Source organism: Ostrea edulis, chromosome 5, assembly GCF_947568905.1.
Source record: "Ostrea edulis chromosome 5, xbOstEdul1.1, whole genome shotgun sequence".
NCBI classification, from domain to species: Eukaryota; Metazoa; Mollusca; class Bivalvia; order Ostreida; family Ostreidae; genus Ostrea; species Ostrea edulis.
This window is the reverse complement of record NC_079168.1, coordinates 34934026-34994025: the sequence shown is the minus strand read 5'-3', so window position 1 is coordinate 34994025 and position 60000 is coordinate 34934026. Positions and strand designations below refer to the sequence as shown.

At 35.1% G+C, this 60000-nt stretch overlaps 4 protein-coding genes across 5 annotated transcripts; 2 read left to right on the top strand and 2 right to left on the bottom strand.

Moving 5' to 3' along the window:
• Window positions 1-2867: 2867 nt before the first annotated feature.
• On the bottom strand, window positions 2868-11371 carry LOC125652136 (sorting nexin-24-like). Its single transcript, XM_048881118.2, has 6 exons — window positions 11234-11371; window positions 8290-8379; window positions 8045-8149; window positions 7859-7938; window positions 6759-6850; window positions 2868-5494 (listed from the first exon to the last, which is right to left on the bottom strand). Exons 1-6 carry the CDS (start codon window positions 11345-11347, stop codon window positions 5418-5420), a joined length of 558 nt encoding a protein of 185 aa, XP_048737075.2. The 5' UTR covers window positions 11348-11371; the 3' UTR covers window positions 2868-5417.
• Window positions 11372-13786: 2415 nt separating this feature from the next.
• Window positions 13787-42005, top strand: LOC125649784 (ras GTPase-activating protein 1-like). The gene is made up of 23 exons (XM_056165904.1): window positions 13787-14044; window positions 20028-20177; window positions 20450-20585; window positions 20803-20991; window positions 21134-21218; window positions 22846-22993; window positions 25083-25158; window positions 26367-26523; window positions 26873-26952; window positions 27069-27142; window positions 27461-27545; window positions 28685-28935; window positions 29121-29209; window positions 29406-29578; window positions 30265-30424; window positions 30790-30932; window positions 35336-35451; window positions 35904-35990; window positions 36156-36223; window positions 36309-36397; window positions 36515-36592; window positions 39048-39173; window positions 40647-42005. The coding sequence occupies exons 1-23, from the start codon at window positions 13812-13814 to the stop codon at window positions 40713-40715; spliced, it is 2862 nt and encodes a 953-aa protein (XP_056021879.1). The 5' UTR covers window positions 13787-13811; the 3' UTR covers window positions 40716-42005.
• On the bottom strand, window positions 42001-43926 carry LOC125649785 (uncharacterized). Its single transcript, XM_048877559.2, has one exon. It carries the CDS (start codon window positions 43601-43603, stop codon window positions 42560-42562), a length of 1044 nt encoding a protein of 347 aa, XP_048733516.1. The 5' UTR covers window positions 43604-43926; the 3' UTR covers window positions 42001-42559.
• A 46-nt stretch (window positions 43927-43972) lies between these two features.
• LOC125649786 (proteasome subunit alpha type-4-like) lies at window positions 43973-50514 on the top strand. Of its 2 annotated transcripts, none has more exons than XR_008803208.1 (9): window positions 43973-44078; window positions 44340-44382; window positions 44831-44993; window positions 45121-45198; window positions 45662-45750; window positions 45879-46009; window positions 47343-47466; window positions 49968-50185; window positions 50230-50381. XR_008803208.1 is itself a non-coding variant. In XM_048877560.2 (9 exons), the coding sequence occupies exons 1-8, from the start codon at window positions 44076-44078 to the stop codon at window positions 50105-50107; spliced, it is 771 nt and encodes a 256-aa protein (XP_048733517.1). In that variant the 5' UTR covers window positions 43982-44075; the 3' UTR covers window positions 50108-50113; window positions 50362-50514. The 2 variants fall into 2 exon arrangements, 1 of the variants encoding a protein (XP_048733517.1); XM_048877560.2 differs by having other exon boundaries at window positions 43982-44078; window positions 49968-50113; window positions 50362-50514.
• The last annotated feature ends 9486 nt before the right edge of the window (window positions 50515-60000 follow it).

Genomic DNA, 60000 nt, shown 5'->3' with positions numbered 1-60000 from the left:
ACTTAGTGTTGCTATTGTGATTTTTAAAGGATTTTTTGCAGTCTTTATTCCCATGAAAAATGTTGACCCATATTGTGGCCCAACATAACCATGATAAAAGGTCACAAGGTCAAAAATCATTATATAAAATGTAAGGTCTTGCCATTAATGAAGCTTAACCTTAAACATGCAGTTCACGATATATTGCTTTGGTTAACTTTGGTTAAAAATTGGTCAAAATCTAAGGTCAACAACTGAGTGGTATGGCTCTCGCGTGTTATATTTGCACGTTATTGTAACAAGAACTTTATTTTGGTACCAAAGTTTTTAACCTGTTGACCTTGGAGTTTGATTTACTTTTCAGAAAACCTAATCTAGACAATATCTTCTGAACTATTTCGGGTAGCTGGGCTTTCATATTTAGTATATAGATTCTTTATGGCAAGAAATTCCATTTGATGTCATGATTTTTGACTTTGACCATGGAGTTTGACCAAATTTCAAAACTTTTAACTGAAATTTGAATCTCGCTCATTAACTTTTGAATGGTGAGCGATACAGCTTTTATATATTTCATGTATGTTTTCCTTGTTACCAGACCTTTCTTTCGGTAGCAAAGTTTTTGACCCTGTAACCTTGAACCCTATCACTCACCATTCAAAAGTTATGAGCAAGATTCAATTATACGTTTCAGACAAACAGGACAAAAACAATATGAACCCCCTTTAACTTTATCAAGGGGGCATAAAAAAAAACGTTAAACAAACTTGAATCCACGCCACCCGGGGATGCTTGTATATTTTAAAATATGAATAATCGTGGACTTGCTGTTCTGGAGATTTTTCCTATATTTTCCCATGCAAAACTTTGATCCCCTATTGTGGCCCCCGCCCTACCCCCGGGGGTTACAATTTGAACAAATGAATCTGTACTACTGGGAATGCTTGCATATTAATCATGGCCCTACTGTTATTTAGAAGTAGATTTAAAAAGATTTTTCCGATATATATCGTCATGTAAAACTTTGATCCCCTACTGTGGCCCCACCCTGCCTTCGGGGACTATGACTTGAACAAATTTCAATCTACACCATGTCAGAAAGCTTTCATTTAATCAACATTTCTGGCAAGGTGGTTCTTGCGAAAAAAAACATTTTTAAATTAAACCACCATATTTCTGCCATTTTTAGCTCACCTAAGCCAAAGGCTCTTGAAAGTGAGTTTTTCTGATCAAAATTTGTCCGCTGTTTATCATTGTCGGCGGCGTAAACTTTTCACATAAATTTTCGACTTCTCAAGAGCCGCTGGGCCAATTTCAACCAAACATGCCACAAAGCATCCTTGGGTGAAGGGCTTTCAAGTTTATTCAAATGAAGGGCCATGTCCCTTTCAAAGGGGAGATACTCACAAAAAATAGGGTGGGGTCATTTAAAAATCTTCTTCTCAAGACCCACTGAGCCAGAAAAGCTGAGATTTACATGAAAGCTTCCTAACATAGTACAGATTCAAGTTTGTTCAAATCATGGCCCCGGGGGTTGGATGGGGCCATAATAGGGGATCAAAGTTTTACATACTAATATATATAGGATAAATCTTTAAAAATCTTCTCAAGAACCGCTGAGCAAGAAAAGCTGAGATTTACATGAAAGCTTCCTGGCATAATGCAGATTCAAGGTTGTTAAAATCATGACCCCCGGGGGTTGGATGAGGTCACAATAGGAGATCAAAGTTTTACATTCAAATATATGGGATAAATCTTAAAAATCCTCTTCTCAAGAACCACTGAGCCAGAAAAGCTGAGATTTACATGAAAGCTTCCTGACATAATACAGATTCAAGTTTGTTCAAATCATGCCCCCCCCCCCTTGGGGGTTGGATGGGGCCATAATAGGGGATCAAAGTTCTACATAGAAATATATAAGGACAATCTTTAAAAATCTTCTGAAGAACCACTGAGCCAGAAAAGCTGATATTTACATGAAAGTTTTCTGACATATTTCAGATTTTAGTTTGTTAAAATCATGGCCCCCAGGGGTAGGATGGGGTCACAAGGGGGGAATCAAAGTTTTGCATACAAATATATAGGGAAAATCTTTAAATTTGAGCCAGGGTGACTCAAGTAAGCGATGTGGTCCTTGTGGCTCTGTCCAGAGAAGAAGTCTGAAATGTTAAACATTTATAGACAGATGGATGGATGCCTGACAAAAAGTGATCAGAATAGGTCAGGTGAGCTGAAAACCAAGAAAATGTAAATGTTTGAGGATATTAATTATTGATATCAAGATTCCAATTAAAATCAAATGATTCATATCAATAATGTGTTCTTTTTTATATCAATAAATAGAATTTTTAGTATTGTGATATCAGAAAGAGCGATATCAATAATTTCCAACTATCTCTCGATATTAAGAATTTGTAAGTCAATAATCAAAATTACATTCAATATATTTATCTACCACTTTTAAATTTGATGGAAACTGGGGATATTTTCTTTCTGATTTCTCATTCCAAAAACTAATAAATTCCATTTACTGATATCAAGAATTCCACATAATTTTTTTTCAACAATTATAACATTTGATATTGACAAATGAAATTTTTGATATCAAGAATTTGAATTCAATTTACTAATACAAGAAATTATGATTGAATTCTGGACATCAAAGTTTGAATTTCTTAATCATGTTCCCGATATTAGTATTGGTAAACCAACTCTATATCAAGAATTTGATAGATTGATTGATTGATACCAGTAGAAAATAAGAAATATTGAAGATCAAGAACTCCAAAATTTGAATATAATTGTTATTCATAATTGAGCATCAAATAATAAAACTGCACCTCATGCTACACCAAATAAACACTCTTATAAAAGAAATGGAAGAGTAGTTGTATTTCATAAATTTTATTTCAATTAATGCACACTAATAAAAAGCTGGTTTAAGACAGATTGCACATATTCATTTCATTCAGTTATAAAAATTTAATTTAGATTTTAAAAGCAAGGACAGATTTAGAGCATCTTGCACAATGATCATTGTATTCATATCTGGATTACATAAATGTACAAGTTGTTTAGAGCCTGATTTTGTTATTCGTGTTCTTGACTGTAAAGGATTGCATCATGATTTGTAATGATAAAACTTTTTGAACACTGAGGCAGTTGTAATGTGTATATTACCATCTATAAAAAAAAGAAGATAAATATCCTATTACACAATGAAGTACTTGAATATTTTTAAAAATGCATCTCATTTCCAAAAATTTATAAAAGTTCTTCAATTTCAATTTCTGAAAAATATTTATTTTTTCAATTCTGAAATTGTTGCTGTGTGCCATTTCCAAAAAGAAAATCCCCCAAAATACCTTAAGTAATCTACCTAATGTTTACCTGTACACAGGTACGCCTTAGATTTAAAGGTTTGTAGTGAACTGTGTTTAACTGTAGAATTCTGCTTTTAAATATCATATTGAAATGTTGTCAGTATACAAACTATTTTTATCCTTTTCCTTTGCAAAATTCAAGCAACCGCTTATATCAAGCTGTGATTGACTGTACCAGCAATTAATTGCAGGTGATCAGACTAACCCGCGGCTGTGATGAAACAATGTGAATAGTGTTACTGAAAACAATAGGCTTATAGTATTTTGATAAATGATATAATTTTACTGTTTTTAAAACAGTTATCCTTCTCAAACATCCAAATTCCACCTCCCTGTGGTGAACAGGGGGCAACAGGTAATGAAATGTACTACCTGACTAACAGGAGAGGTAGAGTTTCAGAAATGAAAAATAGGGGTGGAATATTCTTTTTAGTATCAAATATTTGATTACATGTATCATTATCAATTAACTTCCTTGCGCTGTGTGACTGTGTGATGTATGTGAGCATTATGTATCCATGGCAGACTGACTAATAATCTTATGCACGACTGGTTCTAACCCAAGTAATATTTCCGCCACTACCTTACCACTCGGACACTCACTGCTAGGCCCTTGGATGGGATAGATTGTTTCTTTACATGCAGCAAAATATGTAATTATATTCAGACGCTATGTCCTTGTAAGCATCGATTCCATGCACTTAAAATGTCTGTCTACATCTCAATATTTATATTGTAAACCACATTTTCCTCTATGAACCAACCAATTTCAGCGCGCGACACAATCCGTTCACATTGACTATGAACAGATTATGAACTAGCTTAAAGCACGCGACTGAGAGAGCGTAATGGTTTGAAAAAAATAGAACATCTGTTACAAAGATCTCGTAAGTCACACCTTTGGATTAAGATTGTAAACTTGCGTGGATTATCATCCCAATTTTGCGGTCTCCTACCTCCAAAATACAGTGCACTTTGCAATGTTGATAAAAGGCTGCGTGAGACGAAATGTGACGTCATGTCTATGTGTTGACGTACGTCACAATAACTACTGTGACAGAGGCTAGGAGTTCGTTTTATGCAACAAAATAGATTAAGCAATGTAAACAAACGGTGTTTTAGTAAATGAACATAAATATAAGAAATGAACATCACTTTTGAGCTGTTCATGGTCAATATGAACGGATTTGGATTTGAGGCAAATTCTCTGTGAATCGCTAGCGCGATTCACAGAATTTGCCTCAAATCCAAATCCGTTCATACTGACCATGAACAGCTCAAAAGTGATGTTCATTTCTTAATTGTGTTGTCCATGTGTGAAATCAATTATTTGTACTTTAATTTCAGGGTTTTTCTATGATTGGAATTAAATAAAAGATACCCAGAGAATGAATCAGATTCTATTTACGGAAGCTATACACAGAATTTAGATATGAAAACGTTTTTCCTTCAGAAATAAAAAAATAAAATTTGTTTTTAAAATTTAGATGTTAATTTTTGGAAATGAAAAATTCCAATTCTGAATACATTCAGCTCACTCATTCTGGTTTTCAAATCAAGACACTCTAACAACATACCACAATGCATTATATAAAATTTATCCAGGCCAAGCCGTTCTGATTAATCTAATATAGAAATAAAAAATACTCTCTCCCAGAATACCCTATAAAAATAAATTAATGTATACCAAGCACAAAATTACACATATCACGTATAATTTAAAATCAAAACAATAATGATGCTGGATTAAAACACAAGAAAAGAATTAAAATGAGACAAATCCTCACTGACTACAATGAAGTGCGACATAAAATCATTGAGTAAAAGTTAATAGCATATGGTATAAATTCAAGACTAGTGGTAGTTCTATACCGAAGTGACAAATATAAAGGTACAAACTCAGCTTGGTATGCCAGTTATTCTTTGTGTGTGTGGGGGGGGGAATGCATAAGAAATTTCTTCATCCATAAAAAAAACATGGTTGATATGATGACTTTAGACTGCTGTGTTGGCAGTGTGTTGAAGCTGACTAGTGAGTTTTTATCACAGACTCTATCACCGTACTACCAGGTCCTCCCCATGGTTGTACAATGCTGCTAAAACCCCAGCATTCACTATGTCCCAGGATCCATCTGAAAGCAAATAACATAAAACATGGATTTTACCATTCCCTTTAGAGTAGATTGTTGTAGTTACGGATTTCCAAAATGAGAAAGTACAATATTTCTGATCAGATTGATAACATATCAACTCTGATATCTTGTATTCTGTCATTTAACCATCATGTCAATCCCACTTCAAAAGTAAATACTCCCCCCAGAAGTCTCTGTCAAACCTGTAGCTCTACTACTAAAACTGGATTGAAGAAAACATTCATGTAGAAACACACACAAATTTATCAATATAAACAGAGTTATGTATCTCTATCAAGAAATCACACAATCACTGTAAAAGGAAAAGCATGATTTAGTGGATTAATGTATTTCAAGTGCAATCATATTGTATAATACATCACTATAGCCTCAATTTTAATTTAACAACAGCAGCCATATTTTGTTCATTGAAACAAAATCAACTTTGAGGAACAATTTTCGTGGACTAAAACACATGTCTCCCCAATATAAAGCGGTGAACATATGGTGTTTATACAATGTAGATAGGCATTGATATAATAAATTATATTATAGTAGTTGTTTTGTTTAAAATGTAGTATTTTGTTTGATTACCCTGAAAAAGGGCTTCAAAATCTGGACTATGTTTGATGCTCACAGCATATGAACAGTGAGGGTTCTTTTAGATGCTACACTTACTGCAATATGGGGCCTCTGTTTGAGTTCTGCAATATAGGCCCTCTGTTCTATGTACTTAAGTATAGGTTCAAATTTTTAAGACAAATATCACAATGCAAGGATAGTGTGTAGAAGAATTTCCAATCCCCCCCCCCCCCCAACCTCTTCCAATAACCTGGATCTTTTTCATGTGACCTAGATTTAGAGTCATGGCATGTCATTGAATAAAAGCAGCTTCTGTGTCAAGTATGGACTCAACAGTGGTTATATAATTATTAAAGTGGGAAAAAAATTTATATTAGAATTAAGTATCTCTTTAAGTTAACTTGTTGAAATAAGACAAATACTCTATAATGGTAACATATTTCATATTTTTTTTATATACAGATGTCAGACAAGCAGACACTTCAACATCACAAAAAAATCTTCTGGACTTCAAATAGTAAACCCAAAAATTAAGTTTATGAACTTTGGAAAATACTGTACTCCCTTGAAGCTTTGTAAAATCCCTGAAAATCTGTAAAAATCTAAAGTTACCAGTTTCTTAAAATAACTGGTGGTTTTGCTTTCAAAATTTCACAATGCAATACTAAATATGCTTCCATACTTCTGTTGCTGTCTTGTAAGTAGGCCTCAGGAGCAAAAGCAATCACCGGTTGATGTGTTGTCTTGTTACTCGAGTCTATCTGATCAAGGGACCTGAAATGTAATATGTGTTGAAATCTAGGAACAAAAGAGGACTTGCAGATACAATGGTACATGTATATATTAACTTCACTCTTACCTTGGTGAGAATTAAGAACCTTTATATTTTGCAGTATTTTTGTTATAGCTTTGATCAGTTTACAGAATGAACGATCTCTTTGATTTTAATCAATAAAACATAATATTCACATTCACCAATGCTTTGTGTTCATATTAAATCTTTGCTGTTTCATTGTTGTCTTTTCTTCATTAAAATGGTTAGGTTAAGTTTGCCTTAGTAGGAACGTCTTCACATCATGCAGGCATATATTTTTATGAACACAGGAGTCTAAAGTTTATATATTCAAATAAAAATCCAGAAAAGAAAAATTATCCACCATTTTCTTTAAAAAAAAAAAAGCCACCAGCCCTTCAGACTTCTGTGCTATGAGTTTCATTAGCAGTAATAGTATGTATACATCTTGCCATATTGAAAGATATATTACGTTTTGTTTGTGACGAGAGTTGACAATAAGATATTGGTATTTTACAGAATCTGTGTAGAACAAATCTGTGATGATTTTATGGCCTTCCTTTATAATGAGGATATCCAAATAAGGATCAAGTTCTGCTTCACTGTAAATTTAATACACAAGTGTAGATTACTCAGAACATCACTGTCAATCTTCCTGGGACTTAGTTGCATTTCCAATTAGGTCTTATGTATTGATTTCCAAACATTCTGTTTACTTCATGGTGCAACTTTTCCTTTAAAAATTCTAATACTAGAGCAGCTTATGTTGGGGTTATTTTATTTCTCATCACCGTTCCTTTGATTTGAAAATCAAAGACTACTACATGTATTTAGTAAGGCCAAATTATAAATAAAATAATGTCAAATGTAACGACAGATATAGCATGTTGTGACATATATAACCATGATAATTTCAAAAGAAGCACCTCACAAATAGCGACAGACAAAATTTTCCTTATCTGTATGTAAATGATTGCAATACAACTCACTCCTGACTCCCATAAATGTACTGTTCCACGTCTAAGAAATGAAAAAGGGCTTTGGGAATTTTGTCCAGTAGCACCACACCCTGAAATTTCACACCAAATTATATTTATTATTCAAAGCAATAATCATTTACCTATTTTTACAATTCCAAAACTTTTAGATATACAATGTAATTATGAAGTACCCACCTGTATATATGTTTGTAATGCAAGTCTTCTGTGCTCCAAAACTTTATTACTGAATTTCAGAACTTTCTTGGGTGGAAATTCTGGTGTTTTCATCTGTTTCTTTAGCTATAAGCAAAGAAATTAAATAGGCTGTGCACTTTTTAATCAGAGCTCAGTATGACAAATCAGAGGAACTAGTAATTAATCATTATGTTGATATATTGAATACATGCATTTAGAATTAGGATTTACAGGTATGGGCAAACCTGTTTATGCAGCATTTCAAATTCTGAATATCTCTTCTGAATACTGGTGGTCTTCCCAGTTGCAATAATGCATACTTCAATAGTGAAAACCTTTGAAAAATATTACACATAATAATTATATATCATTTACAAAATGATAAATAAACTGAAGGTTATAATTATACTGGTATGTTAATTGCCTTCAATAAATTGATACAATTATTCCAGTCAACAGATTCTATTGTTTTATATGTAGGGCCAAAAATAAAAATGGATTTGTTTGATGTACTCCGACCGACCCGTCAAATTTGATCATACCCGATCATTTTTATCAGCAATTTAAAATTTCATATATTTTTTTTTTTTTTGGTTCCCTTGAAAAATAGAAAATTCTCCTTATTTTAAAAGAAAATATAAAAAAAATTCCATGATATTCCAAAAAAAAAACAACCTACCTACCGACCCACCTTGAAAAATGTGGGTCGGAGTACATCAAACAAAAATATTTTTAATGATGGCCTAGTCACTCAATATATGCACGTTTCCCCCACTCTCTACACACTGGTATATACGTTTATTATATACATTGTGGTGCACAAAGTTCGGTTATTTGTTCACTTATTTTTCCACCTTTACTACATTCTTCACGCATCTTCTTTAAAATTGGGCATGGACACAATTTTGATACAAAAAATTATTTAGATATTTAATCAATAATAGGACAGCATTTGATTCATGTAAAACATAGCAACAAACCTAATTTTCGAAAACTGACATTGATATATCTAAACTTTTAATTTTCAAAACAAGACACAAGCCCCGTATATGTTTACATGTCGTGTGACTCAACTATTAGCTTTTACAGTGAAGCTTTTCTGTTCTTTCTTATTTGTGCAATGCTCCCTAGTAAATTTATTTATCATTAACATATGTCAAAATGTTGAATGCTTTAGCAGGACTGCGACTGAATTCCTCAGAAATCAGAGGAAAACTGGTCAAAAAGGAAGAAAAACACCTCACCCTATACCTAGAAAAATGTCATTTTCTGTCACTTTAGATCAAACCCAGAGTGTTTTTTTGGTTTTGTTTTTTTGAAAATTGAACCAATCAGAGGATTTCCTCTGAAAAGAGGTAAAAACTCACCCTTGTAATTAGACATACTGTTTAGAAATCATATAGTTGAAATTGCTACAAACAAGCATGGGTTGATAGATATTTTTGGCTTATTCTGGTTGCAAGTACAACTATTATCGATAAATTCTCAAAATATTTAGGAACTTGTAGATCTTCTATGATGTTCAAAAACTGTGGTATATTGCCCCTAGCTATATAAATCTATACAAAGTTTTTCCACTGTATTGGACAAAAATTAAGTTCACTACAGGGAATTTAATTACTTTACTTACATTAAGAACAAACTCGCTAGAAAAGAAGACAGTATTTAATCTACCCTATCTTCTTTGTGTATGATATATGCATTACAGCAATTCAATTGTATTAAAATACATATACCAGTAAAATTATGTATACAATTCATATAACAAATGTCCCACAGGCCTTAATTGTCACCTGGGTACCATACAAATGAAATTAAATGTAGAAGTACTGCATGCAATAGGTACATGCATCAAGTGTGTCTTTCACCTGGCAACCAGGACCATCTTTTCTATCCAATAAGAAGTGAAGATCTTTAAATATCACATTTTCCTAGAGGTAAATATTCTCAGAAGCCATGTAATATATCAATTTTAAAGAACAAAACCAATTTGAAGACGTTTCTTATACATTTTTGATACACAAATGAAATTTAAATTTGACCAAAGTGAAAAAGTTCCAGAAGCCCCCCCCCCCTCCCCAATAATTCAAAATCTGCACCTGATGACCCCTATTCAGTCTCAAACCATCCTCAGAGACTATATGTTCAAATATTTATTTATTTTTTAACATTTTTTTAACTTGTATTTTGTTTTATGTCCTGGCCATCTGAGAATTTCACTCAACTCAAGTAAGTTGACAAGAAGAGATACCTCACCAGTTGTAGGTGAAGCGTCACAAATTTTGACCTTCCATGACATATGATCCTCATTTCTAAGGTCATATCCAAAAGACTCTTAACAGACACTGTTAATGCAGGGTGCTTGGAGCAGTCACTATACTCTCTACCTATGTTAAATGCTCTAACCAATATAAGCCACCTCAAGTCAAGGCTCATTACTACAAGTATAGCAACTTCAAAAAGCTAAATGAGCATATTTATAGGCCTACCACAAAACCCTATGGCATGCCCTATTCATATTTATTCCTCTATCAAAATATCTTATATAATTCATGAGATACATGTATCTTCTATTTTTAATAAAATATCACATAAAATATATAAGATATCTTATAAACTGTACAAGATATCTTAAAATATTTACAAGATATCTTGTATATTAAACAAGATAGCTTATAAAGTTGATGAGATATCTTATAAAAATAGAAAATATCTTATAAATTTATTTTTATGAGATATCTTAAAAACATATATAAGATAGCTTATATGTTTCATAAGATATCTCATCAACTTTATAAGATATCTTATGTATTTTACAAGATATCTCATAAATGAATTTTATAAGATATTTTATAAAGTTTATGAGATATTATCTTATAAAACACATAAATCCTGAAGGGATCCGGGTTAGAATAGGTCCCCAGTGTCCCTTGCTTGTCGTAAGAGGCGACTAAATGGGGCAGTCCTTCGGTTGAGACAGTGATACAATAAAGATCCCTAAAGCTAGTTACATCTCTATACAAGTGAAACATTCTAGAAATGGCACGAAAAACAACATACAAAATTAAACTAAGCCTAGTGGGCGTTTATCCGAACTTTGTGCTCATGGTATGTTCACATAACAATTTTTTAACAGTATTCAATTTGCTTCTTTTACTGTGTGGTTTTAAACTTTAGATTATCAGTTACCGTGTAGGAATCGCTGTTCTCTTCAACAACTTTGTGATACGAAGGAATTGACACTCGTATCATGTTTCCAAACAAATCGAAGTCGTGTTTGATTACAAGACCATATCTAGGCATCGTGAATATAAACTATACTACATAAAAGTTCAGAATTGAGATGTTGTATATCTCACTGGCTTATTAAAATTACACAAATACTTTATTGATATCTTGAATCATGTCAAAATCTACTTAACATGAATTGTATATACTGATAATAACTTGGAATTTTGATCAACTCTGTATATGCTTTCTCGGTTTATGGTCATGGGACCTGATCAAGAATATGGCTTGTTTGATGTCACATGCTTTTTTGAATTTTTCGAAACTGAATCTAAGATTCTAGAACATGCAAAATTGCTAACATATAGCCAAATGGCTTGGCGAATTTTATTGAATTTCGAACTCCTGTGAAATGGTTTTCTTTGTAATCAAACACGGCTTAAGTGTACATCGATCCCGATTTATTTATAATATATGTATATGCATGCTCGATCCCGATACTGCAAAGAAAAGGGATATCCCCAGTGGCGGATCTAATGGGAGGCGCAGCCCACCCCACCCCCCTAAAATTTTCAAATTAAAGGTAAATCGTGGTTTCTTGTTTAGAAAAATGTGCTAAACGATAAAAGAAGCAATAATTTCTTTCACTCCCGGGGAAATAAATGACAAAATATTTTGATTTCTTTAATTTCTTTACTGGGAGAACTTAATTTTTTCCAAAAAAATTTGCGTCAATTTATTAATTTCACTTTATTAGAAATGATAGAAAATAGTATAAATGACTAAATAGGAGACATATTTCAAGCCCTATAAAATCTGTAAAATCCAGGAGCTTCGCCCCCTGGGCCCCCACCAGGGGGCTCAAAGCGGCCCCCAGAACTCCTGCCTCATAAAGCGACCCACCCACCCCGTAACCGCAATACCTGGACCCGCCCCATATCCCCCTCGTTTCTTTGTCCTCCAGAATATAAAATCGAAATATGAAATGAATAATTTCCACCCACCTGTGTCAGTACAAGTTGTAAACCCATTAATTGCATTTGTTAAGTTTTAACTGAAACACGCACGCACAGAGAGAGAGAGAGAGAGAGAGAGAGAGAGAGAGAGAGAGAGAGACCTCAATTTTCAACGCAACCCGCATATATATTATATAAACAAATATCACATACTACACAAGTACGAAAAGTTAAATGATAATGTTAATATTAATGAATAATTAAACAATCTGTAAGTTCTGTAAAAGTGTACTAGCTTTTATTCACTTTTACAGTTAGAGATTGCTTATTCCTTAACTTAGTCTAGCTATTAATGCATAATTTCTGTTGTCCTTTTTCTTAGTGTGTACTAGGTCTATATGTGATTTTTTAAATAACCAAATGCCGTGCCCTTTCCAGTGCTTGAACTATATATGAATTCCTTATTGGCTTTGTATGTATGCATCTTTCCATTAGATCTGACACGTTAAAATAAAGTAGGGTGTTGTTGGATATATATATAAATATATATATATATTCGAAACGACAGAAATTAAATCAGCAACCTGGAGCGTAACCAGAGTACTTTTAATGTGGACGCCCAAGTAGGCAGGGTGTTTGGGGGACGTCTTAAGGCCCCCAATGGGTCCAGCTGGTAAATTTTAGACGATTTCGATGTGTATATTCGACCCTCCTGAACCCATTTTTCGTACACTTTATAAAATTTGTTACGCAGCCTTATTCGAGGTCTGTTCTGTTTTTGTACGAAATGCGGACAAACACTTGTAAAATCTCAAAAATGAGAAAGGATCCGTCCAATATCGTTGTATGACGAACCCACTACAAACAATTTTAGACCTTTGAAGAGACAAAACAAACACGTATGGTATATTGACCTAGAATATCCGGTTTAAAGCACTCTGATAGTCAGTCTCTCTCTCTTTCCTTTATTTTTTGACAAAAATGATGTGAACGTTTGTGCGTACAAACGTACGCGCCTATACATAAGGGATAAATATATCTAGAGGGTTATCGTGGGTTTAAGTCTAGCAGAATTTCTATTTATTTTCAGGTAAATTTCTACTAAAAGTACATTTTTTTCATTGGCCTAAATGTAAAAGTTTTTAATTGAATTTTTTTTGGTAAGTGTATATATATATCTATATCATTGTTCTCTGATGTCAATTATAATATGCATTATAACTATTCCTTCCTGAACAAATTTGGACTCAAGTATTGGCATACACGAGATTAATCGGGCTCATCCAATACATATACATTGTCCTGATAACTACTTTTAATATTTGTTTTTATAACACCATTTTCATATATTATTGAATTTCATACAAGTTTAATAAGATAAGAAATATATTATCTGCTCAAGGTCTCAAGAAAACAACTGAAGAAGGAATATATCATAAAACGATTCAACACATGTTGAACAATTCACGCATGACTGATAATTGAATCCATTCATAATTATATTGAATGTAAATGTCCATTCATGAACGCGGTATTGTCCATTGATAAATCCTTTGGACGTCATTCATAAAGTAACTAAAAATATGGCGGGAATTTTTTTAACCAATCAGCTGCATCATCTTGATTCATCACGCACATGCGGAAAGAAAATGGCCGACAACAACAGTACAGTGGTGTCTGCAGCACCGAATGTCGGGCAAATGACAGAAGACGTGGGTCCCACGGACCCAGGGGACGATGACGATCCGTTATCTGAGAATCAGGATCATGCGGAGGAGACGATGTTCATAAGCCAGACGGCACCACCCGAAAATCAGTGCGTATCTCTTATGTTGTTTACAGTTATAACTCGGTCAGCAATTCTGCTCGGACCACCGTCCGCTTTTATTGGTCAAAGGTATTTACTGAATTGCGGAGGAATGTTAGTGAAATTCTTCGTGGCAATTTTCCATATGAAATGTGCATTTTCATAGGCGCAATTTTTCCCAGGCAATTTCGATTTATCTGTACTTTTCGTTAAAAAAAATTCATTATTAAGATGTGCTGTTGGTGTTAATTCTTCATAACAAGATTATATTTAGGGCATTAGCTTGTAAATACATGATATCGTAGATCTAGCGATTTCTGTTGTAGATCTGCCTGACATTCATTGTAAAGATCATCAAATACAATGCTTGAAATAAGAGGATTTTTTAAGAGCTGAAAAACTGTTCTCTCTGCTAGTATTTCAAGTTCCTTAATTTTAGCATGGAGATGTGGCATTTAAGAAGCCTATGTATACCAAGTATATGCATGTTAAAAGCATATTGTTCTTACCCCTAGCATGCCCAAAATGATTGGTCATATATTCTCAACTGTTACATCAATGGTTTAGTACTAAAAAATGTATAAATGCAGTAAATGTAAAACATATTAGAACCGTTCTATGGTTTAAAATGAGAAAATGTTTACTTACATCTAGTATTGCATGGCTGAGTGCTTAGTGCTCTATCAGAAGTCTAGGACTTATGATGTTATAATGATTTTTGTATGACCTTTAAAAGAGTATTCTATGACTATTTCACTGCTGATACAGTAATGGTACTAGGACACATTGGATGCAGTACCAACAGAAGTTAGTGTCTTTTGCTGCTTAAACAAAACCATTTATTACATATCCAAATAACATAATTATATGCATCAAAATTTGTAGCATATTTACTGTATCTTAAAATTCTGATCTGTACAGGTATACATGTATCTCCTCTGTTGATGGCAATATGGTAGATTGAAACTGGATAGACTGGAAGTGATGGGAGGGACAGGAACAATTTTAAACAACACCCCCCCCCCCCCCCCCTTGTATCATTTATTTTAGCAAGCAACTCTAAATATAGTTTTAAATGCCATAATTGCTTGAGCTATTGTGCAGATGTGTTGGACATTAATGGCAGCTGGTAAACTGAGCCGACTGTATTTTAAATTGGAAGAGGGTGGAGAGAAAATAACCATTTGAACCCCCCCTCCCCCTTGTATCATTTATTTTGATAAGCAACTTTAAATATAGTGAGAAATGTCATAATTATTTGAGTTTTGATGCAGAAATATTGAACATTGGCAGCTAGTAAATCCATAAATTGATTTGAGTAAATGGTATGGATGGGAATATAAAACTGATAATTATTAAGGGGATGTACTTTTACCTGACTCATTTCACAGTGCAAATTAATGTACTATGGAGGGGCTGGTTCATTGTGTTGTAATACAAGGGATAGTAAAATCAATTTGTTTTTATTATATTCATTGCATCCCTCTTATCCAAATGTGTACAAAGATATTTTTTAATGAATCCATTTGATATTTAGAGCAGTCTTTTTTTAAAATGAAAGCTTTACTTGCATACTTTTGATTATGTACATGAAAATGAATTGAATGTTTAAAATATTTTTTTAACAATTACATTAATGGCACATTTAGAATTGTTATAATTCATTCCTTGATATAACTTAATATATACAGTATTATAATTTAGTGACTAGATGTTGAAGACATTTTTTATCAATACAAAGAGGAAATCAACATGAAAGTTAATTGTGTTATGAAGGTAACACGATTTTTTGTAAGGCTGAAACAGTTCACCGAAATATCGATACTGTTCAATATAAACGCTTGATTCAATGTTCGATTCATTGCCTCTATTTTCGGTTCGATATGTTTATTACAATCTGGTTCAGTAAAACATATCGGGCTCAGCCTGTACTTATTATTTCTACCTGTATGAGGGACAAAATAGCGTAAATTAGCGGTCAGACTTGTTTGCCTCAATGAGTCTTACGAAAATAATAATGAACTTTATCAGTTTAAACTACAGAGCCAACGGATGTTGACAAATTGGAACCATTTTGCTTTTGAAATTAGGCTTATGATCGTGAATCTTGGTAATTTGATTTTTCTTCAATGTTATTGGTTTCTTCAGTAAATTGTATCGTATTGAAAGTATCGAATCATGGTACAATTATTGCAGTATGTATTGTATCATGAAGGAGGCGTATCGTTTCAGCCTCAATTTTATGTAACTTTTGAGTATTTGAGAATGAAATTTTCTACCTTTTTTTTGTGTCCTGAGATCTTGTTATTACGGTTTTAGGAAGGCAAAAAATATCAATCTTTGCAATTTTTCATGGTATATATTGATTACCAGTATGTACTTAGGTAACTTTATTTTTTCTCATAATAACATCATTAAAATCTTGTTGTATAATGAAACACACACACACACACACAAAATCTTGTAATTCAATGATGATATGATCATAATGATATTTCATATGCAAGACTGTATTTACAGTTCACCATATCACACAACTGTATAAAAAGAAATCCCTATTTTTTATTACTGAGACATGATGACTTGATTTCCACTTCAAATATATAGCATACATTCTGCACTGTCTATCTGCGTGCATGTATATATTGTAACTCATGTTACATATTGCCTGAAAGTGCCACCAGCTGCTGCATCTGAGGATCTCACCTGCTATGATAAAGCAGTAGGCCATTCATGCAGACTCCCACACCCTTTCAGCACAAATGTTTTCTTCTCACATCTTATATATAGATAAGACATTATCAGATGATTTTCAGGGTAATATTGATTCTGTGAGGTAAGTCACTTTCAGTCTGTGTGGGCATACGTACAGTTATAAAAGTCATATTGTATGGACTGGGTTCTCAGGTTTAACCGTTTTAATTTTTATATAGGAAGAAATATTTCATAGTAAAGCTTGAATGCTTTTGTAAATGAGGGTCTCATTTGGATATTGGCATACACAGAAAAAAAGAGAGGTAATACTCTTTATGTAAGTCTGTCCTTGATATTTGTTGCCCTCATCAACAGAGTTGGAGTGTAGGAAAACATGTGCTTACATTCTTTGTAACAAAGTGACATTTGTTTTTTGAAAATAAGAAAAAAAGTTCATTGGACTCTATATCCATTTGCAGTTAGTGCAGTAACTGTTATAAAAAGGGAATAAAAAATTATATGTTCGATATACTTTTAAATTAACACAAATTTTCCCTATTCTTTGAATGATTGTCAGCTTTAAGGTTTTTTTCCCCAAACATTAATATAGAATGTTTCCCTGCATGATAAATGCCTTAGACTATTATTGTACTTCACCTGGGAATATGCATGCTGCAAGTTTGATAAATATATTTGATATGATCATATTAAGCATTCTTTTAATTCATTTTTGATTTTTGGCAATTGCTAGAAATTTTTCATGCTTATTTATAGATGAAAGAGTGGGTGTTATTTTGTTTCCTTATGGGAAATATTAAAATTGCAACTTCCTGACGAGATGATAGAAGTTAAAGGCCCCCTCACCCACTCACGAATGATGGTGCCATGGATCAGATCACATATAAACACTCGTGGTAGATTAGTCAACTATTGGGTAGGAAAAGGGGGAAAAGATTGATGGTTGTGCATGTTACATGTCAGGAAAGAGAAAGACAAGAAGTGTCTTGCAGTGCAGTGTTTACATCACTAGTAATTATAGAAATCATCTTCTGTTCTATGATTTTGAATTTTGAAAAATTGCGTTGGACTTGAGATAGAGTACTTGCCTTTGCGGTGCAGTGCTTGTTCTGAGATTTGAGAATTGTCAGCAGTATTCAAATCTTAAGACAGGAAAATCATTTGAAATTTCTCCATTATAAAATCCATGTGTAGTATTGGTATGAAAATATTTTCACATCAAGAATTTACTCATATACATCAAAGAACTTTTAAAAGAGTCGGAAATTGTAGGTGACCGTGTTTAGTATAGCTGTTGGACAGTGTTTACCTATTTCAAGACAAAGATACATGTATTGTTTTATGTGTAGCTAATTGGCACATGTGACATGTGTTAAGACAAAAAACTTTTTTAAGATATTTGTATGTGTGTGTGTGTTATCCAGAAATAAGTATAATAGAAAAATCTACAGTAACACAAACTTGTAGTATAATAAAAATATCACAAAGCTGATTAAGTATACTCGATTTGTTATATATGCACATATATGAAATAAGAAGTTTTTGCTGGACTGGAAATTGAACCTGGGACCCCTGCATTTCTAGTCAGGTGCCCTCTACAATGAACAATCCAGGCCAATATCCATGGTCTTTCTAGCTCCAAATACAACTACTACATTTCAATAAAGCATGTATGAGATACACGTAGTTTTCATTTTCCCTTCATTATTGATAGTACATCTATAAGTGACACTACAGAGGTGGTGGATTTGATATGGTATAACCTCTACAATTTAGTATTGATAGACAGTAACCACTGAACATGAGGAGCTCCTAGCTTTCCTGGCCTTGTCAAGTCATCCTTAATGTTTTAAAAATAAGCTTTTGTGTAAAATAGTCCTTGAAGATTATCACAAGTGGTTGATAATATTAATCATTGATAGGCAATGGATTTTTCGAAAGATAACAGATTGAAGTGTCGGCTATTTATAACTCATCATACGCCCACACAATGTAAAACATGATGCATTATTTAGTGATCTCAACTTGAGGAGCCTGTTAGGATTATTAAATGGATCTTAATAGTTTGAAAAGTTTTACCAAAATCAGTCTACAGATCATAATATACAAGAAAATTTGATTTGTTTTACCTATAAATTTCCCCCTGCTTGTTCTGTTGGTCCTATTAACTAAGAGGATTGTCCTAATTGATGCATGTAAAACAATGCATTGGTAAATGATTGATTTTACATAGTCCTTGCATTCAATAACAACACGCCCAAGTCTGGGTATTAATAAGTGATTGGAACTATATACCATCACTAGAATAACAGCTTTGAAATATTGTCACTCCCTAATTTGAAACTCCCAAATTCTAATTCTCCACATTTAGTCATAGTTAGTTTTGACGATGGAGAAATGATGAGATTTAGAAAATGTTATGAGGAAATCCTTGATTAGATTTTATTCATTGGAGTTCTTAATTAAATTTTGGTTGGAATTGCAGTCTGGGGGGCTAGGCAGTTTGCTTGAGATGAATTGCAGCTTGAGGAAGGAGTGGGTACCGTAAGTTGTCACCATCATCAATGCAAAGTTTCCGGCGCCCACAGACCAAGCTCTGTGTACTCGAATAAATGTGTGCAATATAGATTTTACAAAGCACAAGGAATCATTCAGTAACACTAGCTACGCCTACGTCTTTCCAGTGTCTATATAACTATTTTAACAGAGTTATCCCTTAGGAGTTGTCGCCCACTCATTTTCCTGGTCTTATCAAACTTAGATTGACCTACATGCATATGATTAAGATTGATTTGTACCCATTTTAATCAATATATCAAAATTGCATCCCTAATCTGAATGCATGTTTTAAAAAATATGGTTTTGAGTATGCGTATATAACTCTGTGAATGTTGATTTTTAGGAAATTTTATTATGATGCGAGATGCATGCGTATGTGAAATGGTAATGCTGGGACATTAACAGTCATGGCGTCAATTTTGGAATTACTTCTCTTAAGAGTTTGGTTTATTTTTGAAATGGGGATGCTGAATTGAATCAACTTTCGCATTGTTTGTTACTTGCTGTAGTGGAAAATATTTTTGATGGTCTTAATCGGAAACTTAACAGTGACATGTATGTATGTTTGGAAAATTACACCAGAAAGATATGCAAGACTCCGCTCCATAAGCATGAAAAGCAAAGGTTTATTTTTTTTTCTACTAAATTTTCAATTGTATGAGTTTGCGTAGGTCATACTTTTTAACAGTTTATATGTAAATGCAATGCTTTGGCTTTTCAGATGGTATCATGGTCGCCTTGGTCGTCAGGTGGCTGAGGACAGACTGCGCACTGCAGGAGAAACAGGAAGTTACCTTGTTAGGGAGAGTGAGAGAAACAAAGGGTCATATGTACTTTCTTACCTGGGGAAAAATGGCCTCACACATTTTAAGTATGTCAACATTTTACAACATGCAAGAAAAAAAGTTCAAAATAGAATGGAATTTTACGTTGTTATATGTGTTTAAGTATCACTCTACATTAAAATTGAGAATAATTAGTTCTTCATTTGAGGTCATTTGTTAAGGATTAAAGAAATTCTTGTTCTTTCATGACAATACAAAAGAAAGAAGTTCAGAAATCTTTGAAAAATTACTCTGGCCATTTTATCACCTGAATTTTATAAGTAATACTGCTCAATAACCATTGATGTCTTTGTTCCAGAATCTCGGCAATATGCGGCGATTACTACATCGGAGGTCGTCGGTTTGACAGTCTGTCTCTACTAGTAGGTTACTACACTTCCTGTTCATACCTTCTCAAAGGGGAACAACTCAAGTATCCAGTGTCACCCCCAGAGGTAAGTTCTCAGGTGTATTTGGTAGTGATAGCCCTACATAAATATGGACTCTTGAGGTAAAAACCACAGTAAAACAAATATTGGTGTTTTAATCTTGAAAGTGTTCATTTGGTAAGTTTATTGTTACTTTTGTATGCCGTTTTTATTGAAATAATCACAAATATTTTATACGAATTTATAATGTGAATGTAAAGTACCTTGATATATTCTCTTCCAGCCTGTTGATGACAGAAGAAAAGTGGTGGCAGTGTTGTCATTTTCCAAGATGCCTGAAACTGATGAGTTGAGCTTTGAGAAAGGAGATGTGTTTATTGTGTTGAATGAGATGGGAGACGGCTGGCTGTGGGTGAAGTCGCTGAGGACGAATGAAGACGGCCAGATACACGAAGCATTGGTTGATGATTTGGTAAGAAAAGAGTTCTCAAATGAACACTGAAGACATAGAAAGTAAAGATTAGATGTTTCCCTCTCACTTATATGCTACCAGTAAAAAAGAGGTACATTTAATTTGGAAGGGATTTTCAATCTGGTGTTTCATTTGACTTTAGAGTGACAGCGTGGAACCGGTGCAGGGGCTGCCTTACTTCCACGATAGTATTACAAAGGAACAAGCTGTGGAAAAACTCAGAGAAGGTACCTACATGTGTTCATTGTGTTACTGAAGGATTCGTATTACATGTATGCTTCTTTCTCCCCTTGTTGCTATTGTTCGTGTATTGAGTAATTTGTGAATATACCAATTAACACACACACACACACACGCACATGCACAAGTATTTACAAATTCTTGACAAATATTGGTCTCCCTTGAGTTCAATCAATGGGAATATTATATATGGTTTGTATACTTGTAAGTGTATGTGTATCTGTTTTTCACAACTTTAACTTTCAAACTTAGTAAGGCCATGCCAATTTGTAATCTAGTTCGTCGGATTCGCGGCTTCTATTTGTAACAAATCCAAATTATACTATTATCAAAAAATAATATCCGCCCGCGTGTTAAAAAATATCCGTAAATATTTCTGTTAGTTTTTACAACAAGCGCACAAATAACCTTGATGTATATGCTGACAAATGACAGAAGCGCGGGCTCTCGAGAAATTGCTTAACAGTGTAATACGGTTAAGTTATTCATGATGTCTATCTTAATTTGTACGATACTTCATAACACTGGATTGGAAGTTGTTCCTTATGCTGGAATCGAACTGGAAGCCGATGAAACTTTTGAAGCGCTATTCGATGCCACTATTTAGAGAACATTGATAGCATATGATTGATTGTTTGATTAGCCTATATATTGACTGAAATCTCTCTTGAGAATATTTCACTCACATGAAGACGTTACCATTGCCGGTGAAGGTCTGCAAAATTTAGGCCTATGCTCAGCGCTTATGGCACTGAGGGATCTTTATCATGCCAAACCTGCTGTGACAAGGATCTCAGTTTTTGCAGTCCTATCTGAAGGACCGCCCCATTTATTCGCCTCTTACAACAAGCAAGGGGTACTGATCGATGACTATTTTAAACAGGACCGACAGTTAACGACAAATTCACAAAAGGTTTGGTGATGTCATATCAAAATTCAAGAAAATGCTCAAAGCGATGCAATGGATATTGCATTTGCAATGAATGTCAAAACTGGATGTGTCCTTAGCAATATGCATATCTCTGAATCGAAAGTTTGTAGAAATGAAACTTAAGTAAAATGCTTCAAAAAGACCTTATCAGTTAATGTTGCAAAGTACATGTATTAGGTATAAAGAAAATAAGTCTTTGAAACCTGAAATACTTCTCATTTATTGTAAACTATATCAACAAAGTTGAAAAATATTAAGTTTATGTGGTAAACAAATGATATCTGATGATTTTAGATCTTTATTTTTAGGCGCCCGCTTTTTAAAATCACACTTAATTCAATTAAAAATATTTATATTTCTTGTATTCGCTCGCCTCATAATTTTTATCTCCAAAATTAAAAATAATATTTGTAAAATAATTTTGCCCTGTCGCCTCATTTTTTTTGTTTGAAAATCCGAAGAACTATTTTACAAATTGGTGTGGCCTAAGATGCAGATTTCAAATGTTTGTTTTGCCACAGTAGGACTTGCCACACATAAGCACATAGTATTTCACAAACACATTGTGGAGCTTAGAATGCAATTATATTGTGGATCAAAATTTTTATTGAGATAGGATATTTTCAAAATAAAATTTCATTGATTTAGTTTTCATTCTCGATTTCTTTCAGCTGGGCATTCAGCTGGGCAAGGTAGTTTTCTGGTCAGACCAAGTGAAAATTCACCAGGGAACTATTCTTTGTTTGTGTTATGTGATAAAGTAGTGCAAAGATTCAGAATAGAAAAGCAAGGAAAACAATTATTTTTAATGGGAGGCAGGTATTTTGACAGGTAAGTCTTTTTCTCAATATAAATTTGGGAGTACGGGATATCGGAACCATTATTTCGTCTCCGATTCCGGTGAGGTTTTAATATTTAGTATGTCCAATGAGATCATGTTTTTAGCTCACCTGAGCTGAAAGCTCAAGTGAGCTTTTCTGATCGCCTGTTGTCCGTCATCTGTCTGTCTGTAAACTTTTTACATTCTCGACTATTTCTCCAGAACCACTGGGCCAATTTCAACCAAACTTGGCCAAAAGCATCCTTGGGTGAAGGGCTTTCAAGTTTGTACAAATGAAGGACCATGTCATTTTCCAAGGGGAGATAATCACAAAAATGCAAAAATAGGGTGGAGCCATTTAAAAATCTTCTTCTCAAGAACCACTGGGCCAGAAAACCTGAAATTTACATGAAAGCTTCCTGACATATTGCACATTCAAGTTTGTTAAAATCATGGCCCCCGGGGGTAGGATGGGGCCACAATAGGGGATCAAAGTTTTACATAGAAATATATAGGGAAAATCTTTAAAATTCTTCTTCTCAAGAACCACTAAGCCAGAAAGTCTAATATTTACATGAAAGCTTCTTCACATAGTGCAGATTTAAGTTTGTTAAAAATCATGGCCCCCGGGGGTAGGATGGGGCCACAAGGGGGGATCAAAGTTTTGCATATAAACATATAGGGAAAATCTCCTCAAAAACTACTGGGCCAGGAAAGTTGAAATTTACAACAAGCTTTCTAACATAGTGCAGATTCAAGTTTGTAAAAATCATGGCGCCTGGGGGCAGGATGGGGCCACAATAGGGGATCAAAGTTTTTCATAGAAATATATAGGGAAAATCTTTAAAATTCTTCTTCTCAAAAACTACTGGGTCAAGAAAGTGGAAATTTACATGAAAGCTTCCTTACAGATTGAAGTTTGTTAAGATCATGGCCCCCGAGGATAGGATGGGGCCACAATAGGGGATCAAAGTTTTACATACAAATATATGGGGAACATCTCTAAAAATCTTCTCAAAAACTACTGGGCCAGAAAAGTTGAAATTGACATAAAAGCTTCCTGACATAGTGCAGATTCAAGTTTATTAAAATAATTGCCCCCAGGGGTAAGATGAGGCGACAATAGGGGATCAAAGGTTTACATACAAATATATGGGGAAAATCATTAAAAATCTTCTGAAAAATCACTGGGCCAGAAAAGTTTACATTCACATGAAAGCTTTCCTGACATAGTCCAGATTCAATTTTGAAAAAATCATGGCCCTGGGAGTAGGTTGGGGCCACAATAGGGATCAAACATGTGAATATGTAGGAAAAATCTTTGAATATGAGCCAAGGTGACTCAGGTGAGCGATGTGGCCTATGGGCCTCTTGTTCTACATTTTTCATGAAACAAGTACACTATCAGATATAAGAAGATATAGTAAGTCAAGGCACTATGTGTCTTTTTTAAAGAAACACAGAAAAAAGTTGCCATCATATCTGTATGAAATTTTTTTTGTTACATGTCACCATGTAGCAAGAAATGCAGTTCTGCCTTTAAGGGGGGGGGGGGGGGGGGGGGCACAATTCATCGGTTCAATCAGACGTGTCTCTGGTTCAACCTAAGGCTTGCATTTTCATATTTTACGTGTCTGGAGATGGATTCATAAATTGTGATTATTTTTCATACATCAAAAAATTGTATCATTTCATAGTGGGTGGTTGTTATAATGACTTGAAAAAATCTCGCTATAGTAAATATCTACATACAGTTGAGGAAATAAACTGTGATTTGAATTTTGATTTAATATCTTATGTTTTTGGTACTAGGGTTGGTATTCGCTAGCGACATTCTGAAAAAATACTCTTCAAATCAGGCAGATATTTTTGTATCGGAAATGAGTCGTCTTTAGCATCACTAATTTGTATACAAGAGTTGCCCAAGTGACGTATAATTTTCGTAACTTCTTTTTCTGAAGAGTTTCAACTTTATAGTTCCGATATCACGTATTAGTGAATATTTTCATTGTAATGAAATAGTCCAAGGAAAATGCATTGTGATGATGAATGACTTTCCATGTTTACATGACTGAGGATATTTTCTGGGATTTATTTAAGTTTGGATGGAATCATAGAAAGATACAAAAAAGAAGAAATTGTGGAGGGACACACTCTGGGAGCTCCTGTATCAAGGGTATGTGGTGTCACTGAACATTTCTAGCTCACCTGGCCTGTGTGAGCTATTGCCATCACTTTGTCTGTCAAGAGTATCTGTAAACATTTTGATTTTAATCTTCTTCTCTTAGCACTCTTGCAAAAGTGTTGTTAAATTTTAAAGTGATCCAAATTTCAATATGGCTGCCTTGATCTTTGATTTGCTCAAACAAAGTAATCTTCGCCACAACACCTGTATCCCAAGACACCATCCTATAATCCTATGTTCCTTTAGTGGTCCTGAACAAGTGTTGTTACTGTTTGGAGCAATTACCAATATGGCCACCATGATGAATGGTTAGCTAAGACATACAACTTATTCTCCAGAGTGTTTGTATCCCATTTCACCTTAATCACATGCAAAATTTCTCATTTTGTTGGAGAGATTGTTGGGACAAATTAACTTTTTCTCCAGATTCTTCAGTTAGTCCCTAAGAAGGGGGGGGGGGGGGGGGTGTTGAGAGAGATTGGATCATCAATATAGCTGCAATGACTTTAGCTTGACTAGAGCCTCTTGTTGATCAGTATTGTTAATGGTTTTTTAGCCTAGTTGCAATGAAGTTAGACTTGGCAAATGACATCACTTTGTAATGTAGATAATTAGAACCTTTTACTTCGTACAGAGTTACGTATGGCCAGGCAGTGTGTCTTGACCCTGAATGAAGGTCATTTGGCTAGAGTTTGAAGTTTTGTCTGGGCCGTAACTTTATAATGGAAAAACAATAGAAGTTCATACTTGCCTAATGGTTGCTTATGGTTAAATGGTATGTCAAACCCAAGGTCATTTGGCCAAGGTTAATTAGAATCATAGTCTGGTCCATACATATGTTATGCAGGGATTGTAGAAGTTTTTACAAATATGCTGTATTTTGAACATGCTTCACTTTGGATTGGCTAGGATAACATTTCAGTCATCCTTATTATCAAAATACGAAGGTCATGTTCCCTTGTCATTTTTATTTGTTTGATAGGTACACAACTTGTCTTTTGTACATTTTATATTTTATGGAAGTTTATTTTAATTGTAATCATTGTGATGAAAATTTGTTCATTAATTTGATTTTCTAAGAAAAGCCTATTTGGTTTTGCTGTGAGACACGTGTAGCAAACTAACAGTTTTCAGCAGTGGCAGTGTATTATCTGAATATAATTTTGGAAGACTTAGTAAAGTTAGCTTTGTACTAGCAGGAGATGAAGTACATATCTGAGAAAATGGAGAGGTTGTCCCACAAGGGATCAAAAGATGATCTTTATGACTCCATCAGACAGAGTTCCCGAGGCCCCATGACAGGTCGTCAGGGCAACAAACTGGAAATGAAAGGATACCTTTACATCAAGAAAAACAGTGAGATTGTTTTACTTATACATGTATATCAACATAAAAATATATGTTTAGTTTGCAATTTGAGTTGGTTATAACCAGTTTGGTTTACTGTAACTTAGAACGGAGTGATGCAAATTTCTCACATTTGTCATGCCCTAAATATCTGTACATGTATATGTATAACACATGTATTTTTTAAAACACATCAATGAAGTAGATGGAATATGCCTTGAACGTACATTGTACCCTTAAAGTAGTAATTCTTTTTGCAAGATATTTCCTACTACCTTAAAGCCTTAGTATGTGTGCAGTATAAATATTTTTGTGGAAAATTTTTTAACTGATTAGATTGACATGTTTTATTTTCCAGGTCAGACTAAAAAATTTAAAAACATGTTTTTTGTCTTGCTTGGAGATGATCAACAGCTGTGTTATTTAGAAAATGACAAGGTAGGATGAAAATACATACTGGTAAATAGAGAATTATCCTAAACACCTCATTACTGGGGATTACTGGTGTGTGTATACATGTAACTGGTATATTGTATTCTTATTTCCCATTGTAGAGGTCCCGTCCTAAAGGTTTAATAGACCTCAGTTACAGCTCTCTCTATCCTGTCCACGACAGCTTTTTTGGAAGGTAGGTAATGTTCATGTACCATAAAACCATGAATTGTCATTGGTATTTTATTTTTGTTCTTTATATGGTATGGGCATTGTCATGAATTTAAATCCCGCTTGAACAAGAGAAACTGTTAGAACTACAGTAAAGAAAAACATCTCTTGAACCATGCAAATAAGTACCTACAATCATAATAATGTTTTTGAAACCACACCATTTCTCACAGGAATATTTATTGTATAGTAGAAAAGCCTTTATTCAATACCCTTCAAATCAAATCAGTTTCTTTACATGCAAGGCAGTAGAATTAAATTTTCGTATTTTTTTCTTTTTCAGACCCAATTGTTTCCAGTTAATCACAAATTCTTTTAATCATTCCCAAATTTACTATTTGTGTGCTGACAATGTAGATTTAGCACAGGTAAGTTGAATTAAATTGATCTAGCCATTTCTAGCTCACCAGAGGCTTAAGTGAGCTTATCTGATCAAGGTGATGTTGTTGTTTGGTGTCTTTTCAAGAACTACTTGACCATTTTGAAACACACTTGGTGCAAAGTATCCTTGAGCGAAGGGAATTCAAGTTTGTTCAACTAAAGGGCTACTTTGAATTTTGAGGGAAAATGATTAGAAAATGATTAAAATATTTAATTTACATTGGAATCGACATAAACTATTAAATAAGTACTAAAACCATTGCTGAGTCTTGTTTTTCAAACTGAAAACTGGGATTAAAACCACTGGCCATGATTAGTCATATTAATATACAAGCATTCCTATGTAGTGCAGATTCAGTTATGATCAGAATGTCAATATGCAAGTTGTGTGAATTAAGGTTGTTGTGGGGGTTTTTTCTTGGACCCTGTGGTTAAGTAGGGGATCAAATTTTACATAAATTCATGAATACAGAAGGAAAAATCTTTTTAAAATATTATTCTCTAGAACAGCAAGACCATGTTAGTTATATTGATATTGAAGCATCCCAATGTTGTGTGGATTCAAGTTTGGTAAAATCATAACCCCGTGGGGCTAGGTATGGATTAAAATTTGTCGTGGGATTAAAGAGGGTAAAAGTTTTCTGATGAAGAACAGCAAGGTCAAGGTGACTCAGGTGAATATTTGTGGCTCACTGGCCTCTTGTTTCTTTAGATTTCTTGTTTAAATGAAGAGCCACATCTTCTCCCAAGAATAGATTACCTGAAAAATAAATGGTGGCTTTTAAAAAGCTCGACAAGCATTGAATTGGCAATATTGAAACTTCTGAAAAAGCCTACTTATATGAGATAGATTCAAAATCTTTGATAATCATTTGTTGAATTGCACATATTAATGTTTTGCAATGATTTATTAAAACTCCTACCTGGTACGGCCATATGTGGATGCTAACTCCTCAGGTGAGCAATGTGGTCCATGGGCCTCTTGTTAAAGTGGGGTGCTTTTTGAGAGTTTAATTTGGGATCAGGAAGTCTTCAAACGTTAATAAAAATGTCAGATATTCACTTTTATTAGTATATTTCGCCATTAACAAAAGTTTGAGAGATGTCATGAAATTATGCTTTTCAGAAATGGATACAGAGACTCCGCCCATACTGTGTGAACACAGCCTCAAGTTCTCAACAACGATCCTCAGCTCTGAAGGAGTTACGCTCCCTAACAGTAGAGGTTGTTGATGCCCAAAAATTGCCCACTAAGCTTCTGCCACATCCTTACTGTATTCTTAATCTTAAAAACCCCAGTCAGAACGCCATCAAGGTGTGCCGAACTCAGGTCGAGGAGGTTCTTAACCCAGTGTGGGAGGAAAAGTTTATTTTAGAGTGAGCCAAAAATAATTTTTTTTGTTTATAGCAGGATTTTTATTTAGTAATTTCTATACTTATCTCATAAAACATAGATCTTTGAAAGTTTAAAGGAATTGGTTTATACCTATTAGGGACATTTATTGATTTAGTTCATTAGCACTCCATTTCATCCTACATTAGAAAAGTATTGTGTATTTCAGTGATGTTCCCTCTGATATAGAGTCAATCAGCATTAGTGTTCATAATCACAGTAAAAGATTTATTGACAAAGAAATCGGAAAACCAATAGGTATGATATTTCATTTTACATTTGAAATCAAAATGTACAGTATATTGTGTGTGGTTTGAATTTGATGCAACATTATCTGAAACGAATGCTTTTATATGTTGGTTTTGATTTAGAACTTTGAATTTTTACCAATGAAATATGTGTAAGGAAGAAGTTGATTCTTTTAAATTTCATAGAGAGTTTTCCCCCTTTTCAGCACAAATTTCAGTACCATTAGAAGACATAAAGAATTTGGAACTATTTGCAAAATGGTTCCAGCTAGTCCCAGTGAGTCCCACCACAAGAGGAGAGATGGGGTCACTACGAATACGAGCTCGATATTTACATGAAATTATAATGCCAGAAGACAAATATTCTACCCTAAAAGAGGTAAAAACAACTTGTTATAAATATGAGTTGGTAGTAAAGATTTGCACTGCATTCACATTTCCTGACAAAAACAAAATTTCTAGAAGTAACTTGTACTAATCTACAGGTGTTTACACATTAGATTTATGCTAATATAAGTTTTGATATTTACAACTTTTCTTACCACTGACATGAAGTTGTATGTTTAAAATAATGAATAACTGTTCATTTTATATAGAACTAAGTAATTTCTAAGATATTGGGTGTACGCGCCCCATTTTGGTGATTCTATGCTGGCTTCTGTTCCACATGCCTTTGTTTTTATTTGATCTTTAGAACTCTTTTTATGTACATGTATACCCGACACTGGATTAGACATCTCTGTATTGTGATATTGCAAACTTATGATTTATTTCATCTTTCTACTCATTACCCATATGCAAACCTGCCGAGAATCCATTGTTATATACATGTATGCAAATTCATGAAAAATATCAGAGTTCATGGACTTAATGATCTTCGTGGCGTCTGACTTTAAGTAATTATTGTAAATAATGTATTACACCACCTCCAAAATGGCACCATATTATACTTGAATTTTCACCCTCTCTTTTCCAAGGGTAAACAGGTCTACAAACATAACAGTTTTTGCTGAAGATAAGTAGTTTTGAAAATTTGGTACCAATATTTTTGTACTTTCATTACAGTTAATACTAAATGGTGACCTGAGTAATTTACTGGAGTTGTTCAGCATCTGTGGTAATGATAGAATTCCGTTGGCCAAAGCTCTTCTTCAAATTTTTCGTCATGAGAAGCAAGAAAAAGTTATACTTAAAACCATGAATGACCTTGAAATAGCACGAGAAGGTATTTGGGCTTTTTTTTTTTTTTTTGCATAATTCTCACTAGCAGAGCTTTGATGAGTAATGGCAACATCAGTGATATGATTAGTGTAAACATAATTCTCACTAGCAGAGCTTTGATGAATAATGGCAACATCAGTGATATGATTAGTGTAAACATAATTCTCACTAGCAGAGCTTTGATGAGTAATGGCAACATCAGTGATATGATTAGTGTAAACATAATTCTCACTAGCAGAGCTTTGATGAGTAATGGCAACATCAGTGATATGATTAGTGTCAATATTTTGGTTTACTGACTGCTCACATGTATCCACGGATAAAGCCCGACATTCTTACTGATTTACAACCATGCCTTGTTTCCTTCAGACATTGTGTCGACCCTGTTCCGGGCCACTTCCCTGGCGACCACACTGATGGACCAGTACATGAAAATGACTGCCTCTCAGTTTGTAGCTTCAGCTCTAAAAGACCCAATCATCCACATCACCGAGAGCAAACAGTCCTGTGAGGTAAGAAATGACAATCTGAAGGTATTTATCATTTGGTATTGAGTCATGGAAATGACTATGTGCATAGATCCAGTGATTTTTCTTTAGGGGGTCCAACCTATTCAAAGCGTTTTTAATTCTTAGAATTTTTACCCCTTGAATTATGCCAAAATAGTCATAAATATGTATTTTTGTCAAATAACTTATGTGGACCTTGATCTGTTTGCATCAAGATTCCCATAATTTCATTCTGTGGTGCTCTATAATTCTGTTTTGGGTCCTGGTGTGTTCATTCTGTGGTGCTATAATTCTGTTTTGGGTCCTGGTGTGTTCATTCTGTGGTGCTATAATTCTGTTGTGGGTCCTGGTGTGATTGTCAGATGTTCCACATGGTGTTGACTGTCCAAAGCTTTCTCTCAAACCATTGGATCTATTCCTTCTTTCGTACAGTCTGGGTTGTTCCCTTGAATGTGTAGTTGACCTGGCATGAGGTTCAGGCTGGAGGTGTACACTTGCTTTGGACTGTACCCTTAACTACATGAACACTCTAGAACTTGTGAACCTTTCTGTCGTTTCTGGAAAGAGTTGTTCTTGATTCTGTCTTTTAGAGATGCTGATAAACCTCTTTCCTGGTTCTGTAATAGTGTACTTCAGTGTGATTGATAATAAATTTTCCTGGTTTATCAACATATGGGATTTGCTATCCAATGCTGCCTGTTGAATGTAACACTTGTTTCCTGTAGATAGTGAGATAAGTGTCCTAATTTTGTTTCAATATTTCCGTGACAAGAACAGTCTTCTATTGAGGAGGTGGTGGGTGTCCTATAATAAACACACCGTCGGTCCATCAGCACTTCTTATGGCATGTGATAACTTAAGTTTCTTTGAGAGAAGATTTTTAGCTCTTCTGAGCCGAAGGCTCAAAAAGCTAATCATATGGCCATACATGTATGTCGGGCGTGCGGTGTGAGTCAACTTTTTGGAAAAAGGGCTATATCTCAAGAACCCCTTGGCCAATTTTTATCAAATTTGTCACAGGGTATCCTTGGCCCAAGGGCTTTCATTTGTACTAAAAACTAGGGTTGTGACCCTTTAACAAGGGGAGATAATTAGAAAAAATGCAAACAAAAGTAGTGGTTGCTAAAAAATCTTCTCAAGAACCACTGGGCAAATTATCACCAAACTTATGCATATGGATGAGGATAGGTTGTAGATAAAAAGTTGTTCAAGGCATCATCCTGGGGCAAAGGGTGTGGTCTCAAGGTCACTTCAAAGTTGACCTTAAATTTTGTTTTGTTAAAACTTTGATATTTTGCTTAGTATAAGGACTAGGATCATCAAATTTTGTCAGTTGATGCATCTTAGGACCTAATATCATGTTGTCTCAAAAGTAGGTCATGGTGACCTACTTTTTGAATTTCGCAGGTAATTATCATTAAATGGATTTTGATGCATATCTTGGACACTTTTGAGCCTATGATCATCAAAAGTTGTCAGTTGATGGAGCATGGGACCTTGAACTGCATCATGTGAAAAGTTTGTCACCATGACCTACTTTCTGAATTTTGTGACTAATCATTTATGAATACATTTTAGGTTGTTATTTCAGATACCGAGAGGTTTAGAATCATCAAACCTTGTAAATTGATGAGTCTAGAGGCCTCAAAACATATTTATAAAGAAGTAGGTCACAGTGACCAACTTTTTGAATTTTGTAGACATTCAAATTTCACATTTTCAATTTTAGATGCATATTTTGGACACTATGAAAGCTAGGATCATTAAACTCTGTCAGTTGATGCATCTTGAGTCTTCATAGTTTGTTGACCAAAAAGTAGGTCACCGTGACCTACTTTTGGAACTTGATGGCTATAGTTTAATATTTCAGATACTATTTGACTTACAATCATCAAACTTTGTCAGTTGATGGGTCTTGAGACTTCAGAGTGTGTCAACCAAAAAGTAGGTCAATGTGACCTACTTTTGGAATTTGACATTTATATCTGAATATTTCAGATACATGTACTATTTGACTTCAATTATGAAACTTTGTCAGTTGATGCATCTTGAGTCTTTGGAGTGTGTCGAACAAAAAGTAGGTCACTGTGGCCTTCTTTTGGAATTTGACAGCTATATTTGAATACTATTTGAACTGTCAGTTGATGCATCTTGAGTCTTCAGTGTGTCGACCAAAAGTAGGTCACCGTGACTTACTTTTGGACAGTTACATTTAAATTTTCAGGTACTATTTGACTTAACATCATCAAACTTTGTTAATTGATGAATCTTGGTTAGTGAGAATTTTTGCCTGTTCTACAATGTATCAGAAGAGAGATTCAAGGCCCATGGGCCTCTTGTTATAAATTTTATTCATCATACTTGGATTAGGCAGAGGAAGACACCTTTTATTTTTCAGATTTATTCATTTTGTCATTACAGAGTTATGGGACTTTATAGATTTAAAATATTACTTGGATGACTTTCTATGGCTTGTGATATCTTTTGAGTCCAGAGAAACATTTAGGATGGGTGCACCAACCATACCAATTCAACTACCCAACCAGACATACAGTTTAGTAGTTGAGCACCTGATTGAAATATTCATTGTGGGGCTAAAAATAAAAATATGTTTGTTTCCCCTCGCCCGGCCAGGTCACAAAAAAGGGCCCGGGTCAAAAAATTTTTTATCAAAAAATCATGCGTTTTTGTTTTTTTATTTCCGGAACAAAAATCGTGTCAGTTCCAAATTTAACTTTCGCTATTTTCGGAAGTCGCCAGGATTTATCTCTCGAAGTTTCGATGTTGTCGGAAGATTTCAAAGATGGGCGACATGAAGATCGCTTTGTCGTCTACTGCAAGAATAAAATACAAACAAACATCAAAAGTGGTCCGATTGTGGTAAATCGACTTTACAGTTATTCTAAAGGTTGTACCTGGAACGACGTGCTGAATGATTTAACCGCAGATGATGATCACAACATAGATAAGTTAGACGAGGTCTCTGTCATTGTGTCTGACAAGCTAACAAACGGCATGACTTTCAAGCCAGATTTTCATGAACAAATAAGAGTTGTTCACGATTTCGAAACTCAAATATGTCCAGTTTGATGTTATCCAGTGAACAACATATAAACAAGCTCGCCTAATACATGTCATACTCTTCTGATACTATTGAAAATGACTATCAGTGTTCTGAGCTGCTTTTTCATAGGTGTTTAAAAAAAAAACCAACAAAAAAAACCCACCTGCCTGCCTGGTCTGTTTCAAAAGTCAGACCCGGGGGAGGGGAAACAAACATTCTTTTAAATATGGCCTGGGGCCCTTTATGACTTGTCAGTTTTCTAATAGTTGTCAAGATTTCTATCATTGTCTCCCTCAATGATCTAATTCATTGAGGATAAGTAGTTCCTGTGGATCAAAGTTAAGTGTCAGCAAATCCGGTGGTTTGTCTAACTAGCACTTTTTCACAATGTCTAGCTCCAGACTTATTGCCCACTTGCATGATAACAAATGATATAGGTGTATACCATGTTTTAAAGACGAAAAGTTAATCAATTGCTTTGTGCAAACTAGTGATATCAAGATGAAATTGCAGGGCATTTTCTTCTCAAATCTTTATTCAGTACACAAATGTGGCTATTGAGACAAGTTATTTCTTCTTTGGTACATTCTTTGATAAATCTGTTAGTATTCTGAATGAAATCTGGATTTGTATGGCTGTAATGACTGTTGTAAATTTTAGCTGAATACACTGGTATTGTAATCAACTTTATTGATCCCTGTTTTTAGATAACGTAATATTCAAGTCTGTGAAATTTTTCCAATATGTGTGTTATGGTTACACCCAGTGAACAGTATCAAAGTTCTATAAGTTTACTCCTGTAGAGCGGACCTCTGCTTTTCTTCATTGTGTCACTAATGCCAAACTATACACCCATGACAAGATTCACAATTCTGATAATGAATTACAATTTAATGCAGCATTAATATTGCCTCACACAGTATCTTTGAACAGCGGAGCGGATTCACTTAATGTATATTGCACTCTTTCCGTGATTTCTTGATCAATCTAGGCATGATTTTTCCTGCCTGTAGAAATCCACAATAATGATACACGCTTTTGACAGTGCAGTAATTTTGTTGTGGATCCAGGTGGCTCCATGTGGGTCTAAAATATGGAAAGGAAAGGAAAACAGTTCTCCACTGTAAATATTCAGTTTTTGAACGACAAACATAACTAAAAGTATTCCAGACCGGGAGAAAGTTCTATATCCACACTACAATACTATTAAAGAAAAACATGTATGAAAGAGAATGCAATAAATTATTATCCCTTTCAAAATTATGACACTAATTTCCAAGTATGCAGGAAATACATGTACATCATGTAAAGAAATCTACCAGTGTGTGTACTTTTTTTATAGCTTAATCCCACTATGCTAGACAGTGGATGTGATATTGGAACAAACAGAGAACACTTCTTACATTTCCTGGAGGAGGTGACAGAATCCATATTTAAATCCAGAGGCAGCTGTCCCAGGTAAAATTTAGTATTCAAGATGCTCAGACGAGGAATTCTGGATGTGGTGTTTTTGTTTATGTATGAGTAAGTCTCTTTCAGAGTTCTGCGGTATATATGTTTACGTATGAGTTTCTTTCAGAGTTCTGTGATATACACTGTATATGTTTATGTATGAGACTCTTTTAAGTTCTGCAGTATATATGTTTACGTACGAGTTTCTTTCAGAGTTCTGCGATATATATGTGTACGTACGAGTTTCTTTCAGAGTTCTGCGATATACACTATATGTTTACGTATGAGACTCTTTTAGATTTCTGCAGTATATATGTTTACGTATGAGTCTCTTTGAAAGTTTTGCGGTATATATGTTTACGTATGAGACTCTTTTAGAGTTCTGCGGTATACATGTTTACGTATGAGTTTCTTTCAGAGTTTTGCGGTATATATGTTTACGTATGAGACTCTTTCAGAGTTTTGCGGTATATATGTGGCTGTCTACAGCGGAGTGTGTCTGCCAAATGGCCGTCGGACGAGAGTGTGAGGACTCGTGTTGTCAGGTCTGTTTTTAGTGTTTCATTTCTCCAGAAACCTAGACGTCTATCAAAAATGTGATTCTTAAATTTCTGTTCAAGTTGCATGAAGTGTATTTTGATAACTGACTGCTATTTTTGTATAGTAAACAGAACATTGATATATAGTTACTCCTTCTGTTGTATTTACAGTGGATTCATCTTTCTGAGACTATTGTGTCCGGCAATCCTAAACCCCAAATCTTTCAATTTGATAACAGGTATGGTTTACTTTTTGTTTTAACTTGACCACACAAACATGTATGTATTGATGACTGTATGAATTATTTACTCTTTACTTTCTAGAGACACCATCAGATGTTGCCTGTAGAACATTAAAATTAATCGCGAAAGCATTACAAAACCTGGCAAATCTGGTGGAATTTGGAATCAAAGTGAGTTTGTGATTAGCAAACTGTTAGAAAATTTTTTTTAATTAATCTCTTTATTATTGAAAACATCACACCTATATTGTAGGTTTGCTAGAAATATTTTTTTCCTTCTCTCCATAGGAGGCTTTCATGGAAGTGATAAATCCATTTATCAAGAAAAATAAACCAAGAATGATCCAATTTTTGGATGAATTGTCTGTGAGTATCGTTGACAAATTATGACTGATTGTTTGCTTTCTTTAATTATCTCATTGATATTTATGCACTGTGAAATCACTCTTTTATATAGGAGTATAATTTTCATAGCTTTTATGATTAAGACATTCTTATGAATTCAAATGACAGGGGAGTGAACTACTATGAAAAACTTCAACCAAAAAATTAATACCATGTAGATGTTTACATCAACACTGACAATACAGTATTCTGATGCACAACACCTCCTACATCTTCACAAGCCAAAGTCTGATTCACTTACTCTCATCTACCCCTTGTATTTTCATACCCCCCCCCCCCCCCCCCCCACACACACACACACACACATTGCCCACTTCAAGACTTTTTGCCAAGAGATAATCGGATAAAAAGATTACGAGTTGTGTTCTGACTCCAAATCCCCTGTTATTGACTCTACAGTGATGAAGGCCTTACTACATCTCAATAGTGTCCAATTTAATGGCTGTTTAACTTTACTGGGGAGGGGTGTAAAGAAGCAGGTACAGATTCTACAGTCATCTGGCCCAGAAAATGGATGATTTCAGTAGGAGTCCCAAAATCTGGCATTCAAATAAGGAATGTATAAGCAAACCCAAAATATGTTTAATTTGATCAAAAAATTGCTTTGTGTTATACGACAGGAGCGTGAAGTTGACATAAAATTGCAAACATGCCAAAATCAATGAAAAAATTCATAAATTCAGGGGGTTTTCCTTTCAGAAAACATACAACCCATGGGTCGAGCAAATTCGTTTTCAAATACATTATTCATCTTCTTTTGACACACGATATATATTAATTTCATTTTACTCAAAGGATGGGCACACCTTTTCCTAAACAATAATCTGGATGAAATTTAACTGTTATCAAGCTGTTTTTGAAAAAAGCGCAAAAAAGTCTTATTTATGACATTATTATGCTATCAAGTAAGCAACAACTTTGATTTAAGTTGAGATAGTATACTTGGCATATATTTAACTTACTTAAAACAGAGATTAAGCTTTATTCAAGACACATTTAAAACAGAGAAATTTTTGGGCCTTTTTATGTACACAATTGTACCTTGTTCTTACAACACATTTTATTGATTGTAGTGTACCAAATGTACAGCATTATGTTCCGCTGTCTGTGTGTGTCTATATTTCCCTCAACATCATGATCAGTGTGTGTCTTTGTTTTCCCTCAACATCACGATCAGTGTGTGTCTATATTGTCCCTCAACATCATGATCAGTGTGTGTCTTTGTTTTCCCTCAACATCACGATCAGTGTGTGTCTTTGTTTTCCCTCAACATCACGATCAGTGTGTGTCTTTGATTTCCCTCAACATCACGATCAGTGTGTGTCTATATTGTCCCTCAACATCACGATCACTGTGTGTCTATATTGTCCCTCAACATCATGATCAGTGTGTGTCTATATTGTCCCTCAACATCATGATCAGTGTGTGTCTTTGTTTTCTCTCAACATCACGATCATTGTGTGTCTATATTGTCCCTCAACATCATGATCAGTGTGTGTCTTTGTTTTCCCTCAACATCATGATCAGTGTATGTCTATATTGTCCCTCAACATCATGATCAGTGTGTGTCTTTGTTTTCCCTCAACATCACGATCATTGTGTGTCTATATTGTCCCTCAACATCACGATCATTGTGTGTCTATATTGTCCCTCAACATCACGATCAGTGTGTGTCTATATTGTCCCTCAACATCATGATCAGTGTGTGTCTATATTGTCCCTTAACATCACGATCAGTGTGTGTCTATATTGTACCTCAACATCATGATCAGTGTGTGTCTTTGTTTTCAATGACTCCAGCTCTGTTTTGATGTCTTTGCAATTTTTGAGAGTATGTTCATTTTGCTCAAAGGGACTTGCTCCCAGCTTGTAAAATTAAGTTCGGGGGGTGGTGGGAAATTAACAACAGTCTTATTCATATAGAATATTTTGAAAGATGCGAGCAAGCCCCTGTGGTTTTTTGTTCCTCACAAACCACACATACACTTCCCTTGATCATCATCTGGGTGTGGTACATAATCTGTTGTCTCTATACCTTAAATGTTTCATCAGATATTTTACACCTCTTTTTGGGGGGAAAAATCCTTTGACGTCATGGGCAACAGGGCAGCTGAAGAATGGGTGCTGTCATTACTGTATATGATTAATATAAGCTAGCATGAGAGACACGTTTTGATTGGATGACCTGGAAACCCTGGGCACTTTAATATGAACGTTTATGAAATAGGATTAAATCTAGGGAGAAATGGGAGTAAGATAATCAGGCATCTAGGCATGCAAAGATTCACTTATTGAAGCAGTGAAAGTGTTTGTGATTAAAATCATTTACTGTAAGGCCATTGATAATTTTCCAAAGTCTGGAAGACACCTCACTTACATAGACAAAATATATGGTGAATGATTTTATCGTCAACAGGTTGATGACAATGAGTTCTCTTCAGAAAACTCCTTGCCAGTTGACAGTGTAGCGAGAGACTTGGCTACAATGCACACAATATGTGCCACCCACCAATTAGAACTCAGGAAGCAAGCCGAGACCAAGGTGAGATCTCCATGTTAACAATATCATGAGATTGCTTTTCCTATCTCTCAATTCCTGTGTTTTTGTAAAATATTCCTGTACTTTCTTAATGTTGCAATTGAAGAGAAAGATTCAGAAGAGTAAAATGAAGTGAAAACTTCTATTGCACAGTGTATTTAAAGGGAGATAATTCACAAAATCTGTATGGCTCCTATAGACATCTGATCATGAATTTTGTGTACACTCTTTTATTCTCCGAGTACTTATTTTAGTGGAGTATGTATTTCAATATATACATTTCCAGTGGTTTTGCCATTAATACCTCTACAGATTGTTATGACTGGCATTTCCTCATGAACACACTGCAGTTGTAAACAATGTGCATATGAATACAGAAAGATGATTTAGTGACGACACATATATTAAAATGCATTTTATGTCACAATATCAAAGAATGGGGCATGTTGTTTTTATACCCCCCGCAACAAGTTGTGGGGGGTATACTGGAATCGGGTTGTCCGTCTGTCTGTCCGTCCGTCCGTCTGTAGACGGAATGGTTTCCGGGCTCTAAAGCATTATCCTTTCCACCTAATACACCATATCATACATATGAACTACCCATGGGATGAAGATGTTCCCTATCGATTTTGGGGTCAAAAGGTCAAAGGTCACGCGCACTGGACATCGAAGTAGCAATATGGTTTCCGGGCTCTAAAGCGTTATCCTTTCCACCTACAGTCACCATATCATACATATGGACAACCCATGGGATGAAGATGTTCCCTATCGATTTTGGGGTCAAAAGGTCAAAGGTCAAGCGCACTGGACATCGAAGTAGCAATATGGTTTCCGGGCTCTAAAGCGTTATCCTTTCCACCTACAGTCACCATATCATACATATGGACTACCCATGGGATGAAGATGTACCCCATCGATTTTGAGGTCAAAAAAAAAGTCAAAGGTCACGTGCACTGGACATCGAAGTAGCAATATGGTTCGGTTTGTCATGCCATTTGTTTTTTACACTCAGAAAAGAGGTAGTTTATACCTATTACCAACACCCTTTGGGAGATTGGGGTAAGCGTGGGGTATTCTTAGTGAGCATTGCTCACAGTACCTCTTGTTTGTTTTGTTTGCTTCTCAAATTTTAGTCTTGGTTGTAACTTTTTTAAACTTTACAAGACTGTAAATTTCATATTAGGTCAACTGAAAGGTCATATATAAAAGATAAAGCCCGGATATCAGGTCAAAGTTGCCATGTTGAGATTTGGGGTTACAGTCTGGGGGAATCTTGTTCCACAAACACGTAATTTTTTATGCCTTCAGGATTGAAGTTTGTGGGCGTATTGTGTTTAGTGTTGTCTGTGTCTCTGCGAGTTATGGATTAGCTACTTGATGAACTGAAGGTGAAGGTAAAAGCTCTGTAATTGAAAAAGGTTGATGTTCTAATTGTCACAATAGGCTTCACACACAATCCTGATTTTCTTTTTGCAGTCCTCATTAAAGAAGTTAGTTGCAGTCACCGACATTTTAACAGACCACAAGAAGCGTTACATGACATGATGAAGGCCATGAGTGAGTGTGGTGCTTTATCTAGATTGGTCTCAACAGAAAGCTAGAACACGGTGAAGGAGGCACAGAAACTTTGTCCCTCAGAGCGACCCACATCAGGAGTGTTGGCAATCATCTTCAGTCCCAACGTTATGTTTACTGACCGTTCTAGTTTCTGTGCAGAACTGTATTCAGCGGAGGCAATTGCAATAGACAACACTGTTTCATAATTTGTATATCATTGGAAAAAAAACTTGTTGATTTGCTTGTTGCTTGTTAGTTAAAATCACTATCATGAGCCTATATGTTAACATTGATCATGAAATGTTTATCACTGCGAAAATGGCATTATATTGAATGATTGTTTTAATTCATTACTTATTAGAGTTTAGTTGTTGTATTTGGAAAAGAATAATTTATTTTAATTCTCAATGTGTGAATGAAAAAGGGTGTAAAAAATATCAGGATTTTTTTTTCACCAAAGAATGTGGAGTCACTAAATTAATGCAGTTTTTATCTAGTCTCAAAGTACATTGTACAGGTATTGCAGTTTTTTTAATCATGCTGATTAATAGTGTTAAGATAGTAAAGGTTCAGTGTGTATAGATCTAACTGGTGAAATGTTTTTGTTATGGCCAGTATGACAATCATGTACAACAGAAATGGGTATGAAGACAGTCAATACATACAGTTAATGCATCTCATCTCACTATTCAGAATGTATCTTATTTCGTCCGAGTATGTTATTTTTATACTACATTGTGATGTTAGAGTAAAGCTTTTAGACTTGCTATGGAACAGAAAACTTTTATTTCTATCAATACTGAATATAACAGTATTATCGCTAAATTGACCTCTATAAAAGGCTTCCTTTTGAATGCAGTATATACAATTACACCACCATTGCTAACTTTAAAAAGAATTTGCTAATATCTAAATACTTTCACATGATACCAACCCTTGAACATTTCATATGCAACGTACTATAGCATGAGAAAAGTTTATGAAGTTTTTCCTCTGTTTAAATGACAGTTGAACCTCTTTTATAGGGAGAGGTGACAGTCAAACCTCTTTTTTAAGAAGTGACAGTTGAACCTCTTTTATAGGGAGAAGTGCAATATTTTTCTTCTTTCTTTTCTTGTCAGGAGTAAAACATTTGACTTTGCTTGTCCAGAATGTCATTCATTTTCCATCTTTTTTTATCATCACCATTTTGACAATTTAACAGTTGATGAAAAGATTTCTTTGGTGTGCACTTATTTTATGGTGTTACATATGAAGAAATAAATAATTAATATTTGATTCATTTGTTCATTTAATTTCTTGTATGTGCAGAGTATACAGTATAAACAACAATGAAACCAAACATTTAAACAAAAAAAGTAATTGCCAGAAAATAAATAAGTTGGCTTATTTGACATGACTCAATGATGCAAGTACATAGATCTTAATTTCAACCAACAAAAATGGCCTTACATTTTTAAATCACCCGAGCTGAAGGCTCAAGTGAGCTTTTCTGATCAATATTTGTCCAGCGTCTGTTGTTGTCGGCATGAACTTTTAATTCACATCTTCTCCAGAACCACTGGGCTAATTTCTATCAAACTTGGCATAAATCATCCTTGGGTGAAGGGATTCAAGTTTGTTCAAATAAAGGGACATGCCTCCTTCAAAGGGGAGATAATCAAGAATAGGGCGAGTTCATTTAAAAATTTCATGAACCACTGGGCCAGAAAAATTGGAAAGCTTCCTGACAGAGTACATTCAAGCATGTTCAAATTGTGGTCATACAAAATGTCTTGGTTCAGAGGCTTGACTAGATACCTCACACTAATAAAATTATAAACACACACCTGCTATGGAATAGAAGAATATATTTTAGCATGTGGTACAAGAGAATGAATGTTTATTGGTCCTTTTAAAGAAAGTCTGAGGTCAATGTAGGTGTGTTCCCAATGGTGGTCTGTGTAAGAAAAAGGCAGAGGCTTTCTCTTTGCTCCAAGAACTTTCAGTGTTTTACAGGCTGTCTTTTGAATCTCGCTAAGCTTTTCCCACTTCCTGCATTGGCTGTAAAAATGGAAAAATTTGGCTGGGTCTATAGTTGGAAAAAAATACTCTGCTGGAGCCAAGTAAATTCCATTTACATGTGTGTCTGGGTAAGAATATTCTGCCTTGAAATCTTGGTAAACGGAGGTTACAAAATGTGGCCCGGTGCTGTCCAGGACATTCCACATGTGTTGGAAAGCTGGTAACCTGTCCATTAACTTTTTCATGAAAGGATGTTTTGGCCTACAGCCCAGTATTGCATTAATCACTAAATTTTCAAAGTTTCCATCTAGGATCGGATGTTCATATGGCTCTTGTGATAAGAAGCATGCATATTTTTTCGTAAAAGGTTCAAGTGACTTCAAGTTTTCTAAATCCATATCGGCATATATGCCACCAAATTCATACATAATAACATAACGCAATGCATCAGCTCTCCTTATTCCCTCTGAATAACCATCGAATACTTTCAGTAAGTGTGGATGCCTTTCCTTGATGAGCTGACGGGCACTGTCATCTGTCCATAAGTAGTATGTCCAACCTGGGTGGTTCTTGGTCCAGGTGTGAATCCATTTCGAAAATTTACTGGGAATTTGATCATTTTTCCAAGTCTGGTGTATAATATGGGGGATCCGATCAATGCCATCTGTAGGAAAAGTCTCCGATTCCCTTATTCCTAGAGGCACAAAGTTTGGTTCCAGTGGAATATTGATGTTTTGAAAAGCTCCATTTTGTTTTATTTGCTCAAATTTAATCAGATAATGAAGACCAATTAAGAAAATGCTTCCATAAGCAAGGGTTTTGAACGTTTCAAGCTTGGTAACTACCACAAAAAACTTTCTACATTGCCCCATCCTTCAAAGTAAAATTCGTTGTTGCAGTTATGCATCAATATAGAGGTTACACAGTTGCGAAAGCTATGATTTGCAATAATCGAATTCACCAATCAGTTCTAATGATACAGTACATAGATATAAATTCCCACAAAATGAACCACATTTATGAATAAATACAGTCGCGTCTTCGACGCTACAGCTCTATAACTCAGCATCACACATAAATACATCGGGTTCAAGTAACAGCGGTAAAACTAAAACACGCATTTACAATAGTGTGACACTCAAATATCTCAAGATATGAATCTTAGAATAGCGTGTGTATTGAATATTATGATTTCCATAATAGATTTCAATTCACATGGTAAAGCACAAATACCGCAGACAGTAAACGTGTAGTTTAAACTGACCTGTACTGTTTTTGCGTTTTTTAGGAGCATTCTTATACGAAAACTACCTCTAATGCGTAACTCTTCACCCGGCTTTCAACATGGTAAGAATGCAAACTCATTGTGATTGTTACTATGATATTTTTGTGGAAAACGATTTGCATATAGATGTGTACATTACGGAAGGATGTTTTATGATAGTTTAGCAAATTGCTACTGTCTTGTAAATCGTCTGAATGAATCCTATTGATATTTTAACGATTTCCAGATCAAATTACCCCCCCCCCCCCCTCTTTTGCTCTCTTTCTGTGTTAACATATACAACATAAATGTCTTCATTTATTATTATTCTTTTATTTTTGTAGTCACGAAGATATGATTCACGAACAACTATATTCTCTCCAGAGGGTAACCATTTTGATATTAATAGAATCCTTCATTATTACGAGTGTGGGATAGGGAAATTCCACCGAGGGGACAAGATTCGCAGTCTAGGACGAGGCTGTGCCGAGTCCTAGACAGCGAATCTTGTTCCATATTCCTCTTGAAATGCTAAATGTTCATTACCAGTATGGCAAAGGGAGATTTATTTAAACTATATTTTATTCACAAAGTGAATGGGATCGAGCAGCAGGCATAGCCTATTTAATCCCTCTCCCTACAAAGGGAGATAACCTTTGCTGTAGGAAATATGCTACTTGTACTTTGATGATGCTTGCTGGCATGGCTTCATTATTCAGTTAAATGGTTCATTTTATTTATCATTTAATATTGTAAAAAAAAAAAATATTTTTAATATATCTTTTTGTATTGTGATTTTGTCTCCCTTTGATGTTTGTTGATCCATGACTTACAGGGAGACTGTATCAGGTGGAGTATGCTATGGAGGCGATTGGGCACGCAGGAACCTGTCTAGGTATCCTAGCTAATGACGGGGTTTTATTGGCCGCGGAAAGACGCAACACAAACAAACTTCTGGATGAAGTGTCATATTCAGAGAAAATTTACAAACTTTACAAGTTAGTAAACAACAATTATTTGGATGATGCTGAAAGAGCTTGTTTGTAGTGTGTTTAATGACTATGATCTGTTCCACTAGTTATGTTTAATACATATTATATCATTTATGGTGTTTTTATCTTTCAGTGATATGGCTTGTAGTGTTGCTGGAATCACATCGGATGCAAATGTTTTAACAAATGAACTCCGACTAATTGCACAGAGGTATTCTTTTGATAATTTATCATTTATATATGTTGCTTTCTGTTCTACTGCTATAGTTATTGTAAACATCAAAGGAATAAAAAAAAAGCCATTCATGTATATTTCTGGAAATTCTTATGATGTGTCAGGTGATAATTCGGCTATCTCCCATTGCAACTTTGCATTGATCATCTCCATCCAAAATACTGGGGACAATAACATCAATTTCTAGTGTTTGCATGCATGCAACAGTATTTCCATTTCAGCCATACAAGAAATTATATAGGTCAACTAGTAAACATCACTTGTGAAAATGAGGAGGGGGGATCCTTAATTTTTGGGCTGTTCTCCCATCAGATCTGATAACTTGGAATTTATTTCTTAAATCCAACTTATTAAGGGACTGGTATATGTACTTGTGAGACCAGCTTGTGTTTAACAAATGAGAAGTATAGTGAACTATTCATTTCTTTTTGAAATTTAGGTTCCATTTACAGTATCAAGAACCTATACCATGCGAACAGCTTGTCAGTTCATTGTGTGATTTAAAACAAGCATACACACAATTTGGAGGTAATATCTTCTGATTTCAACACCATTTAATAATGAACATGATGCATGTTACATTATTAGAATTGGTTTTTCTGTGTGAATAGTGTTGTCCGTAATGGAACTTTTAGATTATGTGATGTTATTGACAGGTAAACGACCCTTTGGAGTATCCCTGTTGTACATGGGTTGGGATAAACACTATGGATTTCAGTTGTATCAGAGTGACCCTAGTGGAAACTATGGAGGATGGAAAGCTACTTGTATTGGAAATAACAGTGCAGTAAGTCTTACCTGAACCATGTCATTAAGTATTGGAAATAACAGTGCAGTAAGTCTTACCTGAACCATGTCATTAAGTTCCTGTTTTGGGTTGTAAGAGTGCTGTAATTTTAATCAGATTTGGGTTGTAACAGTGCAGTAACTCTTACCTGGACCTTGTCATTAAGTTCCTGTTTTGGGTTGTAAGAGTGCTGTAATTTTAATCAGATTTGGGTTGTAACAGTGCAGTAAGTCTTACCTGAGCCTTGTCATTAAGTTCCTGTTTTGGGTTGTAAGAGTGCTGTAATTTTAATCAGATTTGGGTTGTAACAGTGCAGTAAGTCTTACCTGGACCATGTCATTAAGTTCCTGTTTTGGGTTGTAAGAGTGCTGTAATTTTAATCAGATTTGGGTTGTAACAGTGCAGTAAGTCTTACCTGGACCATGTCATTAAGTTCCTGTTTTGGGTTGTAAGAGTGCTGTAATTTTAATCAGATTTGGGTGGTAACAGTGCAGTAAGTCTTATCTGAGCCATGTCATTATCTCACACAAATTTGTTTATTAGTTTGTCAAAGTGATAGTAAACATTGTTTTTTGTTGAATAAGAAATTTCTTGGTCTAAACAATTTAACATAGAATTGACAAATATCAGTTTCACATTTAAACATATATATTTAGTATTAAGTTCATGCATTTTTAGTATTTGATGAATGAACAGAGTATTCCACTGCTAAATTGATTTTAGTTTTTTCCTTGACAAAAATGAGCCAATTTACATATTCTGTGACCTCACTCGGACAGTGCATAACTTTTGGTTGATAATGGTGGAGGGTACAAAAGCATGCAAAGGATTAAACACCATGATATTATTCGATAGACAATGTATCTGGTATTTTTGCATCTTGAACAAAGCTATTATGTACGTACATCAAGTGCACTTGAGTGCATTGCTTAGCAATCTTCGACAATCTCCATAATCAATGGCGAGAAAAAATGAAAAATTTGAAAGCAATTAGACAGTATACATGGTAAAGTCTTTGCTTTAACATGCATTACACATTTATTTTAAGGTATTGGAGATAAAGTGATTTGATTTTGACAGACACAAAAATATTCAAGTTAAACAATATTCTATTCACAAAGTGAATGGGATTGGGCAGCAGGCACAGCCCATTTTAGCCCTCTCCGTAAAAAAAGACACAAAATATGTTGATGTAAGCTATGATATTCCTTTAATTTGGTCAAATTATATGGGAGGTATTCCAAATGTTGTGTTTCAAAGTCAGTGTGAGAACATCATTTCCTTCACTTTTATTCAGATATTGGACCAATCTTGATTTATTATTATTTTACAGAACGCAGTGTCCATGTTGAAACAAGAGTATAAGGATGGAGAAATGACTCTGAGTGATGCCTTACTATTAGCAATTAAAACCCTCAGTAAAACGCTGGATATGACCAAACTGACAGCTGACAAAGGTACTTGTAATAGTAGATTAACTGTCACATGACAAATATCGACTACAGAATCCACTTCTGTGTGAGGTACTTTAAACTTCTGAAACATATGATGTTATCTATGATGTGTAACTCTTCAATAATAAGCTTCTGGTTTCTTGCAACCAGACATTGCTTTAAGAGAATTTTCAGTGTTCTGTTAATATGCCTAGGCTAAGAAATTATCCTCAGTATTTTATTATGCCCTTGAATTGGCGATTTGGGGGCATATAGTTTTTGGTCCATCTGTTTGTCCACAAAATCTTTAACCTTAGCCATAACTTTTGAATGGATGTAGATATAGCTTTCATATTTCACATTAAATTTTGTATTTCTTATGACAAGACCGTTCTTTTGATAATAAAAGTTTTGACCTCAAGACCTTGTTCTTGGGGTTTGACTTACTTTTGAAAAAATGTTAACCTTGGCCATAACTTTCGAATGGTAGATGATAGGGCTTTGAATTTTCCACATGTGTATTTCTTTTGACAAGACCTTTCTTTAGATACCAAAAGTTTTTGATCTTGTGATCAGGTCACCTTGACCTTGAAGTTGACCTACTTTTGCAAAACTTTAACCCCTTGGCCTTGATCAACTTTGCTGCCATAGAGGGGCATCAGTGTTTCCCAAACACATCTTATTTATATTGCATATCATATTCACGAAGTGGATCTAGTTGCTTCATATATATGGTCAGCATTAATCAATATCATTGCACTGCAGTAGGTAATTTCCGCCTCATGATAAATGGTTGACATGAATAGTGCGGACAATTCTGGACAAATACAATCATTATTCTTTCATATGCTTCTTCCAGTCATTCATGTCTATGTACAAGAAAAGTTTGGAAACCTGTACTAAGAAAATCTCCTGCAAACATATTTCTTTTAAATAATTTCCTCTTAAAAGGGACTGGGTCACGTTTTTTGACAAAAATATTTTTCATTTTTTATGTTAAATATTAAAAATGTAGCTCCTTTAATGTCAACAGCCAAAATTTTGACCTTCTGAATGCAAGGATAAGAGCAATGTTTTAGTCATATCTCTGTGTTATGTAAACCAAAACTCGAGTCTTTCTATGTTTACAAACAAACCAGTGAAATGTTAATTTTGTAATTTAAAGCATCTTAATTTTGCACAGTCACAAAAACTTTTAGATGACACATTTTACCTAAAGAAAACTTGAAATGTGATAGATATAATAAACTTTTTAAAAAAAATAGCTTGATATCCATTTCTTTTGAAAACTTTATAAACGATAACATACCACAATCTTTGTTTCCAAAGCAAATAATAAACTCTCTAAAATGAGCGTTGGTGATGATGTATAACCTTAATTTTTTTATGAGACCTTTTAAACACATTAGACAGGAGATTTTGATCATTAAAAGTTAAAAACAAAATTTGGGGGGAAATCTTGAGTCTGTCCCTTTAAGAGCCAATTGTTAAATAAGTATATTTAAGTATCATCATGTTTTTGTTCAAACCATAACCTTATGGCTAGAGTGGGGCGACAACAGGCACAAGTTTTACTAAACTTCTTATCTTACAAAACAAATTCTGACCTAAGAGTTTTGTCAGTTCTAATTTAAGAAACCATGCTTCTGTTTTACTACATTAAATGTGTTCTTAACTTGTTAAGATGACAGGAAGGTTTGTCTTCATTTTCTCTCATAAATGTCCTGAAATGGCACGAGGACAGCGATTTTATTTAGATGACAGAAAACAACTTCAGACATTATCTTAACTTAGGATAACCTATTAGCTGTCGTAAAGTTAGAATGATTATTATCTTAACTTAGAATAACCTATTAGCTGTCGTAAAGTTAGGATGATTATTATCTTAACTTAGGATAAACTATTAGCTGTCGTAAAGTTAGGATGATTATTATCTTAACTTAGGATAACCTATTAGCTGTCGTAAAGTTAGGATGATTATTATCTTAACTTAGGATAACCTATTAGCTGTCGTAAAGTTAGGATGATTATTATCTTAACTTAGGATAACCTATTAGCTGTCGTAAAGTTAGGATGATTATTATCTTAACTTAGGATAACCTATTAGCTGTCGTAAAGTTAGGATGATTATTATCTTAACTTAGGATAACCTATTAGCTGTCGTAAAGTTAGGATGATTTTTTAATGTAACATAATTAAAGAAATTTAATAAGGTATTTATCATATGTTAAGTGTACGGTGAAATCTTGAATGTAAGAAGTTTAGTTAAACTGGAGATTAAATTTTAACACTGTTTAAAAGTGTTCCAAACTTATGAATCTTTATCTTTGAATGAGCAAGGTGATGAATCTTTATCTTTGAATGAGCAAGGTGATTCAGATGGGTGTTCTGGTTCATAATAGTACCTGCTGACAGCATGTTCCTTTGAGCTCTCTAATCATATTAGAATTCTAAATATGCTGCAGCATATTTTTTGAGATTTTTTGATACAATGTGTTTTGAATGTTAGAAATTTTAATTAACAGTTGAAATAGCCACATTGACAAGAGAAAATGGAAAAACCAAGATGACCATCCTTGGGGCCCCTGCTGTGGAGGAAATCATAAAGAAGCATGAAGAAATCGAGGCAAAATCAGAGGCGGAGAAAAAGAAGGAAAAGTCATAATAACAGGTCAGTATTAACAGTTTAACAAAATAATAACAGGCCAATATTAATAGCTTAACAAAAGGAAAATAATAACAGGTCAGTATTAACAGCTTATCAAAGTGAAAAAGTCATAATAACAGGTCAGTATTAACAGCTTATCAAAGTAAGAAGTCTGTGAAATATCATTTAAAAGACTGACTTTTAAAAGTAGTACATATATCTACTTTTATTGTGATTTATGTAACCCTTTGTTCTGAAACATTTTCTTTCAGGTCGTCGATGAATAGTGGAGTTTACAGCTAAAGACTTCTATAAGTTTTCATTTTACTCTGTAATATAAAGAACATTCTTATTGTCATTGTTCACACAGTATGTCATAAATTTATGAGCATGATCTTTGTCATTAAATATGGATCATTTGTGATGTTACAAGTTTGTCTTTCATTTTGTTGTTAAATGTTCCACAATATTTACATATCTAATGTTCTTTACCCATTGCAATGATAGCCATTTCTTTGTGAATGTGATGCAGGTGTGAACAATGTGGGCATGACTCTTGATAAATATAATATATCTATTTTAAAAGCTGGGAATTCCAAAAGAAGTGAATGTAGAATGTGAATATAAAAAAATCATATTTAGGTCACCTGAGTCACTTAGGTGACCTATTGCAATTGGTCTGCATCCAGTGGCGTCCAGCATACATTACGGATTGAACATTTTTAACTTTTTCTTGATTTCTACCTTTCCAATTCTTTTCAAATTTGGTATGAAGCATCTTTGGGACAAAGGGGCCATAACTTGTAAATTTTATGACCCCTGCACCCCCTGAGCCTTAGGGACAGGGAAAACTGTCAAAAATTGACCAATTTTCAAAAATCGTCTCTACAACTGCACATCTGTAAGAAAACTAAATCCATAGCCATGTAGAACAAAAAGGTCTCTCCGAAAATGATTTCATGATCCTCTGACTCCAGGGTGGGGCCTAGCTGCAGAACTGTAGCTCTCTGAGAAAATATTGTGACAGATCAGATCTGTCCCAATATTTTCTCGGAGAGCTACAGTTCTGCAGCTAGGCGGGAACAGTCTTGGTATCTATATTGTTTATGTGTAAAACATTTAGATAACATCTAATGCTGTTGATACTAGATTGAAACTAAAGGAATATTTAGAAGGAGTGGGTAGTCCTTTACCAACATTTTCAATTTCATGATCCCAGGTGTATGGGTTTTGGTTCCAGAGTGAGGCCAAAATTATTATAGAGTTTATTGTGTTTATCATTTGAAAGACTTCTTTAATTTTGCTGATACTGTGTGAATTTAGAAAAAGCAGAAAGGAATGTACAAAAATTGTGAATTTCGTAACCCCATGGTTCTGACGCTAATGTGGGTCTAGCTGCAGAACTCTAGCTCTCTGATGATCTGCCTCAATATTTTCTCAGAGTGCTGCAGCTAGGGCAGGTCCAAAATAGTCATATACAAAGCATTGATATAACAATACAATGTATGTAAAGTTTTTTTATCAGTATGGGCACTTTCGGGGACATTTGTGCATATTTATACTGCTGATGAATATTAGAATTTAGCTTAGATATGCAGATTAGGAAAATCATCATAGATTTCATAGCCCTTGGGGTAGGTGATACGTTTAACTAATCCTCGGGTGACCAATAAGGCCTGTGGACCTCTTGAAAATACACTAGGGCATGAACTGCAATGCTTCATGCTGGCATACATTTTAGAAGTATGCTGGTGTAAGCGTTACAGTTCATGTCTTCATGTATTGAGCCTTTATCCATGCACACTTGGTGGTGGCTATCCGAAACATTTCTCTGATCCTAAATCTCGGATGCACTGTAAATTGCAATTGGGTTGGATCCATTTACATTGACTGAATATTGTATTAACAGCCTTTCATTAAGTGTAGTGAGTACATGGATAATTCTAATTAGTCATGTGCCAATTTATTCTTCCTGTAACAGGAAGGGAGAAAATACAACGGACCAGTCCAGGATTTGAACCCAGGCCCCTTTGAATCTCTAATCAGGTGCTCTACCAACTGAGTTATCTGGTCACCGGTAATTGAACCCAGCTGATTGCTACATTTCTCTCTTCTTAAATGTCTTCACACCTAAAAGACATCAACCCACATTCTTAATTCCATGACAGGCATTTTCACATGTCGGTTCCAGGATCCTGGTCATGGCACCAAATATAACGGAAAAGGCTAAAAATGCAGTGGACCAGACTGGGATTCAAACCCGGGGCCCCAAGAATCTTTAGTCAGGTGGTCCACCAACTAAACTATCTGGCCACTGGCAATCGAACCCAGCTGACTGCTACGTTCTAGAACACGTTCTTGTATAAACATGTGTAACAGGAAATGGAAAAATATGTGTTTCTTTTGTTCATGAGAAGAGAAAAATGTTTATTGAAGTCCCAAGTTCTTTTTGGATAATAATATTGCACATTCACAAATACTTTGCTTGTCTTATTCTCACCTGACCATCCTCTTCTAATATGCCTCGTGAACTGCTTGCATCAGCTGCCATTAATCAACTTGTATATATTATCCTGGCAACCTACTGGTGACGTACATGCCATGACACCAGTAGCGGTTGATTCTTAAAAGAAACAAGTCAATTTAGTTTTATAAACCCATTACATATGTATATTTGTGCTCATCATAACACTTCCCAAATCAAATGCCACAAGAGGGCGCATCAGATGATTTTACAAAAGGTTCATGAGATCGATTTGCAAAAGGTTCATCAAATGACATTACAATAGGTTCCATCTGGAAATGTATGTGCGAGATTCATCGTGAAAAGGTTTATATGGTCATCAGATGACACCATACAATGACATAAGAATCATCAGATGGTGTTTAATACACCCGAATAACTTCTTTCGATATCAACATCACGGGAAAGCTTCGTGGTGGTTGGGGTTTCGTGATTGTTAGCCAGTCTAGTTGGGGTTTTTCTCAAAGGTTTTCCCTGGGATGACGATCCGCAATAACCGGGTACGGATATTTCTCTGTAGGATGACCTTCCACAAAGTGCTTGCTTCATAAGTAGGCATGTTTGTTTACGTTTTTCACAGTGAAATGTTTCCTATTGCATGCTTTCACCCACACTAAAGTTTCGCGTAATCATGTTTTGGGCTTAGGAATTGACCAGAAAGTCACATTTATCATTATATTCCTTGTCCTTGTAGCACGAATCACTGTTACAAGTGCCACATGCACATCGTTTTACTTTCTTTTATTTGTACTTTGTATTTACACCGCCTCAAATGTCAGGTATCACGTGATTAGTCGCTTACGTACTTATAAAAAGCCGCTTAAGATATGTATAATTGGAGGAACGACTATTAACGTACCAATGAATTTGGAATTTTTGGATGAAAGTAAAGGAATTTTTAAAATTACTTTAAAGGTAGGTGTAATGTTTATCCATTTACTCTAAGTGAGTAATGAGAAAATCGCGATATATCACTAAGGTCACGTCACCGAAACTGGTCAGTCGACCGGATATATTATGTAACCTGGAGACGTCACCATTGCTGGCGAAGGGCTGCAAAATTTAGGCCTATGCTCGGCTCCTACTGCTTTTGAGCAGGGAGGGATCTTGATCGTGCCACACTTGCTGTGACAAGGGCTATAGTTTTTGCGGTCTCATCTAAAGGACTGGCTCATTTAGTCGCCTTGTACGACAAACAAGGGGTACTGACGACCTCTTCTAACCTGGACGGGAAATATGCCTTTAAATCAGACACGTAACCAGAAAGAAAGTACGACAGGGGTCAGAGGGCCGTGTGTACTTGAACTGACTTTCACAAAGGATATCCTAAATCCGTCTACTACAGGTACATAAAATATAATGAGCACAAGGGCAGATATATTTTCTCCAAATTTATCTCTCTCAGCAAATGGTGTGTACGCAGAAGCTACGCGCCCGTAAACCATCTAGCTACATCTCTTAGCAAGCATTCATGTTTTTTGATTCTGGAAAACGTGTAAATGCCGGAGTCGGTGACGGTTTATGCTTCGACCGACGTTTCGACTCAGAATCAAAATATTAATGCTTGCGAAGAGAAGTCGATGAAGGCTATGCCTTTCGACTTCTACACAACAATCTCATTGTAAAGCTGTTCTTTTCCAGGGGAGTAACCAATCTTGAACAGTTTGTTTTCTTCGATATCATTGATGTAAATGATAAACACAATATTTTCCACATATATCCGGGTTGAAATATTAATAACAAGTGTTATGAACCCCAGTGTTTTCATGACGTTGAATAAAATCCTTGATTTCCTGATGTTCGGGGGAGAAATCCGTAAGAATTGAAATATTCTGTGGTGCAGATATATACATACATGTATACCCATTCTATATAGTTAAACTATAGTTCAGCTGGACATGTCATTACTGGTGATGTTGATATAGTTGAAAATGAGAACCTCAAATCAAAGCTTATTTTTTAAAAGGTTCTAAATATAGAGAACCAGAAGTGATAAAAGAATTAGATAGGTTACAATAAAACTATGTTCTTGGTTCCAGCTGACAAAACTTATAACATTTTTTGTTTGTTTGTAAGGCTCATTTTATACGAACTTGGCATTAATTCCACCTTTTCAAAAGGTGAAATTCTTCAAAACCATGCTTCAGTTTTAAACACATTTAATATCCCAGTAAATGAGTCGGATGAATCAAAGGTGAAGATAAACGAACAGTGATCAATCTCATAATCCCATAAGCAATACAAAATAAATAGTTGAGCAAACACGGACCCCTGGACATACCAGAGGTGAGATCAGGTGCTTAGGAGGAGTAAGCATCCATAGTCAAATTCAGTGTGCCGCGAACGGTCTAACAATCGGTATGAAACATGTGTATCGAATCAGTTGAGAGATATAAACACCATATACAGGCAAACTTCCACCAGAGTTCGTTTGCTCACAAACCAAACTCTTCCACTTAGGCATTATGGGATAGCGATTTCTTAGGCTGCGTATACTGTGACGTCACTGTAGAATGACGAAAAAACATAACGTCAAACGTAACCAACTTTCAAAACAAGAACGTAAACATCAAATTCATTACTTTACACAATAATTTGAACAGAGTATCCCTACTTTTTAATGATCTTTTGATCATTTTATGTTTAAAATAAAATCCATACTTTTATATTAATGCTTTTAATATTAATATCTTCAGACTTTTAACTGCGAACTACTTCTTTAGTGTAATTCGTCTACGTGATAATCGCGGACTCACAATATACAAATCTGTTCGTAGGCACTGTGACGTAATGAGGCCTCGACGGGGAGTTTGCATATACAGGTGGTAATGGAATATTGCTACATAAATATGGGAAGTTGACGATGGAGACGCTGAACTTATCCCGTTTGTCATACAGCTGAGTTGTTAGTTTGCCGTTAATATCTACTTTCAATAAAATATCTAAGTATGAAGCAGAAGTGGACGATTTTGTGGTGTCTTTTATTTCGAGCTCTCGGGGATACATCGAATCGACATATGAATGAATGTTATTATTGTTAATAGATAAAGCGTCGTCGATATATCTAAATATCGAATTGAAGGCCGCAGCAAGAGATTTCTTTTTCTCACGTAGAAGTTTTTGAATAAATTCTGCTTCATATGATTATAAAAACAGGTCAACTAACAAAGGAACAAAATTCATCCCCATGGAAATTCCAACAGACTGTTGGAAGACCTGATCACCAAAGACCACGAAGATATTGTCAATGAGGAACTCTGGCATATTTTTTTTAATTCCATCTCCAGAATACTTGTGCGTGGAATCAGAGTGGTGTTTAACAAAGTAATGTTTTGGATGACTGATCACTAGATATGAATGTTTCTGTTTTTCATTTTTGTTGAAGAAGGAACTGCCTATGATGTCAAAAAGTCTAGTCTTCAATTTATCGTGAGGAATGGTCGTGTAAAGTGTTGAAAAGTCGTACGTTTTGATGTTGTTGATCTGAGAAAAGTTTGCGATTTCAAGTATACTAAAAGTTCTTTAAAATGTTTTAGAATCCACATTTGATTTACACCACTTCTGGCATATGTAGTGGGACAGTAAGTTTGAAGTTTCTCCACAGCTGTTAATATTTTTGTGAAGGGCAAAGATAGTGGCTTAGTGGAGCACTTACTGCATCCAGAAGTGTATCTTTGTTTGTAAGAGTTTTTATGTGGTTTAGGAATCCAGTGTAGGTACGGTAACTCATATTCATTCGACCCATCAACTGGGATACCAAATGTGCCTAAAACTGAAGCATGGATTTGAAGAATTTCTTCTTTTGAAAGGGCAGTTGAGTATAAGTACGATTACCAAAAGGGGAATTAATGTAAAGTTTGTTTAAAATACAGTTGTAATAATGAGCCTTACAAACAAAGACAATTTTATTGTTACTTATACTTACTAAATTCATAATAGAGATGAAGTTCTGTCGCTAATTGAAAGACCGAGGTTCTCTATATTTAGAACCTTTTAGAATAAGTGATTTGAGGTCCTCATGAATATGAGTTACCGTACCTATACTGGAAGAAAGGCGAATATAACGAACAGTGACCAATCTCATAACCCCTATAAGCAATACAAAACAGAGAATTGGGCAAACACGGACCCGTGGATCTCCCAGAGGTGGGATCAGGTGCCTAGGGAGAGTAAGGCTAAGCATCAACTTAATTAAAACCCTTACAAAGAAAGATACATTGCTGGATCCAGTAAATGTTCTACCAAGCTTTGCTCCTCACGAAAGGTGGAGATAACGAACAGTGATCAATCTCATAACTCCTATAAGCAATGTAAAATAGAGAGTTGGACAAACACGGACCCCTGGATATTCCAGAGGTGGGATTAGGTGCCTAGGAGGAGTAAGCATCCCCCGTCGACCGGTCACACCCGCCGTGAGCCCTATATCTTGATCAGGTAAACGGAGTTCTCCGTAGTCAAAATCGGTGTGCCACGAACGGTCTAACAATCGGTATGAAACACGTCAGACAGCATTTGACAACGAAGATATTAATAGCTGTGAAAGAGAAACTTCAAATGTACTGTGCCACTACATATGGCAGAAGTGGTGTAAATCAAATGTGAATTCTAAAAAATTCTAAAGAACGTTTTAGTAAACTTTAAATCGCAAAACTTTTCTAAAATCAACAACATCAAAACGTATGACTTTTCAACACTTTACACGACCATTCCTCACGATAAATTAAAGAAATAATAGACATAAAGATGGCTTCTTCAACAAAAATGGAAAGCGGAAATATTCATATTTAGTGATCGGTCATCCCAAAAATTACTTTGTTAAACACTACTCTGGTTCCCTGCACAAGTACATGAAGTTGAAATAAAAAATAAGCTGGAGTTCCTCATTGACAATATCTGCGTAGTCTTTGGTGATCTGGTCTTCAAACAGTCTGTTGGAATTCCCATGGGCATGAAATGTACTACTTCGTTGCTGACCTGTTTTTATATTCTTATGAAGTAGAATTTATTTTTAAAAATCTTCTTCGTGAGACGAAAAAACTTCTTGCCATGGCCTTCAATGTTTTATCTTTTAACAATAATAATTTTCATTCATATGTCCATTTGATATATCCCTGTGAACTGGAAATAAAAGACACCACAGAGTCGTCCACTTCTGTTTCATACTTAGATATTTTATTGAAAATACCGTAGATAGTAAATGCAAGCTAAGAACTCAACTTTCTTTCAGCTTCTCCATCGTTAACTTCCCATATGAATATGGGACGTTGACAATAAACTTTTTCAGAAAGAAAGTTTAGCGATCGTTTTTCCAATTATGAAGGGTTAGACGGCCCATAAAGAGGTCATGACTTAAATGTCAATGGTATCGAAATATTTTATTCCGTTCTGACAGGTTATCATATTGCTTCTTGTTTTCCAGAATGAATGTACAAGGAACCACTTTTGATAATTCAAAGGCATTAGATCCCACCACCTGAGGACCAACCACATCTCAATACACATACATGGATTTCAGATTTTCATATAAATCCATGGCTTTGCTTGCTCAGTAAGAAACGATGGGCCTTTTAGTAATTTTTTTCTTTCTGAATAATAAGTTTCTCACTATCCATTCCGAGGATGTGGGAAACGGTCAACAGGGGATGCTTACTCCTCCTAGACACCTGATCCCACCCTTGGTGTATCGATCTTGTGTGTCCTACTCTTCGATTTGTTATGTGCTTGGTCACTGTTCGTTTTCTTTATCTTACTCAGAGCAGTAGTATTCTAGAACCACTTTTGATCAACTTTTGTGTTATACCGTTATTATTGCCTGTTAGACCAAGGTTTAAACGTTGGGGTAGTGTTATTATGGTACAATTGTGATCTATTTATAACAACCATGTGATGACGTCATACCGAAGTGCATATTTGTCACGTGACTATGATACAAAATGTTCTCATGTAAACATCCAAAATAGTTTCTAAAGGTTGATAACTTTCACTCTTTGTATAGGGCAGAATTTAAAGACTAGACAATTTACATACATAATTGGAGTAAGACCTGCATAAACACATCCGTGAAATTTCATGGAATACTAACCAAGCGTTTTCCACATTCTTTTTCAAAGCTCTTCCCAGTGCTTCATGGATTTCTTTTGTTAAAATCGCAGAATGAGTGTAAACCCATGGTCTAGAGCGATTTCTGTAAATACTCACTACTAATATACCGACATCAGTTTCACCGAGAGGACTCTGGTGTGACGAAATTCTTTATTCGTAAATTATCTCCCTTGAACCGATTGAATGCGAACATCGTCCGTCTCGAAAAATCCATCAAAGTCCTCGTATTATTTCTTTCCCCATTTTTCCTTTTTAAAAACATCACCTTAGCATACTTGGAGATTGCATCGATGGTGCACAATTAGAATGAATAGCCATGTATTTCTTCAAGTTCGATACCTCGATGCTAAATCAAATTTACATTGTTTATATCAATCTATTGTCTCTTAAATTTCCGACGTATGGTTTTATGTAAAGTATGCGTTTCTTGTTTTCAATGCATGGTAAAGTTAAACAATTCCGAATTTCGTGTGATGCCTTTTCAGTAGCGTTCCTGATATTTTATAGTGTCATCATTTGTGTCGGTGTTTCAAAGGAAAGATTTATTACCGAAAGCAGAGACTACTTAAAATCGACTCCCATCTTCATCATCATCAATAGGTTTATGAGTACTGATTTTTCCTGTTTTGTCCATCAGTTTTTTACTTCACGATTAGTCACATATCCTTTAGGGGCATTAGTCTCCCTTAAGGTTCGTTCACGTTGCTGTAATCCTGGGTCGATCGACCACAGATGAAGAATAGCAAGCTGTCTTGAAGAAGCCCTTCCCCCGACTATGCTTTGGGGATCCGTGGGCGATCGACTCTAGGAAGAGGATATGGACCCATCCACCACCTTCTGGAGGACCTAACCACCCCCGGATCTTCAAGAAGATCCGTCCCCGTTCCCAAGGGATCCGAGGGTCTACCACCATCGTCGCCTCGCCGCAACAAACCTAGTATAGCAGGGCCCCTACTGGGCAGTCTGCACTATAAATCTACACCATCGTCGTTGTAATCCTGCTGGTGGCTCACGCTATTTCAGGGTATTTTGTCTCTGGCATTCGCTGATTCCGTCCACTATGTTAGAATCGGGAACCTTATGTCTCTTTAAGTGATTTCCTCCTTCTTTGTTCCAGCTTAACACTTACATTTCTTGAGGTGATCTAGTAGTAGTAATGAACTAGCTGTTTTGACATGCTTTATTGACCCATTTGATAAAATGTTCTTTTAATTCATTTCTATCTACGGCTGCTGCATCAGGTGGTATTGGCGGTGGTGGTGCTTCTGGTTGAAATGGTAACAGA

Coding starts and splice junctions, on each gene's coding strand:
- LOC125652136 (XM_048881118.2), bottom strand. CDS start 11,347: ATGCCTAGATATGGTCTTGTAATCAAACACGACTTCGATTTGTTTGGA. Junction 7,939..8,044: donor CATTACAAACATATATACAG/GTGGGTACTTCA, acceptor GTGAAATTTCAG/GGTGTGGTGCTACTGGACAA. Junction 6,851..7,858: donor TACATTTATGGGAGTCAGGA/GTGAGTTGTATT, acceptor ATTACATTTCAG/GTCCCTTGATCAGATAGACT.
- LOC125649785 (XM_048877559.2), bottom strand. CDS start 43,603: ATGGGGCAATGTAGAAAGTTTTTTGTGGTAGTTACCAAGCTTGAAACG.
- LOC125649786 (XM_048877560.2), top strand. Junction 44,994..45,120: donor AAAATTTACAAACTTTACAA/GTTAGTAAACAA, acceptor TTTATCTTTCAG/TGATATGGCTTGTAGTGTTG. Junction 47,467..49,967: donor CAAACTGACAGCTGACAAAG/GTACTTGTAATA, acceptor TTTAATTAACAG/TTGAAATAGCCACATTGACA.
- LOC125649784 (XM_056165904.1), top strand. CDS start 13,812: ATGGCGGGAATTTTTTTAACCAATCAGCTGCATCATCTTGATTCATCA. Junction 14,045..20,027: donor ACGGCACCACCCGAAAATCA/GTGCGTATCTCT, acceptor TTGGCTTTTCAG/ATGGTATCATGGTCGCCTTG. Junction 27,143..27,460: donor CACGACAGCTTTTTTGGAAG/GTAGGTAATGTT, acceptor TTTCTTTTTCAG/ACCCAATTGTTTCCAGTTAA.